The following is a 53,428-nucleotide window of genomic DNA, read 5'->3' as shown; positions in this document are numbered from 1 at the left end:
TTTATATATATATATATATAGATCACCTTTGGACCGAAGGCTGCCCCAAAGTTTTATTATAAAACGCTAATAAGTCTTGAAAATTATGCTATTTAAGATGACTTGAAAACATATATTTAACCTATTCTTAGTTTATTCACTTTTGAATAAAAACAAAAATAAGGACGAGGAAATGATTACGCAGTCGACAAAATGCATTCCTCATCATAGTGGCCCACATAAATAAAAATCTCTTATACATTTCCAAGGAAAATAAAAAAAAGAAAAATGTCTCAGGTGTTGCGTCGGGGAGGATATATATATATTAAAGCATATTTATAATTTCTAGTCTATTTTCGTTTTTCAACTATTTATTTAAAACGAGACATAAATGATCCCCATCTATTAAAGTTAGTCTAACAAATATGACAGTCAAAATGGTTTGCTGATCGCAATTAACTCATGTTCGACACAGTTAAAAATCTCGTGTTCAATTTTTTTGCCAAGTCAACAAACCAAATACAAAGACTTTTATGTGCTCCATATATAAAAAAGCCGAACACGAACAATGATTTGTTTGTTCGTGTTTAGCTCATTTTGGCTCATTTTCGTGACTAGGTCGGCTTTGGCCTTGTTTCCATTGGCTCGGATCGAATCGCTCACTCAATCGGAAAATTGTCCCTCATGATTTTTTTCTTAACTAGTCCTTTGTTGTACTTTTATTTTCTAAACTATCATATGACCTCCTCAGGATCATCGTTGACACAGTTTCGATGTACAATAGCATATAAATAAATGTAAATTAGTTTTTTTAAACTAAACTTTCAATAAAATAGATTTAAAAATGCAAATTCAAAATATATCAACAATGAACCAATTAATCCTGTAGGCACAAACTAAGAGTAGCTTTAGGAGATAAGCTAGTTTTCTTAACACAAAATCAGGGAAAGAAAAAGCCTATGGCCAATCTTGGTGAAAAAAATTTCTACTATTGTAAGTTTAATATTGTAGAGAATGACTTCGGCCAAAACTGAAGAAAAATTTAATACAATATAACATATATGAAATTTTAAAATAGTGCATATGATAGCAATTGGAGGCTATATTGATGGCTAGAATGGTGGGTGTTGCCTTGATGTTTGGTAAATATCATATATTGAGAAGCTTTAGGTGAAGTTCATTTGGAACCTTGGACATTAGACATTTTAAGGCATTGAGCAAAAGTGCACCAAGTATTGAGTGATAATTGAGGGTCCACTTAGTAATTTTATTTGAAGGAAGGGGGACCAAGAAACAAAGAAGGCAGATGCTGGGCATTTATGGCTTGCATGCAATGGATAGTGGCAAGTGAAGAAAAATTGTTAATTATAAACATTTACTAAATGACAGACTTGTAGTAAAGGAGCGCAATAAATTACAAAGATAGGCAAGAAATATTAATGTGCATGCATTTGGCATTGATGCTTGGTATGTGTTGTGCAACAATTAATGAAGAATGTAAAAGTTCATATTATATTGGATTGTCTGGTTCGATCCTTATATGATTGAAGACCTAACGACTAGAATAGTTAGTAAATATGTTAGTAATTAGGAAAGCTAAAGATATTGAGTGTGGTGAAGAACTTTCTAGCGATAGAGAAGCTATGAAATCAATTGACGCTGACAAGTGGATGATCGCTATGCAAGAGGAGATTGAGGCGTTGTTTGGCGCAGCTGTAGCTTCTCAGCTTTTCAGCTGCAGCTGCGCTGCCCCAGGAAGCAGCTGTGGGGAAGCAGCTGCGGGGAAGCTGGTTGTCTGTTTGGTGCAGCTGCGTGAAACCAGCTGTCGGACAACTATTTATAAAAAAAAAACCATATTACCCCTGTTTGGTAAAACTGTTTAAGAGAATAGTATAGCAACCATCAGTTTATGAATAAGAACTTTGTATTTACATATCTAACACATAAACTGAAAAAAAAGACCCATATGCAACACTTAGTGGACCCTCAACATCTTATGTATTTACATATCTAACACATAAACTTTGTTTTATTATGAATATTTGCATAGCTCCCAAAGATACAGCACATTAGCTACACATAAATAATTCCTGGAGCAGCAATAAGAAGCATGTCCTGTCGAATAAGAATTGTGAATTTCCGTTTCTACATCTAAAATTTTCATTTCACCTTTCTACAACCCACAATTAGCATTCATATAATTTTTTTTACCATAACAGAGAGTCAATTGCATAAAAAATAAAGATTAAAAAACAAGTAAAACGGGAAAAACAAATTCGTTAAGAACCAATATGTATAGAAATACTATTATACAAATAGCTCTTGTGAGGACTTCAGAAACAAGATAAACCAAAAAGCATCAAACTGGAAAAAAAAAATAGCAATGATTCCACAGAAAAAATTTCAATTAAAGATACGATTATAGCTGCAAATTAGAACTATAGAATTCTCATAATGTTATGCCACAAACTCCAACTTAGCAATAGAAAAATATTTGCCTCGCAAACATAACTAATGTCTCATGGCAACAATGCTCTCTTATTTTTAAAAGTTTTATAGATAACTTACGAAATCACCATAAAAGAAGGGCACACAAAGAAAGAAACTCATCAAACCTATGGCTATATGCCCATCCATGATGTTAGGGCTTTGAGAGATTTTGCAGTGTTGGCAGCTTCATATTGAGGATGGAGATGTTTCGCTGATGGGAGATGGGGTAGCAGCGTCCTGAGCGGGATTTTCAGGCAGAGAAGGGTTGAGAATATGACGAAGATCAAACAACGGTAAAAAAAGGAACCCTCGATCTCTGTTATCTTCGTCAAACAAAATTGGGACAACAGAGGGAAGGGGCTTTTGGCTCTGTTGCGTCGGGGAGGATCGTAGCTTGCACGTGGGAGGGAGGGCTTCGAAGGCAAGGAAGGGGATTCGGCTCTGGATGCTGCGATCTGCTCGTACCGAAACGCGGAAGAGGGCAGGGGTATTATCGAACGTTATCCACGAACGCGAGAAGAGAAAACTGGGCCGCAGGGTCGATTCCGCGGCCAGCTTTCTGCCCGCTTCAGCTTCCTTCGGTCGCGAAGCTGGGAGCCAAACGAGAAAAATTTACGGTTTGGGGCCGCGCCGCTCCTAAAAAGCGGCTCCAAACGGAGCCCGAATCTCTACTTAAAAATAGAAATTGAGATTTGATAAAATTATCTAAAGGTAAGAAAGTTGTTCGAGGGAAAATGGGTGTTTAAGAAGAAGGATGGTACACCTGGAGTTGAACATACCTGATATAATGTCAGAATTCTTGTAAAGGGATTCAGTCAAATTCTAGGTGTAGACTTTACAGTTGTATTATTTCCTGTTGTCAAACATAGCTCAACTCAAGTTTTACTTGGTATTGTGGCTATGTATGATCTTAAGGTTGAATTGTTAGATTTGAAGACTATTTTTTTGCATGGAAAACTTGAATAAGACATCTATATGCACCCGCCTTAGGGTTTTGTGGTTATAAAAAAAAAGACCACTTTTGCCTGTTGAAGAAACCTCTTTACGATTTGAAACAATCTCCTGGGCAGTGGTATAAGAAGTTTGACCCTTTTATGTTCGTTCATAAGTTATAGAAAAGTACTTCTGATAAATTTGTTCACTTAATGAAAAATAATAATCGATCCTTTATCTACTTGCTCTTGTCGATGATATATTGATAGATGTTAAAAGCTCAACCTAATAGTGAATTTGAAATGAAAATTTTGGAAGCTACAAACAAGATACTTGGCATAGAGATTCAGAGAGATAGAAATGAAGGTAAATTATTTCTAAGTTTGAAATGGTACATTGAAAAAGTATTGAATAGATTTAATATGTAAAGTGCCACACCTGTTAATACTCTATTTGTTGCACATTTCTGACATTCATCAGCTTTGTGTTCATAATATGATGATAAGATTGAATATATGCCCTGAGTTCCATAATTTCAGAGCAATGGTATTTCTCATGTATGTTGTGTATATTCTCGTTAAAATTTATCATACGCAGTTAATGTAGTTAATAAACATGAGTAATCAAGGTAAATATCATTAGAATATAGTTCTGAGGATTAGTATTTATGTGGAACAAAAGAAGTTTATTTGCAGTTCAGGAGGACTATAGATAAAGTCATTGGCTCTGTTGATTCAAATTTTTCTGGAGATCTTGATAGAAAGAGATCACTTACATGATACATGTTTACTATTGGTGGTTGTGCAATTCGCTGAAATGCTGCTTTACATACAACAGTGACACTATCTACAATTGAAGTTGAGTACATGATAATTATTGAAGCTTGCAAAGAAGCTCTATAGTTGAAAGGTCTATTTGAAGAGCTTAGTAAAGATTTGAAAATAGCAACGTTGATGTGTGATAGTCAGATTGATATTTATATTAAGCAAGATCAAAATTTTCATGAGAGAACTAATCACATTGATGTTCGTTATTACTTCATTCGTGAAGTTATCACTCGTGATGATATTACTGTGAATACGATCAACACCCATGATAATCACACAAATATAATGACTAAAGCACTTACAATGGACAAATTCGAGCATTGCTTAGATTTGGTTGGTAAGCATTTCTGATCGCTGGAGCTTTGTGGATGAGGTGAAGAAAGTTTTATTCTATACATTCTTTGAAAATTCATGTCAAGGTGGAGATTGCTAAAGTTATGACTCGAAGTTTGTGGGTCCTGCTTCATCTCATAAGAAAATAATGATCACACAAATTGCGATTTTAGAGGCAAAGTGTTAGCACACAGATTGAAGGTTTTAATCATTAGATCAATCTTATAATAGCATTTAGATTGCAATCCATGTGCTATTGTTTTATTACTGGCTTTTAATCATTTACTTAAATTAAGGCACATTATTAAAACTATAAATACCCATCTTCAGTTTTGTGCAAGATAAACTCCACTTGAAATCTCTTATTTAATATAGTGAATTCTCCTTCGCTACCCGTGTTTTCTCTCATCTTAGGTTTTCCTTATAAAATGCGGGTATTCATTTTTTTTGTTTATTTTATTATTTGTTGCATCAATTTAATTTCAAGTTATATCAATAATATTATAAATATAAATATATTTAGAATTATTTAACATCAAAATGGTAATTTAAAAAAAAATATTTATACTAATAAAAAATTATTTGAACATAAAACAATAAATAAAAATTAAATGAACATATTTTTTTTATTTTTATGTTAAAAAAAAGATCTTTTTTTTGAAATTTATATAAAATGTAGAAATTCTATGCCTCACCATAAAAATGAACTATTAACTTTCAAAAAATGCCGAACCAACACTATACATCAAGATAAAAATTAAATGACGACACGGACAAGTCTTTATAAATCAGCAGAAAAAAAAAAATTAAAAAAATGCCATAAAAATAATGCACTTATTTTTGTAATCCAACTTATATAAAGGTAAAATAAAATATTACATAAATTACTGTAAAGGCTATAGTTCGATAAAAATTATAAAATATATGAATTGATTGAATGATAAGAAAAAAGAAAATTAAATTGTATAATCTTAATTAACATAAGATAACTAATAATTAGCTGATTAATTAAATATAATTTGAGGTTATTATCATATAAAAGCTGTTTTTAGTCATGTTTAAACAGATGAAGCCAAACGGCCCTTTTGTTTTGTTTATGTTGGTTTTGGTCCCTAGTAAAGAAAATATAAAAAAAAAAACAATCGTAAATGATGTGCATCAGGCATATTATATAGTTAAAATTTAAAATGTTATTGTCTTAAAATATAATAATAATTATTAAAAACGCAGATTTGAAAATAATATTGTAACTTTTAACTTCAGAGTTTATTTAAGTTCTATTTGGGGCAGTTTGTGCGTTTCAAGATAAACTGTTTATCCTGAAACACGGCCCACGGGTCGGCCTGTGTTTAGTGTAAAAAATCCAAACGAGGCAAATAGCGTTTCCAAAAACGTGCAAAACATACGGTTAGGCGGCGTTTTCAAAAATGCGGCCGCACTTATAAGCTGCCCCAAACGAAAAATTATTGCGTGTGGAGAGCGCACGCAGAGCTGCGTGAGCTCTCCGATCACAGCCGCGCATCAAGAGGCTGTATGACCCCTACTGTCATACAGTCTTCGCTTGATGCACGGCTGTGATCGGAGAGCGCACGCTAGCGCTCGCCCCAAACGGGCCCTGAAAGTATGCAAAAGACGAATAAATTTCATATTCTGAAGGGCCAATAGCTGATATATCTTTAACAAACAGCCAGGAAATCAGGAAACGGACCGTTCGTGTGCCAACTGCCGAGCTATGCAATTTTATTATTAGTATTATTATTTTGAATAAATGATGGGTAATAAGTTTTAAAATGTGAGATTTATTTGAAAGAAAAAGTTATATGTACAGTGCACATTTTTTTATTTATTTACACATCCCCCGCTTAATTTTCATAAAACATGGGACTCTGATCATTTTTTAATTGTGAAATAAACATTTTCGTGCATAGTTTAAAGCATTAAAATACTATAAATATTAAATTTTGATATGAGATATGTGAATGTATAAGAATTGTGTATGGTGTAAGTAAATTTCTCATTTTATATTATATTTATGCATTTTAATTATGTAGATCAGAAGGTCGTCAAGATGCTATCGACGAAGTTAAAGGAGCAATAAGGCTTAATAACATGAAGGGTAGAGTGATCATAAACAGGTAGAGGTAGCATGGCCGGGGTACCACGACCCGTCATCCCAAGCTACTGAACACTAAGTCTACTCAGTTGTGAAGATAGTTGAACCACACGTCCAAAGATCTCATGTCAGCAATCTATGAATTGGATTGTCCATAAGGACCTCAATAGCCCCATGGTCAAAAGAAAGAAACTCTAGTCATATGACGTATAAGGAGAAGCTCAAGAGGTGGGACTCACACTCGCCAGACAAATGGCAGAGTTACCTCAGGAAAGTGAGGAAAGATGGGGTCCAACTAAAAAGCTTCAAACACTCTCCACCTGGGAGTTACACCCCTTTAGAGCCGGGGCAACCTATAACACTCTAAGCGCACTAGACAACCACCTAACTAAAAATTTATGCAGAGCCAATCAGCTTGAAGAACTTTGGGGGCTTCTCCTCGGGACATGCAAATATGAATACAGTTATTTAACACAGTCATAAGCTTGGAGACCCTATTATATGACATGCTTGCAACCCATTAAAAATTCGGATCGAAAACCATGTAGGAAAATAAAAGTGATAATTTAGAAGTTCTGAATATTTTAATCCTAAATTTTTCATTATCTTGAAAATTTTTTTTAGAATTTTGTAGCAAATTTATAATTTTAAACCCTAACGGGTATAAATTATTTTCGTGATTCCCAAACAAAATGCATAAAAAAACAATGAAAACATTTCAAGCATGCAGATATACAAGAAAAGCAGTAAAATAAACCAAGTAAAACAATAAAAGGTCGGTGTCTTTGGGTCAGCAGCATATCCAGAAAAGAAAACGAGCTATTGAACTCTGCATATACATGTCTGTTCTAATTTTATACATCAATGTCAAATGTTGAATTACGATATGAAACACGAGCAGTTGCTCCTCGTCTCTCGCCACAAAATGGAAATTTTCTTCGAAATCAAATTTGTATTGCCAAAATAGAGCTTGAGGCAGTGAAAATTAGATTTTGAAGTGAATTTTTGTTTTTGAACTGAATTAGATTTTGATGTAAATTTTCATTTTGTGAATCTAAATTAGACTTGGCATTGAAGAATGCAGAGAAAACTCTTACATTATATGAAATACTTCCTTCTAAAAACATATTTTGAGGTGTGAAGTTAATCACGTATGAGATTTGTTGGAACAAGAATGCTTTGGTCTATGATTGGCTTTACAGTTGAAAATAAAATACAAAATAAATCTTTCCCTGAAAGGGTTAGAGTAACTACAATTGCAAACAATATTAGAAATAGACATTTTAATGTATTTAACGATCTTAGACATATCTAACATCAATATGATATTAAACAATCTGATTCGATCTGATCGAAGGTCAGGTTGAAAGTAATTCGATCCAAAATTAACTTTTGAGTGATTGTTGTTGTTCTACCTAAATTCACAGAGCTACCCACGTAGAAAATGTAAAACCTCATATATACATGAAAAATTATATTAAAATGTGAAGTTTAAGCATTAGATATATAAATACATAGGAATTACACATTTTTCATCTAACAACCCTACTATAGTTATATTCATTATGCATTTTATCTCTAACAATAACAACAACAACTTCAAACAATTATTCCACTAAGTGGGGTCGCCTACAAGAATCCTTTTCCTCCATTGCATCATGTTGAGTGTCATATTTTCATTTAATTCTAAGAAATTAAGACTATTTTTAATACAATATGCCCACATCATTTTAGGTCAAACATCATATGAAGTCTCTCCTTCTCGGAATATGTTTGGGGGTGTCAAAGTAAACTATTTAAAAAACAAAAGGACACGAGAATGCTTGTTTATGATTAGCTTTATAGTTAAAGACAAAAAAAAAACAAATGTATTCGTGAGAGGGTTGGTGTAGCTAAAGTGACATACAATACTAAAGATAAAATGAGAAATCCTTTGAAATCCCATCGTACAATTAGATGAAAAATAACAAAATTAACTGAGACAAAATAATAATAGTAATAGGGAAAACCAAAAAAGTGAAAACACTATAATTAAAGCACATAATAAAAATACCATAAAAAATGTATAATTGGAAAGTTTGATTTCGTGGATACGATCACACAAGTGGTTGTACATAACCTATTATATAGAAATATCTACAAGTGAGTTGACAATTAAATTCAGTAAATAACCACTATTTATTAAAGCTTAACGATAAAGAATGGGGCATATAGTATGAATAATAAATATGAACAAATTTCAAATTTAATGAATTATGCAATCAATGACAATTAAAAACATATAAATTAACTGTCATTTATTATCTAATTTCAGTTAAATTCATATTTAAATATAATCAGTTTTATCAGACATCATGAAATTGGGAAGGTAAACACCAACCCAAGCAAACCTCATGATTTTCTATAGAATCATAACTTTGTGGGTATGTCGACTCGACCACCCAATATCCAAATGGGTTCCATCGACCTAAAATTCAACACACACATGCATACAACAAAATTTTACTTAAATAATATGACCAACATATTTACTTTTTTAAAGCATAATTATAGCATGAGAGATTGATTTGCAATTCATAATAGTAACATGTCAAAATAATATATATATATCTATATATATATATATATATATATAAATTATAGTTGCAGGATGAATCAAATATGCAAAAAATTGTGCAATAATAAAATGATTTATCTAAATATTTGATTATTAATGATACATAAATCATATTGAAACTTTTCAGCACTGTAAGTGAAATAGGACATGTAGCCTACTATGAAAATAAGTAGAATTTTAGTACAAGTAATAAGAATTAATGTCCCTAACGATGAAGTGTATATTTATCTCTTAATAAATAATAGTTACTTATCGAGACGAACTTTAAACTCCAATTTTGTTATAGTTCAACTGGTCCTCTATAATTTAAAACTTTAGAATATCAAACTTATGCAATTAAGAAAACATTAAAATATTATTTATCAAAAAATATATAACATTATTAATATGTATTATTGTTATTATCTTACACACACACAAACACACGCATCAGATACGTGTTTGCACGAATTCAAGGAAATGTAACGAACCAAAACACAAAAAATTACAACTGAGGGCTTCTGAATGGAAGACCATTGGCCCAATAATGACAGACAAAATGCCCATGAGCGGAAGATCGAAGATCCATCAAAGCTATGCATTCACCATCAGAATTTCAAAAGACATGTCTGACCGGGTGCAACCTACCTAAGGTGGGGTTGAAGGTCGACTGAGTGAAGGTTGTTTGAACTGAAGACTAAAGATTATCAAGCCGAGCGAGGGTATCGATCTGTCTCTCATCATAACCTGGTTCAAGGGAAGAATATCACCTCCAGCTTTCCCACAGACGTCCTTGAGATTTCTCAGTAGGGGTTTAGAATTAGCCGTCACATAGAGCATCCTTGAAGGAACACCATGTCGAGGAGTAAACAGCTACCTATTGAATTACAATGATTCATCTTCTACCTAATAGCCCAGCCTTGTTCCTCCAACAGAAGTTCTTTATTAAAGGATCAATAGTCGGCAACCAGACTAGCATAGTTGAATGACAAACCAAGCTAATAGAGTCAAGTTTCGCCAACCCGAAAACCATCAAGGACCGACTGGCAACTCTGATTCATCACAATCGGATGGACAATTCTTATCGAACCAGGACTAACTACTTTAGTCGACCGAGTCATAGGTTGACTGAATGGAATGTCTTTATATGTAAAATACCTAATAATGTTCCATAACATTGTTAATAATATATAGTCAAATATATAATCTTATCTATTGTACCCTCACTTCTATAAATAGGGAGATCATTTTCGCAAAAAATGCTAGTCAACAATTCAAATTAATGCTCATTCATGTTCACTTTTCTCTCTCTCTATCCCCTCTGAGCTCCTCTCTCTCTTTTTTTAACTCCCTATTTCTTGGATGTGATTCAATGACAAATTTGAATTCAATAACATAAATAAACAATTGCATAAAAAGCAGAGAAGAAAATGGTGGAGCTTATGATGCTCAATCGATTGAAGAAGACAGAGGAGTTGGTATAAGGTGGCAGATTTCCTCCGCGAAAGGGCGAGGGGTCCGGCAGGGAATGTTGGCTAGGAGAAGGGTTTACGGTTGTGGAGGAGGGACCAGGATGTCGATTGCTAATAAATAGGGAAATCCTTGGTGAAAGTCCATAAAGCTGTATAAGAGAAAAATGATCGGAATCCCTGCATGAGTTCGGGCGCGGGAAGCCAAATTGGAAGGCGCAAGTGCGGCGCCGGTTTGTGAAATGGAAAATTTCGGTTCTCACGCGAGATTTGGTTTTTCATACTTTGTTGGTGTGGCTTAGAGGTAGCCGCCAATTTATTGAGTGGTGTTAATGCACTGTGTTGTATTTGTTCACGTATGGTCAACACGAATACTATTTTTAAAGAAGTATGATAAGAAACTTTATTTTTCTTCATTAATTGTGCTTTACTTGTCTTTTTTACTTTATGTTGTAACCATTATTCCCATTGTCAATGAACAACTACGATTTTTGTCAGTGTCCTCTCTCCATCACTACTAAAGTCGTTGCCTTTCAAACCTTATAATTCTGCCTACTCCAACCTTAGGGAAGATCAGATATTCTTAATCTTCAACTTATATTGTGGAATTGCTTCAACAGTGTTAGAGCGCATGACTTTTTTTCCTTCAAAAAATGTAAAATAAATAAAATTATCTGTTTTCTTGGTGTTGCAAGCCACGTAATCATGTATTTTTGTTTTTTTAACAAATTTAGAAAAATAAACTCCATCCTTGTACGATGTACACGATATCTAATTTGCATGGAACTTATTTATTTATTTCTTTTATCTAGAATTAAAATAAAAGAAAACTTTAATTTAAATCATGAATTATATAATTGTGTATTTAAATTTTTTTTTTTTTGGAAAGATAAAGGGCTATATACATGAGCCGAACCAGCTGCCTCACGATAGAGAAATTATTACTAGGGCTGTCACAAAATCTTGTTGTCAAGAACACCTTGTGTTTAGCTCATTAAGTAGCACATTTTTTATTCATTTGTTAAGCAAGTAAATCGGAAAAAAAATAATTTTTTTTTATCACGATTTATAAATGAGTCAAACACGAACAAAAATTTTTTCATTCATGTTCAGCTTATTTTGACTCAAAATAATTATATAATTAAATAATAATATTTTTCATATTAGTTTTCTAAATGTGTTAAATAAATTCTAAATTTTATTATTTTTAAACTTTTTTTTTGGGTGGTATATTTATAAAAAAAAAAATGAATGTAAGTGTTAGATGTGTAAATACGTAAAATTTGGATGGCATGTGCTAATGTCCTCAAACTAAAGCTTAATGGAACAAGCCAAGCTCAACCAAGGAAAGGGATCATACATGGGCCGCATCGCAGCTGACTGAGTAATCTCTCTTTCGTTTTTTGCGTCCCACCGCACCCACTATGAGCCATTCACTCGTTTTGTTTTACTAACAAGCACAAAATAAAAAAGAAGGATATACGAAATATAAGGACATGTTTTCTCAAGCTTTTTAGTCCCACACCGTGCATGACGAAAAAAATAATTTTAGAAGAACATATAAAAGCTAAAATTGAGATTTTGCAAAGCAAATAAATTTGCAAGGTTCAACCATTATATCAAGAGTTTGTGCTTTAAAAAAAGAACCTCTAAACCATTTTACTCTGTAATGTGTAATCTAACAGTGGACTTGTATATAATAAAAACTTACTCCTAAAAATTTGGTGCGCGCAAATTAATTAATGATTGAAGCAGTTGGAGGGGCGGGCGAGGTAATGAGACGTCGGCAATACGCAATGCATAGGTGGACGTAAATAGGAACGGTCGACAAATGGCGCCTCTCGACCATTAGCTTACAACCGCAAGCGACATGGCCACCCAATAATAGTAGTCCTTTGGTTGTGCAAATTAACTGAGTAGAAGCGATCATATCACATAATCCAATTATATATCTGTTCTAAAATATTTTTATTTCTGGACCTCTTCTATATTCTATTTGAATTTAGTCATTTCTATAACGTTAAAAAAAAACATAATCTGCCAATAATGAATGTTCGATATTCTTTATGTGTTTATGCCTTGTATATATATATATATATATATATATATATATATATAAGAAAGGAATGACTACAAGCTATTATACTAGCCTCCAGTCATACTTAATGTGTCGAACAATTCGAATACCACCCGATATTTTGGAGTGAAATTTGATCTCGAATATTTCTTATGCTTACTCAAATAAAAAGTTATTGGATAGCGTATTTTAAAAAAAATAAAAAAAGATAAAAAATATGCCACAGTTGACCAACATTGTTCGCGGTGTTAGACACTAATCATATAATATAATAGTGATAGTAATGCATAATAATATAAAGGAAGATTTACATACATACCCCAGAAATTTTGGATAGCATACATCTAACACCTAAAAATTAACTGGATAGCATACATCTATATTATTAATCACGTATAATAATATGCCACAGTTATTGGATAGCATACATCTAACACCTAAAAATTAACTGTTACATGTGTATCACCCAAATTATGCATGAAAAAAATATATTAATTTAACATTGTGCAAGTCGCAATGGTTGTACTTTTGTTGTCATATGAAAGATTTAGGTGATAAATATAAATATAAAAAAAGAAAAATTTAGATGTCAGATATATCTAAATTTGTAAGAATTAGGTGGTGCCCATGTAAAGAAAAAAAAAAGAAGTAACTTTTACATGCTTACCACATAAAATTTAGTTACATTTCATAGATATCCTTCTTCTACAATATTAGATTCTCTGATGCATTTTTCTGTTCATTTTCGTCACATATTTCAATAAAAAAAAAAAAAATCCCAACATAGACATCGCGGCGGATACAGGCTGATATAATCATAGAGGCAAATTCCTGACGATGAATGAATTTAATAAAAATAAAAATAATTTTTCACGAGATGTTGACCTGAAGCCCCACAAACATGGGGCATGGGGGCATGCATGTAAACAGCACAAAAGATAAATTGAAAAGGGAAAATAAGAAATAAAATAAAGAGGAGGGGGGTCCCTAAGAAAAATTAATATATATATTGTTAGCTAAAGAAATGGGGGGATTGGGGGGAGGATAATTTTATAAAGGGGGGGGGTTTAGGACCACAGGCGAAGGTAAAATAATAATTTTGAAATTAAGAATAGCATGTGAAGGGAAAAGGGGAGAGAAATGAAAGGATGCGGTCCCTCACCTGCTAGTGATGTGGTCCCACGTAAATACGCGGTTTAATGGGAAATAGTGCCAAGTAGAGAGGACCACAAAAGCTCTTCTTCTCATGAGAAGCAGCCAGCCCCCATTTGTGGAATATTTTCCAGTTGCAATTATTCCACTGTTGCCCCTCCAATACGCCCTCTCTCTCTCTCTCTACACCTTCTTCAGTCTCTCATGCACTTCCCAAACCTTTATTCTCTCTCATCTCCCTCACCATCTCGTGCTCTGCTCCATGGGAGAGTTGCCAAGACACAAATCCCATAGAAACCAGTCGGCATCTGTCTTCATGTGAGCAGCTGCAACAGAGGAAGCAGAAGCAAATCTGAAAAAGCTTTGCAGAGACTAAGAAGCCCCCACACTGCATGACAGAAGGGAGGGAGGGGAAGAGAATCGTAGGATGAGGATTCGTGCCAATCTCAGTCTACCAGATGAGAGCCACTCGATGGATTTATTCATGACAACAAAAGTATTCAGTACAATTATTAAAAGCACTGCCCCCTTTCATGCCAAGGCAGGAAGTCGTCTCTTTGAGTGAAAGGCTGCGTGCTTTTTTTCCCTCCTCTACTTTCTTCCTCTTTAAAATCATCGGATAAACCGGAAACAGGGTTCATAACCTCTGGTGCGGAGAACATGGCTGGAGAGGCGCATCAGCATCAGGCAGCCATGGGTTACGGCGAGTTCTCGATGCAGGGATACGAGGCTTCAGGTAGTCAGGAGCTGTACAACTTGCAGACGAGGATGGAGATGCTTGAGTTCCCTTCCAAGCACCATCATCATCAACATCAACATCATCAGAATCACCATAACCCTGAAGCGTCATGGAGATCAGCCACACTTTTTGCTCGGCATGGAAGCGACGACTCCCCTGCCAGCGAAAGCCTGATGGTCTCCTCTGACGCCGTGGCATGGGATCAACCAAGACAGCTCGTGGTCGACGATTCCTTGAGATGCTTATTTCCCGTTCACGATGAAGAACAACCAAACCAGGGGCTTTCTCTGTCCCTTTACAACCCGGAGCCCTCCATCGTCGTCGAAGCGGCGGCCGATTATCACCGATCCTTAATGTTCTCAAGGGCGGCGAACAGTAACAGCACCGTTTCTCATCAGCAAGGTTTCGCCTTTCACGGTGCCCAAACATCTGGGAGTGTAAGCAGCCACAAGCTAAGGCTTTCGAAGTACTTGATTCCAACACAGGAATTACTTAGTGAGTTCTGCGATCTTGGAGGGGTGAAAGCCACGAAGCAGAAACAGCATAACACAAGGTTTGAAGAAGGCGGACCTTCGTCCGACTCTCCAGTTATGCACTCGCTGCAAAATCTCGACATACTTGAGCTTCAAAAACGAAAGGCAAAGCTGCTGACACTGCTGGAAGAGGTGAGCTTCATTATACTCTTTATTTAACTGCTCCCCAGCTTAATCCACTATGATTACACTATTCCGGATGTCAACAAGGACGATACTTTTTTAACCTGGTGGTGATGGAGTTGGATTGTGTGATCTGTGAGCTCGAGGGTTCAATAATGGTGGGGCAGCCTAGCTGCTATAAATGTTAAGCTGAGCCGAAGGTGGGGCAGATTGACGTTTTCAGCCATTTCTTTTACTTTTAGAAACCTCTATTCTTTTTTCCCTGCGTAGCCATTTATAACTCCACCAGCTGAACCCTATCCCCCGATTTAAATTGAACCCACCGAATCGCTCGAATTTCATCATGAGAAATGTTGAAGGGCCTGACAGAAATCCTACAATTTTCCTTCATACAAAAGCTTGAAATAATTATGTCAATTCAAAATTAATATTACTATGTGGGCTTATGTTAAAATCTTCAAAATCAAGTAACGTGTAAATTCAGGAAAAAAAACTTTGCCTAAAGAATTCATTTTTATCATTAATTCATATGATTCTTCACATTAGTTGCTATTTTGGAGAAATTTGTAAATACAGTTTTCAATGTAAGAAACGTAAACATGATTATAGTAATTGATGTAATAGAGTTCTGTCCACTCAAAAAGCAATCCCAAAGCTCTTATTGAATTATTTAAATAATAAAAAAAAAAGAATAAATATGCATCTACTATTATTCATGTATCAAGCCGTCGATCTTTTGTGTAATAAATTCGAGAAAAAAAAATTATCTTATGATATTCCATACAATTTTTACAGGATAAAAACAAAAAAGCCATACATTATATCAATTAAATATTTAAAATTAAACAATGCTTAAATTTTCTAACAAACCGAAACTTCTTCAACTTTTTTTTTTTTTTGTAAATTTCATTTTATTTTAAGCATATTTTTCCTTCATCACTCCCTCCTTCTTCTTCTTCTTCTTCTTCTTCCCATCTCCCTTGTCATCATATCTCTGTTGCTCCAAGCCAGACATAACTAAAAACTCACGAAGCTGTATCTCAAAAAACAGGTAGACCGCAGATACAAGCGATACTGTGAACAAATGAGAGCGGTGGTATCATCCTTCGAGGCCGTCGCCGGCGAAGGCTCGGCCACGACATACCTCGCATTGGCTTCCAAAGCCATGTCGAGGCATTTCAGAAGCTTAAGAGATGGCATCGTAAACCAAATACAGGCGGCGAAGAAAACCATGGGAGAGAAGGACCCCATTGCTGCAGGAATAAGCAGAGGTGATACCCCAAGGCTAAAGGTTCTCGACCAGTGTTTCAGACAGCAGAAGGCCTTTCAGCAAGGAGGAACTTTGATGGAGCAACATCCATGGCGGCCACAGCGTGGCCTTCCCGAGCGCTCGGTGTCCATACTTCGGGCTTGGCTTTTCGAGCACTTTCTTCACCCGTAAGTCTTCTTCTTTTGCTTTTCCAATTTTTTTTCTCAGCCGACACGAGTATAATTACATGTAATTACAAGGTTATAACTTTTAATTTGCAATAGATTAATAACTACCCGCACGGCAGTGTTATGTCATTTTGGTTGCATACGTTTCAAAATTTTAATCAGCTGCTGTATTTTTTTTTTTTTGGACGTTGACTGTTTGTCTTAAACAATTATTGAAGATGTAAAGTAAATTAACTAAAATTAAATAAATTGTAGAAATTTGACGGTGAAGGGATTACTGCGCACGATTAAGTTCTTAGAATTATTATTTTGTGTGAGCAAGAACATTCTTATTTGAATTTGCATGAGCTCTAGAAATAAGTTTCTTTATAGACAATCCTAAAAGTATAATAAAAGGTTTTATATATGGAGCAAATGTTGAAAAAAAGAGGCAATTTTGACGGTGCAATACATGATTTTTAATATATTATCCTAAAATTCTTTATTATAAACTGTGTATTAACGTTGAAAGTCTTTTATAAGAAAACTTTATGTGTTTGACTACGATTTTAGGATTAACGGGCAAGAAAGAATCGATGGACCAATCCAAGACGGAGAAACTTGAATAATTACATGTTATTTCTTGAAGAAGTGTGATGTATATATATTAAGTTGAATTTGTCTTAATATGTATTATGGAACCGTTCTCAAGCTAAAAACGGCTATATCTTTTTCAAAATAATTATTATGGAACCATCTGAGCAAAGTTTTTCCTCTGATATATAGAATTTATCTCTTTCACGTTGTTTCTTCACCATGCAGATAGCTTTTAATTTTTTTGTCACGTAAAAATGTTCCCGAGGAGACCACCCCCCATGAATCTCAGTTTATAATGTAGAATTTTGTTATAATAGATGATGGGTTCTATTAGTATTGTTGCGCAACAATAGCGTAGAAGTAACTCTGATGCTGTGCAACAGCAAAGATGAAGAAACTCCCATGTCAAGCAACAACAATGCAGAAGAAACTCCGATGTATGCCATTGCATAACACCGGAGCTGTTTCTGCACTGCACTGCTCTTGTAGAACAAATATTATAGCTTGTTTTTTTTTCTTTGTAAAAGTAAAAATAGCTATTTTTACTCTTTTTATTAATATCTTATAAAACCAGAAAACTTCTCTCACAAGCACACAATATGTTTTGCAGATTGCACCGTATTTTCTTCAAATTTAACAACTTTTGTGTGCTTGTGGACGAAAAAAATAATAAAAGATGACAACTTGCAGGTACCCTAGCGATGTTGATAAGCATATATTAGCCAGGCAAACCGGCCTCTCAAGGAGCCAGGTACGTCCACGTCATAAACATCCCTTTCGCTTAATTACTTATTAATCACCATTCTCTGCATGTCACTAATCAATGTTTAATTTATTCATTTAAACTAATGAATGTCTTGCCCAACTTTAATTGTTTTATCGACCCTCTATAGATAAAACAAAGATTTGACTTTGTCAACCGAGTCCTTGAAACAAATAAAGTAATTATGATAGCAATGACATCCGTCCACGCACGATACAAATTCATCATTTTTAAACTAAAATGTATTTAACATAAAATACTATTTTTGTTTTATGCAAACAATAATATAGGAACTTTGTATTACAGAATTATGTTAGTATACTATTAAGGTCATTTTATGTTAGGATGAAAGATAATTTTTTTTATTATATTATGCATTTTGAAATTACATTTTCTTATAAATTTAATAAAAAGATCTCATTTTTAATTTGATATAATCACAACTATTAGTGCTGACAAATTAATAATGAAATAGTTAATGAAGGTTCAAATGTATTATTTATTATAATGAATTTCATCCTGGCCAAGTCTATGCCTAATACTTTGTTTTTTCTCAACTAATCTTTGTGCATATAATATTGCAGATAACCATCATCTAATTATAATCAAATAGAGACAGTCCAATTTGTATGATTAATCATTTCTTACAAAAACATTTTTTTATGCATCTTATGCTTTGCAATGAATAATAATTTACAGTTTAATACAACTTGTACAATTTATGATAGTGACACAATAATAAATTTGAAGAATTGAACGATTATTTTAAGGCCAGAATTATTTAAAATTAGAAGTTTTTGTTAGAAAAGCATTACTCTTCTGCAATTTGAATTTCATGTTCACTAAGAGGTAGTTTAAATCTTGATTTTTATATCACTTAAATTTCTCATATCAATCACTATTTTAGCTTTTTTAAATTGAAATAGATGCACCATTTCAAACATAAATAATTAAGGTGCTTATATATATATATATGTAAATATGTAAGAATTAAGTGGTATACAAGTAAGAGTCTGTTTGGGGTAGCTTGTGCGTTTCGGGATAAACAACTTTCCTGAAACGCGAACCTTTAGTGTAAAAAATTCAAACGCGGTAGGATGCGTTTTCAAAAACGCGCAAACCAAACTGTTAGACGGCGTTTTCAAAAACGCCGCCGCAAGTATAAGCTGCCCCAAACGGGCCCTAAATCTCTCTAAAATCATTAATCTTGATTTTAAAAACATTGTTAGATTTATTTTAGCAAATGAGCATAACAATAATTTTGATGTATTTCTCTTACAATAAACTCATATCATAATCAATCCAAAGTTTTTTAGATTTATTATGATCAAAATGTAATCAAAATATATAGATAAAAAATATTATTTATCTAAATTAACAAAAAAAAAAAAAAAACGAGTTTAAAATAACAACGAAAGTGCCCCTGCAGGTCTCCAACTGGTTCATCAACGCAAGAGTGAGACTCTGGAAACCAATGATAGAAGAAATGTACACGGAAGAAATAAAAGAACACGAAATGCAGTCCAACGGACCACCACAAGAAGACGACCGGAAACCTAAACCCAGCAACTCCCATGGCATAGCCATCTCCACCGAACAGAAACCTCTCGCCGCCGAACTGCTCGCAGAGCCGGACTCACTCTCCTCTATCATCAACCACCACTCCGAATCCAGAAGCCGTCATCCCAATCCCAGAAATCAAATCACTTTACAAAGAACAGAGAATTTCGGCATTGCCGACCTTGACTTCTCTTCCTACAACGGATGCAGTACACAAAGCTATAGCAGCAACGGCGTGTCGCTCACGCTGGGGCTGCAGCATCATGAGATATCTCCGGTGAATCCACAGCCTTTGTTTTATTCTAGAGGGCAGATGGAGGAGTGTCAGCCAGTTCAGTTTTCCATTCTTGATGGGGATGCGCAGAATCTTCCTTACAGGAACTTGATGGGTGCTCAGTTGCTGCATGATTTGGCTGGATGAAGAAACATGACGGCGGTGGAGAATTCAGAATTTAAAAATGAGATTGTGGGAGGAAACTTTAATATTATATGAGATATATGAAATTTTAAATTGTAAGCTTGATTCCCTGGCTTGTCTTGATTCTGTCAATATCTGTTGAATTCTTGAACGATGTTCTGAGTTGGGAGACCGTTGGGATTTTGGATGGAGAGGTGAAGGGGAGCGGTACGTGTATATATTGCAGAAATCGGTTCATTTGAGTGCTTTGTTTTGTGGAATTGCATTTGAAGTTTTAGAATGCCGTTAGGGTTAGCGGGAAGAAGATGGCGTGCGTGTGTGTGCGCGCGCGTGTATTTATATATATAATAGCCAACTAGATGCAGGTTGGCTGTTAACTTAGAGACAATCAAATTCTGCATATTGGTATAGAATTAAATCGGTTATTTCATAGTTGAAAATCATTAGATGATCAGGTTGCAAGAATTGTTCGTAGGAATATTTTTATATAAATAAAAAAAGAGAGGATTTTGGACTCATGAGATAAATATTTCACATAAAAGATCATAAGGCATTGCTCAAGTGAAAACAATTACGTTAATGATTATAATGATATGCCCTTCAAGTGATTGGAGTTGTGATTATGATATAAAAATTTAGATGATAGGGAGTTGTCTGTTGTGGCAAGGATAAAAAGTAATGTCTACTATCAAGGACGATTAGATTAGAGAATTCTAATAGAAAGATGAGGGTAAATGTCTAAGTCGATCATCAAAGTGCTTTATATGATGCACGAAATTAATAGTTGACATCGATTAGTAGGTACACACAGGTAATTTGATAAAAAGTGAGTAACTGGAAGTGTAGATAGACACTTGGGCACTATTTGGTGCCTCTTTTTTTGATGCACTGCGGTGCGTTTAGAAAATGCTTCGCGACGGTGTTTTTGAAAAATTTCAATAAAAGGCGCGCCACGGGTTCGACCCTGTGGCACACGTTTTGTCTTTCCTTTATGTTAGGCTTTTTATTGCCCTACCCTAGGCTCTCTCCTTGTATTCGGCTCTCCCTTTTATCTCGCGAGCTCTTCGTTCCCGTGTACCGCTCTCCCCTTTCTCATGATTCCGCCCTAACAGTAACATCAACTCTCCTCCTCCTCTCTGATCCGTGGCTCCGTTGGCAAGGGTTTGCCCATCTTCTCCTCTTCCTATCCCCTCTGTTCTTCTGCTTCTTTTGGTTCCTTTGCTCTATGTCAGCCCATGGTATTTTCTACCATCATCTATTCTGACATTTTAATTTTGCAATCATTTTAGCTTCTCTGAGCTTTATTCAATCGATGATTTTCGGGTGGTTATGCATTGGTGATGTATTTTGTAAGATCTGTGATTTTGGATCTCACAATTTTCTTTAGTGATGGTGTTGTGATGGGCTGTTATGTGATTTTGGTCTCTCTGTGTTCTATTCGGTTTATATTTTGGGTCGTGGTGGTGGTTACTTTGATGTTACCCGAAATATTTAGGGTGTTGGGGGTGGTTTTTATGATGTCGTCGTGAATGCTTTTTTGGTGGTCATCGCAGTTACTGTGATGTTGCCTGAAATTTTGTACATTGATCGTGGTGGTTAGCCGAACATTTGTGTTTTGATGTTGGTGGTTACTGTGACGTTGCACAGTGTTGTTGCAATGTGATGTTTGTTGAATATGATTGTGTTGTGATGTTGGTGCTTGCTATTGTGATGGTGTAATGATGAAAAGCATTGGTGTGTGGTTGTGTTTGTGGAAGTGTTGGTGGTAGTGAGTGGAGGTGTGGAAGTGTTGGTGTATGGTTGTGTTTGTGGAGTGTTGGTGGTGGTGTGTGGAGATGTGAAAGTGTTGGAGTGTGTTTGTCTGTGATTGTGTGTTGTGTAGAGGTATACATGTTTTGGTGTGTGGTTCTATTATTGTGGGGGTGTTGGTGGTGCTGTGTGGAGGTGTGAAAGTATTGGTGTGTGGTTGTGTTTGTGGAAGTGTTGGTGTGGGGTTGTGTGTGGTTATGTGTTGTGTGAAGATGTCGCTGTGTGGTTGTGTTGGGGTGGAGGTCTTGGGATGGAGGTATGGAGGTGTTGGTGCATTGTGTGGAGGTGTGAAAATGTTGGGTTGTGGTTGTGTTTGTGGAAGTGTTGGTGTGGTGTGTGAAGGTGTGGAAGTGTTGTGCGTGGTTGTATTTGGGGAAGTGTTGGTGGTGATATGCAGAGGTGTGAAAGTGTTGGTGTGTGGTCTAGTGTGGTTGTGTGTTGTATGGAGGTGTGGAGGTGTTCGTGTGTGTTTGTGTTGGTTTGGAAATATGGAAATATTGGTGTGTGGTTGTGATTTGTGTTAATTAATTCTTCTTCCAAATATTTATATTTAGCATTTTCTATGTTAGTAATGTAATGGTTAGGGCAAAAGAAGTCGGCTCATTAGCTATGTGGGATAAGAAAGCCAAACTCATATTTTGTGGCCTCTGTCTTAACGAGGTCAAACTAGGAAATAAGCCCATCGCCTATTTTAATAAGGAAGGGTGACCAAATATTATGAAAGTATAAAAGGGTTCAAGAAAATGACAAGAATGGAATACTCTAGAATGCAACTGAAAAACAAGTGGGATCAATTGAATAAGGACTTGAAAATGTGGAAGGAATTGAAACAAGGATTCATAGGCTTATGTTGAGATCCAATCAAATGAATTATTGATGCTTCAGAGAAATGGTAAGCTGGGAGAATGGAGGTGAGAACTCCTTGTATACTTTCTTTTCTTGACTTTCTTTTCCTAAACTGTATGAGCATACCCACGTCCTCTTATATTGCAGGTAGTGTCAGCTGCTAAAAAAATTCAAATTTAGTTGTATTGACCCTGATCTGCAAGAAAGGTTGGACGAAATGTTTGGTGTGGTCGTGGCAACGAGGACTAATACTTGGACTCTTAGTGAGCAAGGGTTTACATGCATAACTGAGAACTTGGATATTGAGCAAGCAACTAAACCCGATAAAGGTCCTAACCCAAACCAAAATGAAATGGAGCCCACATGTAGGTCAAAATGTCTGAATAAAAAAGAAGGGGCTACTTTCATTAGAAGCCAAATATTAAAACAAACAGCTTCATGCACCAGTGACCCCGGGACTTCATAAACGATCTCCATCGAACAAGTTATCCGAGCTTTAGAGGCAAGTCTAGGAATTTATGAGGACATGTCATTATATTTGAACTTCACGAAGTTGCTGGAGGACCCAACCAAAAGAGAGTTCTTCATGAAGATGAGCCCTAACCATAGGGTCAATTTTTATGACGACGGAGATGCTTGATTATATTCAGTTATCTTTGCACAATTTATATTTATTTTCCAGTAGGTTTATCAGATTTCTGATTTGGATGTTTTTTTTTTCCTTTTTCTTGGAGCAATGTTAATGTTATTTTAGATATTTGTCTTCTCATCGTACACTGCATAATTCGTTATTTGAAGTTTATTTAAGTTGTTTGATTCACATTTCTTACTTGAACAGAGCACTTACACAACATAAATTCACAAAGAGAGAGGACGCGGAACTAGAATAGTGATAGTAGTATGTTTGATGTGCAAGTACTACAACTAATACATAGATCAGTCTCTTGCATGTTGTTATCTTACTTTGGTGATAAATGGGTTGGAGAGCTACTTAATAAAATGCCCTACAAGATTCAACAAAATATTTCATATGGCATAGCCCATATTTATAGATCTTCTAAATGAATTACATATGAATTATAGGCTTCATGACTCTTCTAGAATGACAACTAGAGAGTTGTTAGCAACAACACGCTACATTTTATCACATAATGAGAGACAATCAATATATACTTTTCAGTGGGGTTTAAAACTCTTATTAGTTTGTCATCAAAGATTGCCAATCCAGAAGACTCATCATTTGAGAGGACTCCAATAAAAATTATAAATGACCCGCAGTATATGTCATTTTTTAAGATAAATCTTTTTACTCATTATATTCAGAATTCAAATTGAGTAGTGCAATTCACACAACCTTCTTTAATTTGTTAGAACTATGTAGAAGAGATCAATGAAACACACGTGGGTGCAGTCGTATCCAATAAAGAAAGGGTTGCATTCATTGGGTGGTGTGTATCATCAACACAAAATGTGATAGTTGTATGCAATTTTAACATTTGTTTTATATTTGTTACGACTAATTGAGAAGACAGTGCACATGACAGTCATATATTCGTTTTTGCCACAAAAAATCAAAAACACAACTTCCCTCACCAACATCGAGGTCTGTTTAACTATTAATCATATTTTGTGTATTTGTTGTTGGGGCCGTCAGATAAGTGTACAAGAAATCACATATTGTAGAACTTAACATCTTTGAAATTCCTTACAAATTAAAGTTTTCCTACCTAAAATTTAAAAAAAAAAATTTATAAGAAATTGACAAGATTATATACTTTTAAGGAGTTATTTTCAATCTTTTTATGATGATCTATCAAATTATTAGTTGGCATAGAATAATTCTAGTTGCTTGTCTCTTATTTTAAACAACGATCAAGCATTCCCACCCATCGGTTAGCCAAGTTGGATCAATTAAGCCAAAGTTGTCACAAGCACGAGTACATTATCGACCAATGTGATGGTTCAATACCACACGTCAACAGTTAATTATTTTGATTCCAAGAATATAGAATAGGATTAATAGGAAAAAACAACTTCGGTGATATTGTCATCCAAGTTAATTTTTTAAAGGCGTAACACAAGAATTTATTGTTGTAAGAAATACTCATAATATCCAATGATCTTCATACGAATTTCTTCATGTCAAAGAAAGTAATCCAATGCCACAAATTATTTATAAGTTAAAGGTAAATAACAGTTGTATTGAATCTAGGAAATCTTTTTATGTAACCAAAATTGTCAACATGCTAATGGATCTTGATTTAATTTATTATGCTCTTAGATTTGAATCCTGCATGGTGATTTTTTATGTTTTTATATTCCTTTGCAAGTTGTGAATTACAGAATTTCTATTAACCTCTATTTAATTGTCTATAGTTCTTAATTGATTCAGCCTGTCTTTAATTATAATTGCCATTTAAACCTGCAAGGTTATACAAACTATAAAAGTTCAAGCTTGCAATGCAATGAAATAGTAAGCTTCAAACTTCTAGAAAAATTACAAACCTTTTTCATTTTAATTATTACAGATGATGTATTCATTACTTCCTTTAGATTAGCATAGAAAAACTATCACTTATTTCTAATAAATGAAACCTGAAAATAGACTACACAAGAATGTTGTCAATTTGTGACAGATATCTGTCACAGTCATTTGTATTGCAAATTGTTTATGTGAGTGTGGAAAAATCATCACTATGTGACACATAAATTCGAAAAATAAATTTAATATGTGATACCTTGGGATGAAAATATTAAATATCTACTATAAAATGTATTGCAAAACATTTTGTGATTGGCATTTCATCACAATTATGTCACATCTTTCCTCCATCTAACTCCATCCTTATGCTATTATTGAAATTATCACCAGCTAACATGAAGCCAAGAACATGATGTTATTTCATTCGTTGCTATTATAAAACTATTTTATCAAAAATAGCCTAATCAGGTTTTATAGGAGATTTTTCGTAGGACATCTGAATAGGACATTTGAATATCTTAATCATCAAGAAAACATTTGAATAGGACATCTGACGGATTTACGAGTTTTTTGGATTTAAGTACCTTCAATTTGGCTTACATTTAGATTTACTAAATCCACGGAAGGTTAAATTTAATGAATTTACTAAATCGTACTAATGCTAAATGTTACTTGTTGCGTAACACCGCCTTGATGTGGCTAACGATAAATGTTAATCCTCTTCAATTATCATTGTAGGAGCGTTAATAGCAAATGTTAGCCATCCAATCTCAGTGAATATTTGTTATTAATTATGTTTGTAGATTTTAAAATCACTTCAAAATTTCATAAACTTCAGTCTCAAAAGTTATTCTATCACATTTACTATTGCAACATTCTCCCTTTTCTAATTATTCAGCTACTTTCCTCTCATTATTTGTGAGAATATGTAATGATTAAAAACCAACGAAAGGAACGGGCTTCAGGTCCCGTTTGGAGTAGCTTATAAGTGTGGCGGTATTTTTTCAGTGTTTTTGAAAACGCCGCCTAATCATTTGGTTTGCGTGTTTTTGAAAAATCTGCTAATCTTGTTTGAATTATTTACACTAAACGCAGACCGTGGGTCGACCTCCAAAGTTTCAGAATAAACCGTTTATCCTAAAACTCACAAGTTGCCCCAAACAGACCCTTAATTGATAATATATATTATACGAAGCAAGCCATATTAGGCTTTAACTAGTGGGATTCATTGCATGAACGAAAATACATTTTTTTTTCTTCAAATTAACCAATTTAAGGAAGAAAAGTGGTGATCTGCGAGTTTAATTAAACTAGAACTTTACATTTAATGTGAAGTTTATTAATTATAAGACGATGTTGTACATATTAGGGTGAGATTTGTTCTGGGCCTGTTTATAATTAAGGTAAATATGGGCCTGGTTCACGCAAAGTAGAGGTGTAAGTGAGCGGAACATAAGCTAAGCCCGGGCTCGCTCGTGTTCGGCTAGTTAAAAAATACCATTGTTTAGTTCGACTCATTTATATTTCGAGCACAAATAATATGTTCGTGTTCGGCTCGTTTGCTTAGCGAGCCAAACATGAGTTGTTCGCTAACAAAAAGTCATTTTGATAACTGTCATCACGCTATTGTAGGATATTAAGGGTTAGGGCAATATTTAAATCTTAGTTTTTATATTAAAATATCATTTAACTATAATTTAATATATGTTTATTCTACTTTCTTAATTAATATTTTTAATTTATTATAAATCTATGTAGCCTTTATATATAAATATTTCGAGCCAAAACAAGTCGAACACGAACCAACAAACCCTTATTTGTGTGCGGTTCGTTTATATATCAAGCACATAAAAAATATTTGTGTTCTGCTCGTTAACTTAGCAAACGAATTGAACACGAGCTTTTTAACGAGTCGAACATGAACTATTCTGAAACAACGAGCTGTATTGGACCACCCTATATGCAAGTTGCATTATTATTATTATTATTATTATTGACAAATACGAAGCTATTATAAACGATAAATAACTATTCATGCGTGGATCGTCATTCTTTGAAAAAAAATATATATGTATATTAATTGTTAAAATATTTGAGAAATAGAAAAAGGTTAGGAAAGAATGAGAGTATATTTACATTTATTTAGGAAGATTTACATGCGGATACCATTTAATTCATATGTATATATATGTACATAACACATAAACTTCAATATTTACATATATGTTGTCTATACTATACATAAAAATGTGCATTTCAATTTTTAAAACATAAGATGATGAAATTGTTGATGTGAAATAATCTAGGTGGTATAAATGAAAAAAATAAAATTTGGGTTGCATGTTTGTAAATGTCCCTTTTTTATGTACTTTTTTTCTGCACATCATTAACTAATTATATGCTGCATCTAATGAATAGTCCTAATAAAAACAATCGGATCATTAATTGGGGATAGCCTCTGCTAACTCTTTAAAACAGCAATTTATGGGCACAATAAGTAGGGCTGTCAATTTGGCTCGTTGTTCGTAAACAGCTCGTGCTCGGCTTGTTAATCGTGTCGGGCGCGTTCGATAAGCCTACGGCGCCGAACACGAGCAAATTTTTAAGCTCGAAATGTAAACCAGCTGAACACAAACAACAGTTTGTTCACTCATATTCGGCTTGAAATGACTCGAAAAAAAAATTATATAATTTTTTATATAACAATATATTACATATATTATTTATATAATAATATATTATATATATTTATGTTAAGTTTAAATCATAACACCTCATGTGACAATGTGGTTAGTGTCATCTTTTGTATAGATTTGATCCAGGTTCGAATCCCACACTTTACAGCTATTTTTCTCAATTTTAGTTTAACGAGCCAATTTCGAGTCGAACACGAACACGAATATTTAAATCGAGCCGAACACGAACACACTGTTCACGAGCCGATTTCAAACACGAGCCGATTTCGAACACGAGCTATTTCGAACGAGCCGAACACGAGCCAAACCTGAGCTCGCTCAAGCTCGGCTCGTTTACAGCCCTAACAATAAGAAACCTTTTTATTAGAATTTAGCCGTTTTTAACTTCAAAATTAACCATTAATTGTTGATTAATTTAACAGATGAGTCAAAACAAACAGTAAAGGTTCTTTGCTTGTTGATTAATTAAAAAAAGATGTACTTGTACATGTATATTATTATGAATTAAGTAATAGACTTGCATAAATTTTAATGCTGCCTTCATTGCTTTGGTATTGTCTTATGTTTTGCTAACCTTACGTGCTTTTCTAGGTGTAGCTGTTTGTATATTATAACAATTTAAAGTTATTTCTATGGATCATCTATTATGAATCATGATGATGTAAACGATCTTAACCTCAGTTAGTAGATTAACATGACACAAAGATGAAAATGTATCTTTTATTTTAAATGTTGTCAATAAGATGTCTTTGACAAGAAAGAAAGAAGCAATTATAAGTTTTGTAGCAAAGACCAATAATCAAATTAATATGAAATTACATCTCAAGATTGCTATAGTGAATGTAGGTATTGTAACAAGTCTAATTATTTAATGAAAAGTTGAATAAAAAAAGATAAAATGAATGTCTTTATAAAAGGAATTTAGAATAAACTAATAGCCAATGTGATCAATTTAATTACGAAGACTTTGATATAGGGCTTAAGTGAATGTTTTCATTTTATTGTATCATATAAAAACTGTCTTAAGCTTAAGCCATTAAATTGTAATAAAAACATTCGACTCATCTATTACACATGCAATTATAAAAGGGGCATTCACATATGTTCCACAAAATTCTTTTTGATTTACACGTAAAATACCTAAACTTTTATTGACATGCATAATACTCAGAACTTTAATATCACATCAATAATGTTTTGAAGTGAAAAATGTCTTTTCTTGCATAGGTTTATGAGACCAAAGTATTATAAATGTAAAGATTAAACTGTACATTGTAGATATGTAAATGTAAAGAAATGATTTTTCAATAAAAAAATATTCCTTGCAGATGATAAGAGAAAATATGATAATCAATCTAATAAATAAACAAACTTAGACACCTAACAAAAGCAAGCACATTATTGAGTTTTAAAGAAATTAAAAGAAGTCATTCATCTCGAACTTAAAAGTTCAGATTTTACCTTCGCTCTGAGCTTCCTCATGAGCTTATTCTTCCTTACACAAACCGCCTATTGCTTCAGTTTAAAGAGCTCTCGATGGATTCGAGACTCTATTGCCCTAATATTACCTTTTATATTAGTAATAAATAATTGTAAAATTTCCATTATGTTCCTAAGCTATATTACAACTATGTCGTGTAAAACTTTTTTAAATAGTCTCATTGTCAAGTATAGAGCAAGAGTAAAATAGCCAGTGTTTAGTTATCTTTCCTTTCTCTATTTTTCCGTTAAGCATTTCTTTCTCCATCTCCGATCCTCTTCCATTTAAAAGAATACAAGCCGGATGATCTAATCACCAATTCTCTTCGTCAAACCAGATTTGCGTTGCTTTCTGCCGGCTTAATTTGCGACCAAGCCCGAGAACACGGCCCACTAGAAAGAATTGATAAGCTAGCCCAGCCTAGAAAAGCCTCCTCTCCTTCCTTTTTCCTCTTACATGATTAGGGGTGTAAATGAGTTGAACACGAGCGAGCGAGCCACGCTTCGGCTCGTTTGCTTAACGAGCCGAACACGAGCTGTTCACGAACAAAGAGTATTTTTAACAACCCTAATCAAGTAGCCATAAGACATAAGACAATAAGGGTTTGAGCAAGATTTAAAAATTATTATTTATATTAAAACATCATTTGAATCTAATTTAATAATTTTATTCTATTTTCTTAATCCATATTTTAATTGATTGTAAATCTTTGTAGCCTTGTACTCAATTAGATTTTTTAAAATACTACTTAATATATATATATATATATATATAAACTAGATGAGTAGTATTTCGAGCTAAAACGGGCCGAACACGAACGAACACATCTTAGTTCATGTTCGGCTCGTTAACTTATCGAACGAAATTAACGAGCCGAACACGAGCATCTTAACGAGGCGAACACGAGCTGTTCACGAACAACGAGCCGTTTTGACAGCCCTATACATGATCATCCTTTACTGAGAGTATGCATTTAATTTCTTAAAACTTCCTAAATTTTTTATTGTATATGTTTCTTTATTTTTAAGTATATTTTCTTTGTTCTAAATGTAACTCGTCAATAATGCATTTTTTATTGACATAGTTTTATAATATATTTACTTTTACAACTTGCATTGTGGAAACATATTTACTTATTTTTTTTAAGTCATACATTTATATTGGTAAATAATACCAACATTATTTATGTCGGAAAATAAAATGAAACATCTTTATTTTAATATTAACATTTGTTTAATGTTGGAGTATTTATGTTGATGAAGGAAGAAATAATTTATAGTTTTCTTATAAGAAAATCTCACGTACTCATAAGAAGATGAGAGCAATTTATGAGAGATGAGATTTTTTATGCCGAGATTTCTAAAAGAGGAAAACCACAAGGCCAAATTTATGTGAAATAATTTCATATTAGGAGTGATTCATTTCACATGATTTGATTACCGATGATGAAAGAAGATGTTAATACAATGTAATTCATATGAATAGTGAAAGATGATTTTCATTGTAGCGGTTAGGGTTGTCAAAAATTGACCCTAGATGTTAAAAGATTAAAATTACGAAAATTGATTTGAGAGATCTGAAGCAAGATTTTGAACGGAAGCCTACAAAGAAGAAAACATTAGTTTTAATATAGAAAAACTCGAGGAAGAGAAAAAAATCATAGTTATAATAGTCGTTTAACATAAATTGAGGGCTTTGATTGGCAAAATTGAGTGCTATGAGTGAATAATCGTTTAACACAATCAGACATCACATAATAACAGGACACAACAACTCGATCTAAACTCAACTAAAAGAATTCGGCTTCGGATTGTCACAAATAAATTTTTATTCAGGTTTGGGTTATGAATCTTAAACCGTTTAACTTTTCAAGTCTAGTTTGGATTGACACACCCGCCAACCTAAAATTGACTTTAAATGGGCTCACTAACCTGAAGTCGACCAATCAACAAAATGACCTGAGATTGACTTGAAATAAATCCAATGTTGACCCAAAACTGTTATGCATTGTGTTAAATGAGTTATATGGGTCGGATTCAGGCTTGTGAGTTGAAGGCGAGTTGGGTTCAAGTTAGACTCTCCAAACTATTAAATAATCAGGTTAGGTATGAGTCAAGCTATTTCGGGTAAGGTTAATTTCGAGTCAAACTCAATCCTACTTACAAACCTGATTTGACTCCTCAAGTATAAGTAGCAGCAGTGAGGCTCTGGATTTGCAAACTATAAACTATTTATTGTTAGCCTGCTCATTTTCTTACATGACACAACTGAGTAATTTTTTGGCGATAATAAACATCAATGTAAGTATCGATGATGGGCATCAACGATGATAGCAATGATGAGCATTGACGTTGAATAATTTTTTCCGCTCACTTACCTCTTTAAGGTCTCGTACATAAATCTTCTTTGTAGATTGAAAGATCTAGTAAGCCCCTTTTATCACTAAAAAAGATCAATTACATCAAACATTCCATCTCTCCCCAAATTTCTCCCTCTTTTATTTTGTAAGTTTTTTCTTCCTTGTGTGCTTTAGTTTAAATTTCATCAAACTATTCACTAATTAATTATTTTTTTATTTAAAATCCAATTATATTTATGTTGATATTCTTAATTAAAACTTAATATTTTGTTTTAGTTTATGTAAATGACGAATGCCGCCTCCAATATGCCAGTGAGGATCTAATTTGGTAGTAACAATATGCATTGACATTGATGCCAAGGATGGCCGTCTACAATAAATTTTACAGCCTATTGTGTGAAAGTGATTCATTTATAGCCCAAACAATCAAAGCACTTTATCAAAAGCTACAATCAGATATTTTAAAACCTTATCGATATCTAAACCAAGCAATCTTGAGCACATCCAATTTCTCATTCGAATATAATTTGTTGAAAATAAGGCTTCATTCTAAATAAATAAAATATTCTATATTTTTTTTTTATCTTCTTAAAAAAAAAATATTATATTAAGAGTATTGATGCAGAACTCCAATCACAATATGTCACGTAAGGTCTGGTCCCGCCACACATTAAACTATTTAGTTTTTTGTATTCAGTAGAGCCAAACAATGCATGTGACCTGTTGTGATTGAAGTTTTTATATAGTTTTGCATCATGATGTAATTTTTTTTATTTCTTAAGAGCATAATTCTGTCAAAAGATTCATGGCTCTGCTCTTCACTAAAAGCCAAAAATAATAAATCAACTTGAAGAGAGGATTAAAGTGTTTATTTAATGTTATGTTTAATTTGAGAGTAATATTATACTATAAAACTGATTCATTTATGCAGTTTGTAATAGCGGGTGGTTAATAAAAATACTATATAAATGTCATATTTAGAGACTTAGTATCTTAGCATAATTCTATGATGGCACTTGTATTTATAAAAAAAAAAGAATGCACACACAACTATTTTATTCACATTCATATATCTTTGTATAATTTATTAATCTTTTAATGGGAGTATTAAAAATTTAAAAGTGATCAATATTGATGTGTAGAAGATTTGCGGTGATAGAGTAGTGAATTATTGCATTAGCGTTGTATGGGAATCCAACACCCACTCAAATGAAATAAGATAATCAATAGAGATACCATAAGTTTTTACATGAAAAATTCGAAAAGAAAAAAAAATTATGAGACATTGCCCATTTGAAATATTTCACTACGAGTTGGTGATTACAAGTACAATCTCGTGCCCCACAAACAGAAAATTGTTACACAGCTTCTAAGATTACAATATCCGTGCACAGAGGAACTTGTTGCCCTGTGGTAGAGAGTGGGTTACGGCAGTTGGTGGTCGATGATGGCCGATGGGAGGCAGTAGAAGTTGGCTGAAGGTGGCGGCGGTGGGATTTATTTGAAGACGGCAGCGGCGGTCGAAGCTGGCGAGGGCTGCATCAATCTGCGGCAGCCAGAGTTGGCTAGAGGTTGTTTCAACTGGAAATGGCGGCGGCGACATCAAGAGGCAGTGGTTGTCGGACCAAGTGTGTGAAATATAAATCAATTCTAAATTCTATATCATATATATTTTGCATGCTAGCCGCCTATAAAAACAGGGTCAAGTTTTTGGCCTGAGAACTAAATAACTCCGTAATACCTATTCTTTACCCTCTTCCGAATGCATAAAGAACATTGGCTAACCTAAAGTTAAGTTTCTAAATCCTTGGTTATGCTGGGTAGATTCTAGCATGCCACCCTAGAGTACCCACGTAAGCCCTTAATTGGGCTAACCTAGCTTTAAGTTCAAAACTCTAGATCAAATTGATTAAGGCTCTAAAATCATCAATTTACACCAGTTAAAGCTTTTTTCCTTATCTATTTGCACTCATCCCAAAATTACTTTTTCTTCATCTTAAAAGTTAGCGTGGTAATTACTAATTGAGGAGATGCATAGCCCTCCCGGGTCTTACGTCTTCACTATATGTTTTAACTTATGAATTGGCCAAATTACATAAGTAAATTAAGCATTAAGTATTATACCATCACAATTATGAAATAAAAGAAATTCTGAACAATCCTAATCCTACATATGATTATTTTTCATAACAAGGATAAAGATAAAGAAAACTACATAGATTTTATGGGAAAAATGCAACAACACATGGATTGATGTTTAAAATCAGGTTTATAAAATAAAATTTAACAAAAAACAAAAATACAAATCACTTATCTCAAACTCCTCCCCAAGCAAATCTTCTAGAGTTTCTTTGAAGAATTCTCAAACTCTAATTACGATTTCACTCAAAGATCACTCTGAAATGCAGAAAATGAAAGAAACCTCTCACCTTTTCAATTCTCATGCACTCCAAGCCTTTGAAATTTTCACCCATGACGTCCTCTGCTTCCTCTTCACTCGAGTAGACACAAACTCTCCAAAATTTGTCCGAAAAACTTTAAAAAAAATCGTCAAGTCGGTTTCTAGCGCCTAAGTGCCCAATTGTGATGCCTAGGCTCTAGCTTCTGGAAGCATGAAGTAACTCCCTGGCGCTAGGTGTCAGACCCTGGCGCCTCGGCACTGGGTCAAAATTTTCTTCTTTGCTCCATTTGACTCCATTTGACTCCAAATTTACTCCATCTTTGCTTCAATTGCTTAATATATTGTACATGTCATTAAAAATATTAAAATACATTCCGTTAAAGTACAATATTACTAAAAATAGTCATTAAACGTATATAAAAAAAAGTTGCATATTTTCAAACATGTCACCTGATTCAGAGGGTTGCATTAAGTGAGTCTTTTGGTCTCTTGTCAGTGGGCTCACACACTTTCAATCTTCTTGATTGTTGAATGTCGTTGAGATCCATGTCGGTGCATTCTTGATACACAATTAGTTTTAATGTTATGTTTGAAAACATTTGCAAATAGGAAACTGAGCAAAATTTCCGGGAAGTGGTGGAGGTGGAGAAAATATTGTAGGGACGGTGAACTTGAGCCGATGCGAATATAGGAAGTGTAGAGTCTAGAATTTATTTTATTTAGATTTTTATTTATTTTTTAACAATACCTTAATTATGGTTTAGGATGTCATTGCTATATTTTAATTACAGTTTTTTTTTTCTTTTTTTTTCCTTAAATCAATTTAGATCTATCTACATTATATTTTTTTATTTTTTATATATATATATATATCTATATATTTATGTTGTATGTTAAATTAAATAATACTAATAAAACCTATTTAAATAAATATTATTTACCTAATTAATACAAATACAACCAAAGTATAAAAATTAAAAAAAATGGTTTTATGTTAATACGATTTTCCGCAATTTTTTTTTTCTGACTTTTCATTTTTTAATACTACACATTAAAAGTATTATTTTAAAAACTAATCCTTATTAAAATTAACCAGCGGCCGTTGGGTCATTCGGCCCATAAAAGGGGACTCAGCCTTAAAACTTCATCTGCAAACATGATCATGGAAGTGATAACCCATTATCTTCCGTGGTCATTCTTCTTCGCGGCCATAGCCATACTCTTCCTGAGACGCAGAACCTCCAAGCACTCCCCTTTTCCTCCAGGCCCAAGACCCCTCCCGGTATTGGGCAACCTGCTCCAGCTCGGCCAAAATCCCCCCCGCTCCTTGGCCCGTCTTGCCCAAATCTATGGACCAGTCATGTATCTCAAGCTCGGCAGCATCCAAACAGTCGTCATCTCCTCGCCAAGCTCAGCAAAAGAAGCCCTTAAAACAAAAGAGAAGTCCTTGTCCGGCCGACAAGTCCCTGATGTCGTCCGAGCCTTCGACCACCACGAGACCTCCTGGGTCTGGTCCTCTCGAAACGAATCATGGCGGTACTCCGCACTCTTACAAAGACCCATCTCTTCAACGCGCAGTCTCTCGAAGCAAGCCAACAGCTTCGCCAGCGAAAGGTTCAGGAACTCGTCGCATATATCAAGGGGAAGCATGGGGAGGCCGTGCACATTGGTCGGGCAGTGTTCTGCGTCGTGCTCAATCTGATATCGAACACCATTTTCTCCACTGATATGGTCGATTTCAAATCGGATTCAGCTCAGGAGTTAAAAGATTTGCTTTCATCGCTGATGGAGGAGGCGGGCAAACCGAACCTCTCTGACTTCTTCCCTTTTTTGGCTCCAATGGATCTCCAAGGTCGGAGGCGCCGTTTTACTTCATACTATAAGAAGTTGCATGATTTTTTCGATCAAATGATAGAAAATCGATTGGGGGCAATTGAAGGAGAAGGAAGAAGAACAAAACAGGACTTTTTGGATGCCATTCTTCAACAAAATCGAGAAGACAGCTCCAAGCTTAGCAGGAAAACCATAAATTCCTTACTGATGGTAATCAATTACCCTGTGTTTGCATCCATTCGAACGTGCTTGTTAGCACTTTTTTAATAGAATTTAGTCATAAATTTAATCTAAACCCAGCCAAACATACAAAAATGAAAGACTAAATCTTAAATCAACCTTAAATCTCTTTCTCCTCCTTTACATAAGTCCAGATTTTTTAAATTCGTCTGTGAGGCGGATTACAAGAGCATCTCCATCATGAGAATCAAGACTTAGAGGATTTGATAAATTTTATTTAACTTAAATCTGCGGCTGCTACCAAACACCTCTTAATTTCTTAATTTTCTTTATATGATAAGGATTCTTTCGTCGGTGGAACCGAGACTACAACTACTGCAATGGAGTGGGCATTGGTGGAATTGCTTCGCAGGCCTGATCTGATGAGAAGGTCTCGGAACGAGATTTTGACAGTCGTCGGGTTGGCGAGAGAAGTTGAAGAGTCAGACATGTCAAGTCTACCATTTCTCCAAGCGGTGCTGAAGGAGACATTCCGGCTTCATCCGCCGGCACCATTTTTACTGCCTCACAAAGCAGAGGAGAGGACGGAGATAAACGGATACATGGTGCCGAAGAACAGTCAGGTGCTTGTTAACGTGTGGGCGATCGGGCGAGACGAGCGGGTTTGGAAGAATGCGGATTGCTTTGCTCCGGAGAGGTTTATGGGAGGAGGGGAGATTGATTTCCGGGGACATCAATTTGAGCTGCTGCCATTTGGTTCGGGACGGCGGATGTGTCCGGGGTTGCCGTTGGGTGTTCGGATGGTGCAGCTCGTCCTGGCCTCGCTTATTCAAAACTTTGAATGGAGTTTGCCAGACGGAATGAAGCCTAGCGATTTGGATCTTACGGAGAAGTTTGGACTCACCCTCGTCTTGGCTTCTCCGCTTCGGGCAGTGGCTTCTACACCCACACAAATCTGAATACTATGAACTTTTTATTAATATAATTATATATGCATGCATGCACAAATAATAAATATTAACTAGTTACTGTGTACCTTTCTTTTTTTTAAGATAAAACTATGAGTCCTGAAGCAAAGTTGATGACGGTTAAAATAATAATTTTAAAAAAGATTTTCCTACTATATCTCAAAGTTGTGAAACTTGGAATTGATCTTCAAGTTCAACTAACCAAGCTTCAACGGTTTTATTCGGTAACAAGGCGGTTAAGATCATATAATAAATGATGAATATTATGAAGATCTATGTGCATAATGTTGAATCCTTTTACATAACCCGATAAAAAATATTGTAACATAGAAAAGGAGAGAGAGAGAGAGAGAGAGAGAGAGAGATGAATGAGAGTTTTCAGAGAGAACATTAAGAGATGTATTAAATTCTTATCTCTGAAGTCGGAAGAGTGCAAGTTAAGAGGTTCCTTGATTTACAAGATTTCATAGATAAAGAGAAATAGAAATAGGATTTGGAAAGGATCCCCTCTTTCGACTATTTTTTTCAAAATAAGATATTAAAATTTAAATTTAATATAATATATAATGTAATTTTAATTTTGTGAAAATGATATTTTTTTTATTATTTTTGGAAAATAATGAGGCCGAATAGACCTTATATATCTAATAGCTTAAATAGCTTAGCACAATACCATAAATGATATATTATCTCGAAAAATGAACGTATCACTTATTGGTAGGCTTAACTATCTAAACTTAAAAGTTTTTTACTTTATTTTGGTCTGCAAATTTTATAGCCGACAAATTCTCATATCTAATACAGATATTAGAAAGTGTTTAGATTAACCTGGGTTCTTAATCCCCTAAAGAGACAAGCCCTATAGTTAATTACATTTTAGGCAACCAAAGTCACCTATGAAAACTTTCGATTAAGCTCAGAGTTTTGTCTTCAAGAATTCAACATTTAGGTTTTCACAATTGCTTATAGGAAAAGTCAAGTGGGATAGGTTCAAGTAGGAGCAGTTATTTCCGGAATCCAAAGAAGTGCAAAGTAAGAGATGTTGAAGATACTGAAGAATATTCAGTGACATCTCAAACAAACATATGGTTTGGTTTTACATTTTTTAAAGAGAAATTTTTTTATGTTTTAGTCTTGCAAATTATTTAAATATTCGGAACTTGTGTCTACATTTCATATGTAAATGACCCGAGGAAATAAGAAGAATTATGTCGTACAAGGCGACGACCTCAGAATCCTAAAAAGTGTAGGAATTATATTGTACGATATAAAACTGTAGAAAGTCCTAAAATATAGTATATGAGGATTTATATCGTGTCAAACGAACGACCTCAGCGTCCTATAGATATGTTATTTAAATCTATCAAAGTTCGGTTGAAGTTCCTCATGTCATCTTCTATTGTCACTTTGACCGTCATCTAAAGATGAATTGTCATTTGCTTCATATTGTCGTCTCGATCGTTGCCTGGTGATGAATCGTCATTTGATGGTTTCATCGTCTCGTCTCGAGAAGAGGGGATAAAGAAGAGAGAACACTTAACTAACCTATTCTAAGCTCTTGTTATTATTATATGTTAAATGAAGTTTAAGGCATTATTTTGTAATCATATTAATGTGTATTATAGAATTTTGAAGAAGTGTTGAAATTAAGAGTGTAGATTTTGAAAAAATCTCACTGAATGAAGTTTGATGTCGCCTATTTTGTTCTTCTCGGAGTTGCTTCACGATCCTTCAACATCTTAACCACAGTCGGGTTTACCTCGCAAAGGCCCACAATGAAATTTGTATGAGAATATTATTCAACATAAAATTGTAAAATCTCGTATAACAATGTACTAGGTACATGTTTATATTCTTGTGCAGTCAAGTTTAACAATTGAAGTAATAAATAAATTGCTTAAAATTATACACACCACTTTAATGTTTGTATTTAATATTTATATATCATGATCACATTTATCATCCAAGACCTCATGTGTATACTATTATTATTGTTATTTTTATTAGTATTATACATGTGTTATATTTATATATACAGGAAAAGTTAATCTTTAGATGGTAAAAACTTATAGAAATCAAGATTCAAATGTTAGCAACGTATAGATATAAGGATGTGATATATTTGCAAATAAATTTTGTAATTTAGGTGTTATATCTATAAACATTCAAGTATAAGTTCATGTTTTGCATTTAAATGTTAAATACGAAAATTAATTGAAAAGTGTATCATTTGAAATTAAGGCTGTGTTTGGGACAGTTTATTTGCAACGGTGGCGATTTCAAAACGTCACTGTCTGTTTGAAAATCGTGTTTGCAGGGCTCATTAGAAAACTCATTTTTCATTTTCGTATTAGATGCGGATCGCGAGGTCAACCACACGATCCGCGTTTAATAGTGTCGAAAGACACTATATGCCCTCCTTCCTCTGCCTAGGTTCCTCTCCGCGATCCACGAAATTCTCCCCTCCCTTTCGTCTGCCGTTGCGATCCGCGACATCCTCTCCTCCCGCTCGTCTGCCCTAGCGTAGCTTGCAACAAGCGACATCAGCGCGACATCGAGGTCCTCTCCGCGGCTTCCTTCTTCTGCCTTAAAGTTCGCAGCAAGCGGAGACATCGTGGCCGACTCCGCACAGCGATCCGCGTCTCCCTCTGGCAATCGATCCTCGTATCTCTCCGTCTCCAACAATCTTTCTCATTTCTCACAGGTAACCTTTATTTTTTCTTCTCCTTGCTCCTCTGCCGCTCCTCTGCTCCAGTTTATACTTTTCGGTGGACACAACGATGTGCAGTAAGGTTTATCCAGTACAGGGGCATTTTTGTCATTTATTTAGAATTAGCTGTTCTCAAAACTCACAAATCAAACAGACAGACAAATTATCCGGATCAACTACTTATCACGAGACAGACCTTAAGTCTTAGATGTGTAAATACATTAAAGATTTAAAAATCTGTAATTATTTTTTTGTTGAATTTAAGACCCCATTTGGGGCAGCTTATTTTGCTGCGGCGGCATTTTGAAAACGTCACCGCAGCGTTTGTTTCGGCGTTTATTGCTGTGTTTTTATATCGTCCTTAACCGCGTATTCAATATTACTTCTATCCATCGAACGCGGGGAGGGGTTCCGTTCGGCGTTGGCTAGGGCTTATTTTCCTCTTGTGCCCCTGTGGATTATCTCTCGTGCGTAAACTTCTGGTGAGATCTTGCGTAAACTATAGAAATGACACTCCTTTGATCTTCTCTGGTTCGTTTATGCGGTTTGTTTCTTTTTGGGGGTTGGATTTTTTTTTTTTTTTTTTTTTGTGTTCCTTTGGTTTCTTTTTAGGCCTAGAAAACAACTACGAAGCTTTTTAGGTTCTTCTATAAGCTCTAGAAATGTTCTCCATAGATCTTCTCTGATTTTTATGCCCATACGTTTTGCTTTTTTGGGATTTTTAGCTCTTACATTTAGGAATTTTTAGATCTTGCTCTGAAAATGGATCACATATTTACAGTGCATTTAGATGGCGCACTGCTCTGGAAATAGATCTTCTATATGCCTCACTCCTTTTTTGGGATTTATATGACGCACTTCTCTGGTTCTATATTTACAGTGCATTTACATGTTTCGATTCTATATGCCACACTTCGTTTGGTTCTATATTTACAGTTTTTATGCCTTGTAATATATTTCGGTTTGAGTTGTTCTGAAAATTGAAAATAGGTAATTGGGCTAATTTACAGATCTTGAGGAATCATGAGCTAATTTACAAATCTAAAAATTGGAAATAAGAAATTAAGCTTGGTTCTCCCTATTTCATTGCAATTAGTTATTTTGATGTGGCTAATTTTCTGGAATTATTGGTTGCTAGTTCCATCAAATCATGGCTTTAATCTTTACAGTTGGGGAAATGACTTTATTCTTTACAGTTGGGGGAATGGCTTTATTGCAATACATTTCAATACATGTTATTGCAATACAATTCGGTTCATTGCATTTCGGCTGGTGCGTGTAGGATTATTGATGTTGCACTCCGAGTCATTGCAATACATTTCGGTTTGAGCTGTTCTGGAATTTAGGATTAGGAAATTGGGCTTTGGTATTTTTTGGAATTCTTGGTTGAACTGATAAGGGAATCAGTACATTTCGGCTGATAGTTCCATTAATGCAATACATTCCGAATGCCAACGGTGCTTTTGGTTATGGTGTATTTAGAGTTGGCTTTGGTATTTCTTTGGTAATCTCGGTTCAAGGGGCAAGGAAATGACATAAATGTATTTAGATTTGGTCTTGTAATCTTTTGGAATTGCATAATAAAATATTTTCGAAGCCTTACTTTGGATGTAGGTCAATGACCGAACCACATAAATTATTTGTTTCTTCATATATTTCTTTTTTTGTTATTGATCAAGTTGTTATGCTCTTGTTTGTGTTGGTGGCAAATGTTTATGTTTGGAGAGTGGTGTTCTTGTTGGGTTGATGTTGTTGTGGGCTTGAGATGTTCATGTGCTGGACGTATTATTACTTCAAATATAATCTCTTTTTAATTCTCATTTGTTCTCTATAGCTTCATCATGTCTAAATCAGTTGAAGGGGGGACCTCCGCAATGTGGGATAAGGAAGTAACAAATATTTTCTGCGATCTTTGTATAAAAGAAATAGAACTTGAAAACATGCCAACAACGTTTTTTAATAAGGAAGGGTGGCGAAACATTGAAAAGAGAGTCAAAGAATTGACTGGCAGGGATTATGATAAGCTGAAATTTAAAAACAAATGGGATCAATTAAAGAAGGAATTGAAAATATGGAAGGAGTTGAAACGTGGATCTACAGGTTTGGGTTGGGATCTGATTAAAAGGACAATTGATGCTCCCGCTGAATGGTGGGCTGAAAAATTAGATGTATCCTATATATACTCCGTGATTTGTTTGATTTTAATTCCAAATTACTTCTCGAATTATAATTGCCTAACTATTCGCTCTAAAATGTTCTGTCACAGGCGGTACCAACAGCGAAAAAGTATAAGCAGTGCGGGATTAAGTCGGAACTTGAAGAAAAAGCTGGACATAATGTTTAAATGGGTTATCGCAACAAGAAAATTTAATTTCAACCCATGTCAAAGTACTTTTGAAGGGATACCAGATGAGTTTACTCCTGAGCCATTAACACCTGATGAAGAAGTGTCTAGCATTAACCAGAGTGATACGGGTGACTCTAGTACAACAAAGAGGGCCAGAGTTGCTAAGAAAAATAAAGAGAAGGAACGTTTATTGAACACCTCCTTCGATCGTTTGATTGAAGCTTTTGCAGCTCCACCTATCTCTGATGCGAGCATATTAGACTGTCTGAGACTTTTGTGTATTATTCCCGAAGTTGTGGCAGATAAGCGATTTCACGCACAGTGTGTGAAAAAACTGAAAGATTCAATTAAAATGAAAATATTCATGGCACTAGAGCCAGAAATGTGTCTTTAATATTTGCGTGTTTTAGTCGATGAATGATATTTCTTTATGGATTGTATATGTATTTGCACTATTTGAACTTTGACTAATGTCGTTTTACTTGTAATATGTTTTAGACTTTTAAGCATGCTACTTTCTCGTGTTTGAACTTTGACAATGATGAACTGAATGTCTTCGAGCAACCTACAGGACTTGTGGGGGGGCATTCATTACCTGAGGATGATATAGAATCTAATGAATTTGGACATCAGAAGGTGAATGTTCGGTTGATATGATTGTTTTAAGGGAGTCTATCACAGATGCTATTTGTGGCTGTTGATCTACCAAGTTTTCCTTTAATAAAGTTATATGTTTATATTCATATGTATTTAATTTTGGTTACTTTTAAAATACCTTAAACCGACATTGATTCTTTTGTTATTTTTGCAGTTATACAAACATGACTTTCAGGATATCAGGTACAGACTGAGGGATTTTGTGTTATTATGGACTACCGTCTCCGTTGCTAATGTCACGTAAGAAGCATAGTTTTGAGAGGCAGTTCTATGGTTGAGCCAGAGGTGTTTCAGCTCGTTGCAGTTTCTTCCGGTGGGTTGATAGTCCCTCATATTACACTGACAGTAGTCATGCCAACAGTCTTGTGAATCCGATGTTTGACAGTGCAAACAGTGCAAATGAGGACCGGCGTAGCCAGAGTCTGAAGTTAAATATTTTAATATTTCTCATTGTTGTCGTGCTTGTATTTGTACTTTTTTTAGTTCTAATGGTACTCATTAGGGTGTGAGAACTGTATGATATCTTTTAGAACTGATATGTGATTATCGTATGTTTCTGCACTATATATTTTTTTTTCTATCAATAAGCTATTCTGAATAAGTTGTCCCAAACAGTTTTATCAGACAGGGGCAAAAATGTCATTTAACCACCAATAAGCTAATCTGAATAAACTGCCGCAAACAGCAAACCAGATTATTCTGATAATCTGCAGATTATCAAAATAATCAGCTTATCAGCAGATTATAAATAATCCACAGCTGCGCCAAACAGATCCTAAATGTTGAAAATGAAATATATTAGAGTTGGATAAATCAGTAAGTATATTTATGTGTGTGTGTGTGTGTGTTTAAATTTTGATGTTATGAGTTTAAATAAAGCATGCAAATATATTTAAGATTATGTTATATATGTAAACACATTATATTAATAATTTTATGCTCAAGTTTAATGTAGAATATATGTTAAAAATATTTAGCCAAATCGAAAGATAGAGGAAGTAAAAGAAGTAACGTTATTTCTCTATTAAGCACAGACGTCGACACAAGAGAAGAATACCACAAAGGGAAGTGTCACACCATTTGAAAGCCACAAATAACCTTATTAGTGTGCCAAAATTACCTAGATCATTGATACCATCAAGAATTAACAACCTGTTAGGTAAAGGGAACCAATTTGGATATATTTCTTTTGTGCATTCTCCAAGCATATCATAGAAGTTTCTAGGGATATGTACTATTGAAGTATAGGGGAGCTTGAACAATTGTGGACTCTCGATGTCATCTAAAAGAAGCAAGCATTCCATGCTAGGGTGTTCTTCATTATTTAATTCTTGGACCATGCAAACTTCCCTCGAGAAGGTTGATGAAGTACTTGATATTTGCTACAAGCCGTCGGTGTCCAGTCCACATGTCGATGTACCTTGGAAGAATCACAAAAAGGAAACAAACAGGCAGGCGAATTCCACGATTCGAGAGAATTTAAGTTGCATGTGTTATAAAGAAACAAAGTCTGTAAAATTTATAAATGCATAGGAAATAAGTGCTATGTAAAACTTTCATTAAATTTAGTGGAATATTTGAAGAAGATATCCAAATAAAGGCATATAAAAGAATCAATAATATGTCCTGTAAACAAGTTCTCCTCAAATAATTTATAATATCGATCAAGGAAGAATATGTAAAAAAAAAAATGAATCCTCAGTAAGTATGCCGCTGTGAAAGGTGACCAAACTCAGGAAACTAATATAGATATATATATAGGGATTATGATCACTCCATACATGAACATATACAAAAACCAAATCAAATTCTAGCCACTTAAGGAGACAACAATTCATAATCTCAAAACCAATTCGATTCGGATTTCAGGGTGTAACAGGAATTAAATTTTTTTTTTTTTAGCCGAGAAAGCAAAGAAGAAAGAAAAAAAAAACTTCCAATGCTTAATAATTTGAAGTCGTAATCCAGCAAGGAAAGCTAAAACTCTTGTTGAGCAATCAAATGATGTAAACTGAATATGAAAAGAATTCAGAAAATATATGTCAAACTAAGAACTCGTATAGAATAGGAGGTTTCAAACCTACAAAGATTGTAAGACTTTCATGATTTATAGAATTAAAATCACATCAATATTAAAGAGACCAATTGATAATCGGAGAAAGACTTGAAGTAGCAGTTTCTTGCTTTGTTTCATTTTTTTTTTTTTTAATTTGTAATACTTTCGAAAGATTAACACCAAATAAAGCACGACTCATGTAACCAAGAAAGCCAATTCCAGCAATACTCCAAGGCTTAAATCAATATTCCTCTAGGATTTCAACTTATGCATTTCTTGGAAATTCAACTTTAACATGCTGGCAAAGATCACCAAGTTAAATAACCACTAAAGACTAATGATAGATTTACATGCATACCACTGAATCCTTACATATTCTGTTCATATCACATCAAAAATATTACCGCTTAAACTTTTAGACAGTGAAACACATTTTCATCAAAACAGAAAAGGTGGCATACATGTAAAAAATTGACATTTAATCCCTTACACAAGTAAATACATAAGAACTAAATGGTATGTGCGTAAATCTTCCAAAATTAGAATCGTGGTATTATTGAGACCAGCTGGTCCAGTAAATCAAAACCTTGTAGAACGAGATGTGAGGCGAATGTGATATATATAGTTAAGATGAGACTTACTGCAGAATCGAACGATAGATCGTTTACTTTGGATGAGAAAAGCATTTATAAGAATAAATGCCTCAATGATTATCAGCAGAGCAGCACATCACTACATGTAGCTTAAACAATTAAGGAAATCTTGAACATGCTCTCATGAACCGTCAACCAAACGAGGAACCTGAAGACCTGAATGCGTTCTTTCTAAGCATAAATATTATTCAAAACATGTAATCTAATGTATTTATTTCAGACTCTAGATAACTAAACAGAAATCCAAAATAGCCACATGCGATTTAGGGAGTAAATATAGTTTTCGATTAAAGGAAATAATGAACATTAAAATATTAGGCACAACCACGGTCACCTTCGTTAAAATACAAATTAAGAATTCCGTGCTATAGTGAAAACGAATCATGAACATGAGCAAATTTTGTAAATCCACTAGTTAAAACCAAACATAAAAACCATTCACAATCCATACGGATCAAAACAAGCATTAAGAGAAAGAAACTCTGTATGATTAAATTAAGTCGAAGGAAGATAATCTTAATGAACAAAGTGTTCCACCAATCGAAGAAAGTGGAGAAAGAGGAATATGATTGACTAACAGGATTTTCAGATCAAAAAGAGTCAAGCGAGCTGATCCTTTAAATGATTGAAGAAGAGAAAACAAATTCGAATCGAAAAAATCGCACAAGTCGAGGTAAGATCCCGTAAGACATCGCGAGAGGGAATATTTATAGCTGAGGGAAGGAGAGTTGCTTACCGATGAGGTTACCGCCGGTGAAGACCGACGATGAGGGGAATACGCCACAAAGGGTAAGAAACCGACCAAGATTGACAAGAAAGGTATCCTGACTCGTTTGGGATGGAAAATTCGTTAGAGAAGGGTTACCGGCAAAGCAACCGGCGGCGGGAGTCGGTTAGGGCTCGGAAGGAAGGAAGATGACCGGAAAAACGGGAAGGAGTTTGAGATTTTGGCCGAAATAATGGACAAAACATATCTTGTACAATGTGATATTTTTCTACTACATCTTGATGAAAAAACAACAATATACGTGTCAGGTGTTGCTAGTACGGCGCCTGTCCTTGGTACCTGAGTGAAAAGATTGAGTCTCTAGTATATGGCGGTGTCTTTAATAAGGGATTGACAGATGAAATTGCTAGTTAAGATGACTTCTTACCAGTCATCGTACAGGTGGGCTAGACTGTTTTTTTTTAGTAGTAAGAGTATAATCAAATCTGTAGGCGGGCTCGATTCAACCATTTGATAGGTGGGGTTGATTCAGCCACTTTATTAATTGGGCTCAATTCAATCACTTTGGTAGGTAGGTTTGATGCAGTCACTTTAGAAGCTGGACTTGATTTAGCCACTTCGGTAGGTACACACAATTCAATTGCTTTGACAATTGGGCCTCATTTAGTCACTTTGATAGGTAGGCTCGATTTAGTAAGTAAAAAGTTTTTTGTACTTGTATTTTTGTAAATATTTAGTTCACTGATTCTCTTAACTCTTCATCATATTTTAGCAAGTAATGGGAGAATGAAGATTTTTTTACCTCTTTGAGATTTTTGAGGCAAGAAAGAGGCTTATCTCGGGAATAAAATCTTTCTATCCTTGAAGAGGTTTGCCCAAAAAGTAATTGAGTTTCTTTATTATCTATAACATTTCAGGACTAAACTTCTCCTGGGGGCACTCTGTGTTTCTTGTACAGATAGTAGTTTATAGATTTTTGTTGATGATTGAACTATGGTCTTTCTGTAGGTACCATGGCTCTCCCATGGAAAGGGATCATCTTGATTCGCCTATCTTGTCCGCCGATATTTGTTAGGTACCCCATTTCTATTTGCCTGAATGAATACATTTTAAGGAAGTGAGTTCATGCATATTCTATATTGAAGTGCCATGTTTTGCTTCGTTCGACTTGATTCAAGAAACAAATACAAAATTTAAGTTAGAGGTCATAGAGGGTACTAAATTAGGCATTTATTCAAATTTATTGAGTGTGCTCCCTCTCTAATTCTTATAGATTTGTGTAGGAACGAATATGTATCATGGTATATTTCATTGGACATTTTTTTGTCTTTAAAGAAAAACTAGGTTTTACTGTAGAAGATGAGGATTCTGCTCACCAGTGTAAGGGAGACCCTTTGTTGTAAAATTCAAGAGGCTTATTTGAAGACGTAAGAAGGGTTTTGATTGAAATTGGAGGCTAAGGCTCAAAAGAAAACTAAAACATTTGAGGAGAAAGGGATCCTTGAGGGAAGTTCTTCTATAGGCTCGTTGAAGAGGGAAATAAAAAAAAGCCAAGAAAAGCTTTCAACTGTCTTATATTATACAAAAATACAAACCCTTTGGGAGGAATTAAACAATTACTGTCCATTTTATTCTTGCAGTAATTGTACTTGTGGTGGGGTAAAAAAACTCACTATTTATTATCAAACAGAGTATGTCATGCCTCTTTTGATGAAAGTCAATGACTCCTTCGCTCATGTTCAAGGTCAGATTCTTCTCATGTATCTCATTTCGACCATTAGTTGTGTGTTTTCTATATGTCACAAGAGGATTGTCAATGTGATATGGGACAACATTTAGTCAATGGAAAGTGCATGGCCGGAACTACATTTTCAATTAGTAATGTCGTTGGAGATTCAATAAATTCTCGAAATGGCAAAACCAATAAAAGAGATAGGCCTTATTGCAAGCACCAAACACACACTAATGAGAAATGTTACGAACTCAATGACTATCCACCAAATTACTAGCAGAACAATAGTTCCTCGGTTGTTGCCATCAAGGGTTCATATCCAAGTCCAACAAATGGTAAACCTGAACATTTTCATAATATTGACGCAAGCCAGTTACAAAATCATTTAGACAATGCTCTCACGTGCTTAAATTCTTTAGTTTATTCCAGCGAGACAGATGCTAGATTTGTCGGTACTTGATTCACCAATACTACTCGTCCTTCAGAAAATGATCTTTGAAATGACGTTTTCCGTTTCACTACTAGTTTTATTTCATTGGACAAAAAATTGGTGGTTAATTCTAGCGCGTCCGCACATATATGTGCTTGCAAAGAATTATTTACTCATTTGCAAAAATATTATTTTCTACTAATTTTGTGATTCAGGAAATCAGCAACGGGAGGATATTTGACAAGTGTGAAAAGCATAACAATTTTTATATATTTGATCATGATGTTTTTGTACACAGTTCCTTTTTGCAAATAATGTTTCTATTACTACTTAGCACAAACATTTTGGCCATCCTTCAAATGAAAAAGTGTATCATATCAAACATCAGTTAAATTGGTAAACATTTGAACCAAAAAAATCGTTCATTGCTATAAATGTCGTTTAGGACTGGCAATGTTTTTGATTGAACATATTGTGACATATGGGGTCCTTTTCATGTAACTACGCATTCTAGGCGTAAATATTTTTTGACTTTGGTCGATGATCATACTAGGTTTAAATGAGTAGAGCAAAAATCTGATGTATCACATAGTATTCCCAAATTCTTTAATATGACATAATCAATTTAAAAGCAATATAAAGATTTTTAGAACACATAAAGCCAAAGAATTGAATTTTATTGGCCTGCCACAACAAAATTCCTTTTTATTTTTCTCCAACATCTTTTAAGTGATGATCGGGCTTTATATTTTCAATCATGTGCTCCCATCCATTTATGGAGTAAATGTATTTTCTATGAGGATTGCTCTCTTTTCAATTCTTTAATGAAGATGGATGGTTTAGTAGACCCGTTCCTTAACTTAGTACTCCCAACTATTTATTATGAATTAGAAATGTCATCTACCAATTATAAAATTACTATAGCACGCACTTGCATTGATAATATTTCCCACGAAACTCAAGTTCCCATTGAAATTGCTTGAAGATGTGCATATGGATTTGCCCCTTGGCTTTCATGGCATGTGGCATATATGAAATCAAAATGATAATGCTTTTTCGTAAATTACATTAGTCAATCTATGGACTTAAGACAAAACTCTCGGCAATGGTATCTAAATTATCTTATTCTCTTTTCTCTTTTGGATATACCCAATCAAAATCAGTTTATATATTGCTTACTAAAGGTATGGGCATAAACTTTGTTGATTTACTAGTATATGTTGATGAAAGTATAATCACATGACCTTCTAATGCCACCACTAATGAGTTAAAATCTTTCTTACAAAATTAATTCCAACTTATTGGCCAGGGGGATTTGAAATATTTTCTTGGACTTGAAATTGATCGATCTAATACAGGAATTATTTAATTACATCGTCATTATATTTTATAATTTTCTGAAGATAGTGTGTTGTTAGCATATAAACCAACCAACAATCCTATGGACCCCAACAAAAAATTAAATGTCTCTGATAGAAAACTTCTTCCAATTAAATCCATCACATTATAGATGACTACTTGAAAAATTTTTATATCTCACTCTCTCTTCCTAATAATACAATTTTTTTACAAAAATCGAGTCAATATGTTACTCAACCTAGAACTTTGCATATGACGGCCGCTTGCCATCTTCTTTGCTATCTCAAATCTTCTCTGGGACAAGGTATATTCTTTTCCAATTCTTCTATTACACAATTAAAAGCTTTTTATGATGCAAATTATGGTGCTTGAAGTAGATTTTGCATTTTTCTTAGTGACTCGCTATCAAAGGAACAAAAGATTGTTTCATAATATCATCAACTGAAGTGGAATATTATGCACTTGCTACTGCAGTTAGTGAGTCGATTTGTATCTGCTACTTTTATAAGACTTCTATGATCAAACAAGCAAATAAAATCCTCTTTTTGTGACAATCAATCAGTAACTCACGTTGCTAGTAATCCAACATTCCATGAACCCATCAAATATATTGAGATTGATTTTATTTTGTTCACGATAAAATATCCTATGGATTCATAGAGTTTATGCCTATTTGATCATTGTCACCAATTGACAGATATGTTAACCAAGGCGTTATCATCAATTCAATTATCCATAATTTTATTTAAGTTGGTCATCAAGGATATCTATTGTCCATATTGAGAGTAAAGTGTCACATATATTTGCCTTAGCAAACCGGTTTCACTAGTAGATCAAATACTTTATCCTTATGAACCTAGTTTAACCGGGGTTTTTTTTCACTGTTGTTTATATTTATTATATTATATATATATATATATGTGTGTGTGTGTGTGTGTGTGTGTGTGTGATGCAAGAACCTGACAATTTTTATTATTTAATTTGTTTTTCAGTTTTTCACTTTCCCTTGTTCTTCTCTATGTTAAGATAAGGTAGCATATATGTAAAAGTCAAAATTTTGGTTTGTGTTCGATAAGTAAAAGTCGAAGTTTGGGTTTTTTTTCAATAAGTCAATCTCATTTATTATTATGCTAGTTATTATTTGAGAAATGTCACATTCATTAGATTAGTTCGGATGTTATTTTAATTTTTATTCTAGCTCATAGTTAGTAATTCGTGTTGTGTCAAATACTTGAATGTTCAGGACTTTTTTTTTATTAAAATGCTAGTCTTATTGGTGTTGAAGGCTCAAAATAAATTATTTTAGATGTTATCAAAGATCGAAGACAATATAAGGTTGAGTCTGAGTCTAATTTGGGCCCAACTATTGTTGTTTGATTGCCAATATTCAACTCATATTTTGTGACTTCTGTGATTATCTTTGAATGCATCTCTAATATCCTCTACCACAATTATAAGAGGACAAGAAAAAAAATCATATTTTGAAAAACTCATTTCTCCAACAATTTCTTTTGATAGTAATTATTGAAACATTTACATACATACCACTCAATTCGTATGTATTTACATTTCTAACATTTAAATTTCAATTTCTATATATATACCACTTTAATTATTTTTATATAAACGCATTATAAATGTAACAGAATAATGCTGCAGCCCTTCTTTATTCTCTTTTTCAGATAAAAAAAGTAATTGACAGCTTCAGCTTCTTATCATCTGCAGCACGCTCAGCCCCCCTAAACAAACAAACATCTGCCTTTTCAATTAACTGTACAGCTTATCACTTATTAGGATCTGCAGAGCAGATCCTTGCAAAGTTCCTGGAAGGAGACGGACATTACTGAAATTAAATTCGTATTTTTCTGAATTTATTTTTGAAATTATTTATTTTCATGTAATCTATTTTTTTATTGTTTTTAGTTATTTGTGTCGTAATCTATTTTTTATTCTTATTTTCTCTGCTTGTTGATTTAAATCGTAATCATTACAAAAGAAAAAATAGTTTCTCCGATAATTGCGCGCATGGGGTCGCACGTCGGCAGGGAGTCTGGTCTTTTCCAGTCTTGATCTGGACATAAAAGGGTGATGCCCCGTTGGATTGAAAAAATATTACATCAGTACTACGCACGCAGAGTAACATATGTAGTCAATGAAATAACGCCACAACACCCTGCTCGACAGAGAAAAAAAACGGTGCAGTAACACGGGGAATATTCCCCTCCGTGTTATTCATGTGTTATTGTGTATTATTTATGTGTTATTGTATCCTAAGAATATTCTTGGTGTTATAATAACACAATAACACATCAATAACACATGAATAACACACAATAACATATGAATAACACGAGAAAGAATATTCCCCGTGTTACTGCGCCGTTTTTTCTCTGTCGGGAATATTCTCCGTGTTATTCAAGTGTTATTGTGTGTTATTCATGTGTTATTGTATCCAGAGAATATTCTTTGTGTTATAATAACACAATAACACATTAATAACACATGAATAACACGCAATAACACATGAATAACACGGGGGGAATATTTCCCGTGTTACTGCGCTGTTTTTTTTCTCCTGTCGGGCGTGACGTGATTTTATTGGCTACACACGGTATTTCTACATGCGTAATACTGATGTAATATTTCTTCTGTTGGATTGCTTTGCTGTGGACCATTACAAGCCAATAAAAATAGATGTATAGACATGGATGATGAAATGTTGGAAATTTACATTCATACCAATCAATTCTTATGTATTTATCTGTCTATCCAGCCACTTAACTTTAATTTTTACATGCATGATACAAGTCATCTTTTCTATGCTTGAAAAAAAGATACCTTTACTTTTTAGAAGTTGAAAAGAAGATAATATTGATTTGATTGAAAGATTTAAGTGTAGATGTCGAAAGTAAATGATTAGGGTTAAATATGTAAATACATAAAAATTGAGTGCTATGTATTTGTTTTAGTTGAAATATTAAGTAGATGGAATTAATCATTATTGTTGAATCCAGATTTGTGTGGGAATCGCACCTAACTAATTCAACATAAATTAGGAGAGAGAAAGAGAGGAAACCAAATATTTCTTTTATTTATAAATGAGATGGCACAATAATATTATTACAATTTTTTCCTACGTTTGAAAGGGATCCAAACTAGTGTACTTATGATCTCTTTACATCTAAATGCTTGTCTTCCGACTGCTTTCTGTCTAGGATGACTAAGCTTAGTTGGCTTTAGATCGAAGAGATCAGCTTGTTTGGCTAAGTCAGTATGGGTCAATCATATGATCTAGTATGATTGTTGACCAAAGGAAAATATGTTGAGATTTTCGTACCTCTTTTATACTGTTTTTAATGATATTGCACTTTAAAGAAAGATATTTTTGATATTTTGTTGCATGAATGATGAATTAAGGTCAATGAAGCTAAAAGATGCAAAAAGGAGCGAATTTGGAGCAAAAAGGACCAAAATGTGGAGAATTGCACTAGGGCGTCGACGACACCATCGACGCTGCCGACGGCGAGCTTTTTCCGAGGCTACGGGACAAAATCTCCAGAAGGCCGCCCACGGCGCCCTTTAGGG

General features: G+C 34.3%; 2 protein-coding genes across 2 annotated transcripts; both read left to right on the top strand.

Annotated features, from left to right (window-relative positions):
• Nucleotides 1-13,928: 13,928 nt before the first annotated feature.
• Nucleotides 13,929-20,223, top strand: LOC110039333 (homeobox protein BEL1 homolog). Its single transcript, XM_020744365.1, has 4 exons — nucleotides 13,929-15,373; nucleotides 16,416-16,801; nucleotides 18,068-18,128; nucleotides 19,570-20,223. The coding sequence occupies exons 1-4, from the start codon at nucleotides 14,630-14,632 to the stop codon at nucleotides 20,119-20,121; spliced, it is 1,743 nt and encodes a 580-aa protein (XP_020600024.1). The 5' UTR covers nucleotides 13,929-14,629; the 3' UTR covers nucleotides 20,122-20,223.
• Nucleotides 20,224-35,353: 15,130 nt separating this feature from the next.
• LOC110035772 (geraniol 8-hydroxylase-like) lies at nucleotides 35,354-37,266 on the top strand. The gene is given in 3 exon segments (XM_020740064.1): nucleotides 35,354-35,729; nucleotides 35,732-36,234; nucleotides 36,546-37,266. Coding segments are annotated over 3 exon segments (1,497 nt in total). The 3' UTR covers nucleotides 37,164-37,266.
• Nucleotides 37,267-53,428: the final 16,162 nt, after the last annotated feature.

This window comes from Phalaenopsis equestris, unplaced genomic scaffold (assembly GCF_001263595.1).
Source record: "Phalaenopsis equestris unplaced genomic scaffold, ASM126359v1 Scaffold000002, whole genome shotgun sequence".
Lineage (NCBI taxonomy): Eukaryota > Viridiplantae > Streptophyta > Magnoliopsida > Asparagales > Orchidaceae > Phalaenopsis > Phalaenopsis equestris.
Note: the sequence above shows the minus strand (reverse complement) of the source record. Positions and strands in the feature narration are given on the sequence as shown.

Excerpts from the sequence above, each read along its gene's own strand:
- LOC110039333 (XM_020744365.1), top strand. The coding sequence starts at position 14,630 with ATGGCTGGAGAGGCGCATCAGCATCAGGCAGCCATGGGTTACGGCGAG. Across the intron at positions 16,802-18,067 it reads TTCGAGCACTTTCTTCACCC|GTACCCTAGCGATGTTGATA; the intron begins GTAAGTCTTCTT and ends GACAACTTGCAG. Across the intron at positions 18,129-19,569 it reads CCGGCCTCTCAAGGAGCCAG|GTCTCCAACTGGTTCATCAA; the intron begins GTACGTCCACGT and ends GTGCCCCTGCAG.